The sequence below is a fragment of the Coregonus lavaretus genome (assembly GCF_964263955.1).
Source record: "Coregonus lavaretus genome assembly, chromosome: 3".
Classification (NCBI taxonomy): domain Eukaryota; kingdom Metazoa; phylum Chordata; class Actinopteri; order Salmoniformes; family Salmonidae; genus Coregonus; species Coregonus lavaretus.
Window position 1 is genome coordinate 149,714 of NC_139990.1, and position 72,089 is coordinate 221,802.

A 72,089-nucleotide genomic window follows, 5' to 3' on the forward strand; every position below is an offset into this window, starting at 1 on the left:
TCATTGGTTTACCAGAAAGGCCATATTCCCAATTGGTGCGGTATTTTTTTTTTTTTTAAATGACCATTGAATAAAAATAAATAACCAAGTACTGCCACTGGCAAGGACAGGTTACTGAGTGGTTCAGGGGTATGACAGGATCAGTAGCTTGCTACAGTAGTTAGATTGTAAAACTTGACATCAAATGATTATACTTCTAGCCAATCAGATGGAAATAAGTAAACACGATAGTGAAAGATGTAAGATCTAATTCACAATGTCATTGAGAGGGCAGTTGCAAATGTGCTATTTCATCATGAATGGTCATATACTCGAATAGGTCATCCTACCTGTCCCTAGCCCAATATTGGACTAAAGGAGCTTAACATTACTCCTTAGTCCAAGGACTTTACATATTCTGTTTAAAGGGCAAATTGGCTCTGGACGCAAAAACAGCCAAATACTCCCTCTAAACGTGAATCGATTCTCAATGGCTGTACGGTTATAGAAACTTAAATCCCTCTACTTTCATATCACATCAAAATAATTTCACTAATGCAAAATACACACTTTACTGTGCACTGTTTTAACAGTTGCAGCCAACAGTAATGTTCAGTGACACGTTTGTGGCGTCTGTCTTCCGTTTACACAGGTGTTCAGAGACGCATATAGAGTGGACTACCTTTGCTAATTAGCTGTCTTCCATCTGTGAGCTGTAACATGGAAATACGGCCAGTGGGAAGCCTCATTTTTAAAAACAATTATTTCTCGCTGATATGAAAGATAAGGTCCTTATGCTTCCATAACCATACTGCAAGCGATGCATGTTAATGTTCAGACCGAGCGTCGTGGCTCTTAACAAAACTGCCCCCCTACAGAAGACTCCTTTGTCCAATGACTCTTATGTGTTAATGTATTTGAACTAAGTCATGATCAAGGGCTAACCTATCCCCAATGTCCTAGGACTAGGTGATGACCTTGCTGTGAATAAAATTAAACTGTCAATTTACACATAATTCCCCACTTGTTTGATTCCATATAAGAGGTTTATGGATTATTTATAAATAAACTAACACTGTTTTGTGTTCAAGTTTATATTTTTTAAAATATTTTTTGGGAGCATGACAAGGAGTGGCATTGTGGCACAAACAGTTATATTTTCTGTTGTATTTTTGACTTTATGTTTTGTTTTACCCCATATGTAACTCTGTGTTGTGTTTTTATCGCACTGTTTTACTTCATCTTGGCCAGGTCGCAGTTGTAAATGAGAACTTGTTCTCAACTGGTTTACCTGGTTAAATAAAGGTGAAATAAATAAATAAAACAGATCTGGGATCAGGCTAGAGAGCAGTCAATTGGACTTGTTTTGAAAGCGCATGCGCAGAAACGTAACTTTCCTGTTGCTTATTCCGATCCGACACTTGCAAGGTGTTGCATGTGTTTCATTTCGAGGGTTCACAACTGTAAATGTATGTAAAGAAAGCTTTACAATTTCAAGTCTAAAGCATGAGCACACTATGGATGGGAAACGTGAGTATTGAACCATTTCAGTCGACGTTTTTAACACTTCAGCTTGTAGCTAGCTAGGCTTAGCTTCCGCATGTTTGCTAGCATACTAGTTAGCCAGCTAGTAGCTACATACATGACGTTAAGTGGCTAGCTAGCTAACTGATTTGGTTTATTAGTGCTAAGCGAACTTGATACAGATGGAACATTTTCACACCTAATTGGTAGCTAAACACAGCCTTTATGATATTTGCAGGTGACGTGTGGTAGCTAACTGTTGTCTATGCTTTAGCTAACCTTAGCATGTTATGATAACGTCTGGCTGTGTTTTGTTTTGGTAGTTAGAGCCCTACATGGATGAGAAGTTCATAACCCGAGCCTTCGGCACCATGGGGGAGTTGGTGGTGAGTGTGCGGATTATACGCAACAAGATGACCGGGTGAGTATTTTAGCTAACGTTAGGGCGTTTGACCTGAAAGTGTCGAACTAGTAACGTTAGCTACACTAGCCATACCAATCTGTAGCCAGGACAAACGTATTTTCACGATTTCACTAATATAATCGAAATCAATCAAATCATAGCACGTTTTTGGCTCATTAAGTAATTTTTACCTGATAAAGTAGAATCCTGTTGGAAAATAATGTTAAAAGTACCGTTTATACTGCTAAAACATAACATGCATTGAAAATGATACTTTAGCAGCTTCCTGTTGTCATGGCTTTTTGAGTTATGACCGAGTGTCAAAACACTGATTTTTAGATGTACAAAGTCATAATCAGTATGCTGAAATAAATTGTGATATTTTGAAGACCAATACATAAGTTACTCCCTACACACGTCACACTTGTGTTCAGATTACTTGTATTTTGCTAAATGAGTACCTTCTAAACAGCACACCCACCAATATTTACGAAGTGGTCACTCAAGACTGGAATTGATTAGCTTGTTTTACTGTAATCAATAGCGCGTGCAAATGAGTCACTCACATCGATTTTGTCTTGAAATCAATGGAACTGGGACAATAACCGCAGCAACATGTACCGTTTGCGCTCTTCTAGCGGTTAAGAGCGTTGGGCCAGTAACCGGAAGGTCTCCGGTTCGAATCCCAGAGCCGACTAGGTTAACAGTCTCTGTGCCCTTGAGCAAGGCACTTAACCATAATTGTAAGTTGCTCTGGATAAGAGCGTCTGCTAAATGACTCAAATGTAAATGTAATGAACTTCGGTATACTACATGTATCTGTTGATAGATTACAACCTGTAGTAGCCATTTATCAATTTATATATCTGAGGAAATTATTTCGGTAGATGGCCAATACGGAAAAGGAAATGCAACATTTTTTTTGACTGGATAATTCCAACAAATCACCACCTCACATCAGTTTCTAAATAGAGACAGGGGTTGGCTTTCTTTTAAATGATAGCTTAACTCTCAAATCCATGAATTCAATATTATTATTATTATTATTATTATTTTATAGGAGGAGCAGACGTTGTCTGAAAATGACAGCTACGTTCTAAAGCCTCACTTACACTTACCATAAGCACTCCGTTGCACCGGATGTCATTCATTTGAATGGGGACCGTCCACAACGGAGTAGAATCGCAACGCCCCGTTGCGATTTGAAGGCTCCGTTGCGAGACGGGACGCGGCATACTTTGAATTTTTCAGTCTGGCCAGAGTCCGTCAAAGAACAGGACGTTACCAAACTACAAAAGTAGTGAAAATATGTGGTTTTTGACGATGGGGTTTATGAGATAGCTAGTAACTTGTAAACAATTACCCATTCCTATAAGTTCGTTTATTGTGATGGTAATGACGTTTGCGTGTAACGGAGTGCTCATGGGTAATATGAACAAGGCTTAAGTTCCACTACGGACTGGATCGAGTATGACAAAAACACTGGTACTAAACCGAAGATGTTGATCTGTTTTTTAAGCAATCGATTTTGTGAGGTCATGACGACTAGAAACATTTATGCTAACGTCACCAATCAGGGGTTTGAATGCAACATTGGACTGATATTCCTTCTCCGTGTTGCTCATTAGTAGTGGTGCAGCAGGTTACTGCTTCGTGGAGCTGACCGATGAAGCCACAGCTGAGAGGTGTCTTCGTAAAGTCAATGGAAAAGCACTACCAGGAGCCACACCAGTAAATATACCATTTAACAAAGCTACTTGGATGTTATGGATTCTAGCAAGTGTCCCAAATGGCACCCTATCCCCTATATAGTTCACTACTTTTGACCAGAGCCTAATGGGATGCAGACCTAGATTGTAACATGCTGCCTTTTGGTGACTTGAGCCAAACAGAAGATCTGTATGCAATTTGCCACATTTAGCTTTTGTATACATTTAATGCATATTGTCATCATGTTGTAAATGAGTGTTTAAGGGAAGCCTTTTTGTACTTCACAGCCTAGAAGATTCAAGTTAAACCGGGCCACCTTTGGGAAGCAAGGAGAAAGCGGGTATATCAACAAGCTTGATTGTAAGTCAAACTATATGTCATGAGATGCCATATAGAAACATTGGAAATGAACAACTCCTTTTCTCTCTCCGCTGCAGTCCACTCTACTCTCTGTTCGTTGGAGATCTCACACCTGAAGTGGATGACGGGATGCTGTACGAGTTCTTCTACAACCGCTATCCATCCTGTCGCGGGGGGAAGGTGGTGCTGGACGGCACGGGAAACTCCAAGTGAGTCCAGGAGGATATTATAATCACTATAGCTGGGTTTCCATACATCCAGGTTTATGTGATATGATGCCATGTGAATACAGTTGACAAGGCTATTTCCACTACCACTGCATTCACTACATCCACTGTTACTATTCCACTAACGGCTGTCCTACGACTATTTATAATATGGTCACTACTTTTGCACTAACAATTTAAATGTCTAAACTTCTTTCCACTACCCAAAAAAGTATTCACAGCTGAAGCGTTGTAGTTATTTACTTACTTACTTGCTTGTCTGAACGTTTCTCTTGTCTCCAGGGGTTGTGGGTTCGTCCAGTTCCCAGACCAGAGGCTTCAGAAGCTGGCTCTGGAGGAGTGTCAGGGAGCGGTGGGGCTCGGGAGCAAGGCACTACGACTGAGCCTAGCTGCTAACAAGTGAGTTACACTTCAGTTCAGTTCTTACTGTTACACTTCTAGAAGCCGTCTCCAGACATGGATTATATACCATAGCATAGTAAGAACTCTCGTTCTTCATTCGTAAAACCAGGGTTGTAGCATAACCCGTTTGTTTTCCAAATCACCTTTTACAGCCTACAGTGAGGGGGAAAAAAGTATTTGATTCCCTGCTGATTTTGTACGTTTGCCCACTGACAAAGACATGATCAGTCTATAATTTTAATGGTAGGTTTATTTGAACAGTGAGAGGCAAAATAACAACAAAAAAATCCAGAAAAACGTATGTCAAAAATGTTATGAATTGATTTGCATTTTAATTAGGGAAATAAGTATTTGACCCCTCTGCAAAACATTACTTAGTACTTGGTGGCAAAACCCTTGTTGGCAATCACAGAGGTCAGACGTTTCTTGTAGTTGGCCACCAGGTTTACACACATCTCAGGAGGGATTTTGTCCCACTCCTCTTTGCAGATCTTCTCCAAGTCATTAAGGTTTCGAGGCTGACATTTGGCAACTCGTACCTTCAGCTCCCTCCACAGATTTTCTATGGGATTAAGGTCTGGAGACTGGCTAGGCCACTCCAGGACCTTAATGTGCTTCTTCTTGAGCCACTCCTTTGTTGCCTTGGCCGTGTGTTTTGGATCATTGTCATGCTGGAATACCCATCCACGACCCATTTTCAATGCCCTGGCTGAGGGAAGAAGGTTCTCACCCAAAATTTGACGGTACATGGCCCCGTCCATCGTCTCTTTGATGCGGTGAAGTTGTCCTGTCCCCTTAGCAGAAAAACACCCCCAAAGCATAATGTTTCCACCTCCATGTTTGACGGTGGGGATGGTGTTCTTGGGGTCATAGGCAGCATTCCTCCTCCAAACACGGCGAGTTGAGTTGATGCCAAAGAGCTCGATTTTGGTCTCATCTGACCACAACACTTTCACCCAGTTCTCCTCTGAATCATTCAGATGTTCATTGGCAAACTTCAGACGGCCCTGTATATGTGCTTTCTTGAGCAGGGGGACCTTGCGGGCGCTGCAGGATTTCAGTCCTTCACGGCGTAGTGTGTTACCAATTGTTTTCTTGGTGACTATGGTCCCAGCTGCCTTGAGATCATTGACAAGTTCCTCCAGTGTAGTTCTGGGCTGATTCCTCACCGTTCTCATGATCATTGCAACTCCACGAGGTGAGATCTTGCATGGAGCCCCAGGCCGAGGGAGATTGACAGTTATTTTGTGTTTCTTCCATTTGCGAATAATCGCACCAACTGTTGTCACCTTCTCACCAAGCTGCTTGGCGATGTTCTTGCAGCCCATTCCAGCCTTGTGTAGGTCTACAATCTTGTCCCTGACATCCTTGGAGAGCTCTTTGGTCTTCGCCATGGTGGAGAGTTTGGAATCTGATTGATTGATTGCTTCTGTGGACAGGTGTCTTTTATACAGGTAACAAACTGAGATTAGGAGCACTCCCTTTAAGAGTGTGCTCCTAATCTCAGCTCGCTACCTTTATAAAAGACACCTGGGAGCCAGAAATCTTTCTGATTGAGAGGGGGTCAAATACTTATTTCCCTCATTTAAAATGCAAATCAATTTATAACATTTTTGACATGTTTTTCTGGATTTGTTTGTTGTTATTCTGTCTCTCACTGTTCAAATAAACCTACCATTAAAATTATAGACTGATCATTTCTTTGTCAGTGGGCAAACTTACAAAATCAGCAGGGGATCAAATACTTTTTCCCCTCACTGTATATACTGTACACTGCATGACCAAAAGTATGTGGACACCTGCTCGTCGAACATCTCATTCCAAAATCATGGGCATTAATATGGAGTTGGTCCCCCCTTTGCTGCTATAACAGCCTCCACTCTTCTGGGAAGGCTTGCCACTAGATGTTGGAACATTGCTGCGGGGACTTGCTTCTATTCAGCCACAAGAGCATTAGTGAGGTCGGGCACTGATGTTGGGCGATTAGGCCTGGCTCACAGTCGGCGTGCCAATTCATCCCAAAGGTGCTCGATGGGGTTGAGATCAGGGCTCTGTGCAGGCCAGTCAAGTTCTTCCACACTGATCTCCACAAACCATTTCTGTATGGACCTCATTTTGTGCACAGGGGCATTGTCATGCTGAAACAGGAAAGGGCCTTCCCCAATCTGTTGCCTCAAAGTTGGAAGCACAGAATCATCTAGAATGTCATTGCATGATGTAGCATTAAGATTTCCCTGCACTGGAACTATGGGGCCTAGCCCGAACCATGAAAAACAGCCCCAGACCATTATTCAAATAAAATGTTATTTGCCACATGCGCCGAATACAACAGGTGTAGACTTTACAGTGAAATGCCTACTGACAAGCTCTTAACCAACAATGCAGCTTTAAGAAAAAAAAGAGGGGAAAAAAGTGTTAAGTAAAAACAAAAGAGCAAATTATTAAAGAGCAGCAATAAAATAACAGTAGGGAGGCTATATACAGGGGGTAACGGTATAGAGTCAATGTGAGGTAATTGAGGTAATATGTACATGTGGGTAGAGTTAAAGTGACTATGCATAGATAATAAACAGAGTAGCAGCAGCGTAAAAGAGGGGGTGGGGTGGGGGGGACAATGCAATAGTCCGGGTAGCCATGATTAGCTGTTCAGGAGTCTTATGGCTTGGGGGTAGAAGCTGTTAAGAAACCATTTGGACCTAGACTTGGTGCTCCGGTACCGCTTGCCGTTCTCCTGGCATCCGCCAAACCCAGATTTGTCAGTCGGACTGCCAGATGGTGAAGCTTGATTCATCACTCCAGAGAACATGTTTCCACTGCTCCAGACTCCAGCCGACGATTGGCATTGCGCATGGTGATTTTAGGCTTGTGTGCGGCTGCTCGGCCACGGAAACCCATTTCATGAAGCTCCCGACTAATAGTTATTGTGCTGACGTTGCTTCCAGAGGCAGTTTAGAACTCGGTAGTGTGCTACAACCGAGGACAGACGATTTTTACGCTCTTCAGCATTCGGCCGACCCCGTCCCGTTGTGTGGCCTACCACTACGCGGCTGAGCCGTTGTTGCTCCTAGAGTTTCCACTTCACAATAACAACACTTACAGTTGATCGGGGCAGCTCTAGCAGGGCAGAAATTTGATGAACTGACTTGTTGGAAAGGTTGCATCCTGTGATGGTGCCACGTTGAAAGTCACTGAGCTCTTCAGTAAGGCCATTCTACTGCCAATGTTTGTCTTTGGAGAGTTTATACACCGGTCATGTGGCTGAAATGGCTGAACCACTAATTTGAAGGGGTGTCCACATACTTGTGTATATAGTGTATGTTTAGCTGTATTTGTATATCCAATATTGTTTCACTATTCCCCTCCTCAGTCAAGAAGACCTGAGCAGAGTATCTTTCCCCAAAAATATCAGTTTTTCAACTCCTAAAGAGATGGGTTTAATCATTGTCCGATTCCTCGGTTACCAATAACCGCTCTCTCGCTCTCTCGCTCTCTCTCTCTCTCTCTCTCTCTCTCTCTCTCTCTCTCTCTCTCTCTCTCTCTCTGCTGCCTCTTGCTCGCTCCTTTAGAACGCGTCATAATCAATCAGACAACAGGGGGTGGGGGTCACATGGAGGAGGCTACAGACACAACCATAATCAATACAATCAACAGCCGTACGGTGGTGGATGGGGCTCATGGGGCTACGACCAGAATGGAGGCAACTATGACGGCTACAACTATAACCAGTATGATTACACTCAGAATCCTGTACAGGTAAGATTGCTGCCCTGCTTCCCCTTTGCTGGTGATATGTTACGTAGCTCAATGTCACTACTTCTTCATAGACATGCGATGTTACCGACCTTGTGTTTTCCTTCGACTTTTCAATATACACAGTCTATTAACCAACTCATTTAACGTTTCAGGAAAATGAAGCTGATGAAGATGATGGTCTGGAAGGTTAGTGTTTTTGTTTTTCTACTCCTTTTTCTCCAGACTAGTGTGGCCAATGATCTATGAGGAATGTAGGTGGTTCTTAATGAACATAGATTGATGTACTGCACGTTCCAAGGTTTTAACAGTACATGTCATTAGCGGAGGCGAGTCGGACTCATGCTTTTGTCATGAGGTAGCTCTGCCTGCAACTTCAGAATCATTGTCTAGATCTAATGGTTAAGGCGTTGGTTTCCCGAGCGGGAGACTGGGGTTCAGATCCCACCTGTGACCGCAGCAGGGATCAAATCGTCACTGGCTGCCTTTCCCTCCATTGTAGATCCTAACCCAGAGCTGGATGTGGTGGAAGCCAACAGGAAGTTTATGGAACACAGCGAGGAACTGTATGATGCCCTTATCGAGTGCCACTGGCAACCCTTGGAATCCTCGGAACAGGCCTTTGGAACCACGAGTAGCCTTCCAGAACCTGTCTACTGTTGAGGCATAAAATGAAATGGCAATATCCTCTTTTGCCATGTTATTTGGCCTTTCATATTATTATTCTGTAGATGTTTGAGAATTGATTAGCTAAAGACATATCCCCAGTCCTTGACCATAACTGCCATTTGCTTACAGACATTATTTTTGTGTCAATTGACAAAAATGATTTATTTTGTGCATCTATTAATGTACATCTTTATTTTTTTTTAAAACAGTGGTCACCTGGCCCATCCTGTACCTAAGAATAGCTTCCTGTTTTCATTTCTTATGCTTTGCTAAACCGCAAAGATGATGTTTGTATCCCAAATTACACACTATTCCCTATTTAGTGCAGCACTGCTTTTGGCCAGGGCCCACTATGGACTCTAGGGAATAGTGTGTCATTTGGGATACGCACTTCTCAATTGAGGAGCAAGTGATTGTGGGATCTGCGGTGTTACACTCTGCCTTCTGTCTGTGTTTGTAAAGTTAGAATAAATGTATCATGTTGCCAGGTAGAAATGTCTTATAGAATGTCCCAACCAAAAATGACGGGAGTTGTTTCCAGTCTCATAGAGTTTAGCAAAGTACAACATTGTGGAAAGCTGCAGATAGAAATGCCATGAATAGAGCCGACGTGATTCCTTCTACATGTCACAGTGGCATGTTTCTTCTCTTTTTCTATCTGAACGTTCGAAAACATTGTGTACTGCTGAATGCGCCCCGGTCTCTACTGAGCAAAGTGAGAGGGCTCAGCACTGGCCGGTTCCATCAGCAGAAAACCACATGACAGTCACAAGGTTTCCCAGTGACTGAAGGGGAGGCATGGGCTGCCATAGCCAGAGGGACCTCCATTGAATGAATCCCACGGTGGACAGGATTTGAGAGATTCTTTTGCATGACTAGGCCTACTCTGTTGAGTTTGTGAGTTTTTAGTTTCTGAATTCCTTTTTGTAATCCTCTTCTGCTCCCGAGTGAAAGTTGGGAACAGTTGTGAAAGACCTCTTCCTCCTCTTATTTTACTTTTATCTATGTAAAATATTGTTTTTAACAATAAAATTACAATACCTTTTTTTTTAAGCCCTTTTAAAAACAGATTTGATTGAATATCCACTTCATTACCATACACTTTGCTCCCAACCAGGGGTTGTTTTGCCTGTGTGCAATGACATCATATGACAGTTTTGGACAATGGTGTATATAATGACATGTTCATGTGCTAGTCAGAACTAGGAAACTCGGACATTTCTGCCTTGCTAACTGGTTGAACTTGGACGTTTATAACTACAACCAGTTAGCAGGTCGCACATTTCCTAGTTCCGACTGGCATTTGAATGCGGCATAAACACTTCATCGCTGACGCTATGTATTGGCGGTTGAGAGGCTTTGAAGCCACGGGTCGGGGTTATTGGCACTCTCCTGTAGGAGCAGCCCTCTATAGGAATGAATGGAATTCTACAGTATTTCAATTAAATGTTTTAAGGACAAAATTACATGTATTTAAGTCTTGTTTGTTGTTGTTGTAGTGGGGACAGTAACATTAGTATTCTCCAAAAAAAATACTTGAAGGATTTAAAAATATATATTTGTTAATTTTTTTATGTTGAGCTCACATAACTTAAAAGTATGCATTACGGTGTCTAATAGAATAAACGTGTCAAAAACTAATGTAGACATTAAATAAATGCAATTTTATAGCTTACAAAATATTTTCTACAATGGAGTACCACAAAAATGGCTGCGCGGTGGATTAACGCAGCGGTCCCTGTCAGCAGAGAGGAAGAGGAAGCGAGAGGCTCAACTCGGTGGAACTCTGTCTCCCTCCAGCAGGTGGCGTTTTTTCGTTTCGCCATTTGGTCAGCAACAAAAAAAATGGCTTATTTCCCACGTGAGGTTTATTTGATCGATTAGAAGTTTCGTAATGCTTAAATTGTGACGAGTGTACTGATATAACTTTGAGAAAAAAACACTTATGAGAGTTGTCTCGAGATGGCTATGCATATTCAAGACATGAGGCTAGTAGCATAGCATCTCTCCATTGAATACAGGCGGTTGACGTCAACAGTCATCGAATATTCAAAAATAGATTACAATAATGAGATGTGTCCACCAATCCAAAGAAAGGATAGGCGGGAGCTAGACAGCCGGTCGTGCCGCTTTGTGGACAACGACTCACATTGTTAGGGCGGAGAGACGTGTATCTTGTCAGTATATCCATCATCTTGCTGTCTGTCATCCAGGGTTTATAACGTCATTGGTGTTGGGAGGGTGGCTTCTTGACGAAGGTACAAAGTGGATGTTTTAAGTGCTACGGCCCGCAAAACAAGTAAGAATTTATTGTTTTCCTTTTTCAAGTGAACTACGTTAATGTATAGCTCACGGTGAAATTAAAAAGCCACATTTTGTTGACACGGTTCTCCAATTCGCAGTGGAGTTGACTTCCTCACCATATGGTTCTGTATTAACTAACGTTGCTAGCTAACGGATATTTACAGCAGCTTCAGACTCAGAGATGCCTGTCGGCAATCATAGTCGTCATTTCAATTATACAAGTTAGAGAGACAACTCATCATTAGATGGCTTTTATGTTTATTAGCACGTAGTTAGCTATCTAGTTTTATGGATAACCTGAGTTAGTTGGGTAACTTGCTACATTAGTTAAATCTAGTTAGCGATCTAAGGCTAACTGTAAATCATTTGATTTACCTAACGTTAGCTAGCTACATTCTGAAGGAAATACCTGGTAACTAGGGCAAACTCTTGCTTGTGTCCTACTTTGAGCTAGCTAGCCAGAGATTGAGGATGTATGTGGCAGTCTGATGATGTTTTGGGAGTGAGTATCTGCTCTTCATTGTCACTCTGTGTTTCCTGGAACGCCCCTGTCTAATGGGTGTGAGGAACAGAAAGTCGATTTCCTAATGGTTGTCCTAGATAGCGTTTCCTAGTAAAGGTATTGTTGAACTGGCCCGGACATATTGCAAAAGTGTGAAGAGTCATTACTTTTAACAGATACTGTTGTAATGGCAAATCATACTTCGTTATGAATCTATGACAGCACTTCTCTCCAGTTAGGACTAGGCATTTAACTGTTATGTAACTTGTGACACATTTTATTAGGCCTATTTTAGGACGAACTTGCCTGATAAGTTTGATAACACTGTTTATCTCTGTACTCTCAGTTATGTATTGATAGCAAGATAGCAAAACAAAAAACTAGTTCCTACTTTCTCCTCTCCCAGAGTTTTCACCCACCCACCTACATTCCCAATATACCTGCCACCCAGCCCCCAACAGTCTTCACCCTGAGGCCTAAGAGCACACCACACAGGTAGCAATGTCTTCCGGTAAAGCAGACCGCTATCGCACACAGCCACGGGACTCCAATACCCTCATCCAGACATGCAGCTCCAACATCCAGAAGATCACACAGAACAGTACGTATTGCTGCAGAAAGACAGTGGACAAACCCAGGGTAGAAGATTTAGTAATTAAGATAATTCAGTCAGGACTTTGTAATAATCTATGCTAGATGTATCCTATAGCTTACAGTTTAGAGAATGTATTTTTTCACCCTTCCCAGCTGCCCAGATAAAGAGCATGGTGAATCAGCTGGGGACGAGGCAAGACACCAGCGAACTGCAGGACCGTCTGTAAGTATTCTCAGTGTTTTGCTTGTACATACACCGACAAACGTATTAATAAACATGCATCCATACACTGTCAAACTTATTTATGCGCCGAACACAGAACAGAACATATGTGTGTGTTCTATGTTACTCTCTGAGAGTTTGGTATCTCCCCTACTGACTTTGGACATCGGTTCCTGTTCCTTCAGGCAGCAGATACAGCACTTTACCAACCAGCTGGCCAAGGAGACCAGCAAGCACCTGAAAGACCTGGGCGCCGTCTCACTATCTTCAGCACCTTCAGAGCAGGTCAGTATCTGTTCCAATGAGTTTGTGTGTGACTGACTCCTCAACGATGACATTGGGTAACCTTTGTGTGTTTGAATGGCTCCAGGTTGAAGTTTCCCGTAGGTACAGATCTAGCATCAGCCCCCCCCCCCCCCCAATCCTAACCTTAACCATTACTGGGAGAAATGCAAAACCTACCCAAGATCAGTGTATATAGGGGCAACTTCACCCTACACCACTCCTTGACAGTGACAACTCCTTGACAGTGACAACTCCTTGACAGTGACAATGTTTAGAATGACCCATTTCTTCTTCTTCTCAACCCACAGAGACAACAGAAGATCCAGAAGGACCGGCTGGTGAATGATTTCTCCGCTGCCCTCAACAACTTCCAGGCCATACAGCGCCAGGCAGCGGAGAAGGAGAAGGAGTCTGTGGCCAGAGCCAGAGCTGGTTCCCGTCTCTCAGTAAGGCTTTGAAAATGGATAGAATGCAGAATGTAAAACCATTGGCAGGTTTTCTATTTTCAAACTTTCAAGAGGATATTTGCTTTATGTGATGTCTGGTTCCTCTCTGTCAGGCTGAAGATGGTACCTCTGAGGAACAGCTCGTGTCTTTTGATAAGTACGTTCAAGCTTCTCTCTCAAAGGAGGATGTTTTGAAACTTATCTACTCCAGGATATGGTTCCTGATTTCTTAAATATCTCCTCTTCTCCATATGTGTTTTCTCGCTGTCTTTCTTTTCTGTAGCCAAGATGATTGGGGTCAGACAACCACACAGACGACAGAGGAGGCCATAACAGAAGAGGACTTGGAGCTTATCAAGGAGAGGGAGACTAACATCAGACAGCTGGAGGTAAATCTCTGTCTCTCTCTGTCTCTCTCTCTCTCTCTCTCTCTCTCTGTCTCTCTCTCTCTCTCTCTCTCTCTCTCTCTCTCTCTCTCTCTCTCTCTCTCTCTCTCTCTCTCTCTCTCTCTCTCTCTCTCTCTCTCTCTCTCTCTCTCTCTCTCTCTCTCTCTCTCTCTCTCTCTCTCTCTCTCTCTCTCTCTCTCTCTCTCTCTCTCTCTCTCTCTCTCTCTCTCTCTCTCTCTCTCTCTCTCTCTCTCTCTCTCTCTCTCTCTCTCTATCTATGTATCTCTCTCTCTCTCTCTCTATCTATGTATCTCTCTCTCTCTCTCTATCTATGTATCTCTCTGTATACCAAACATTAGGAACACCTTCCTAATATTGAGTTGCACCCCCTTTGCCCTCAGAACAGCCTCAATTCGTCGGGGGCATGGACTCTACAAGGTGTTGAAAGCGTTCCACAGGGATGCTGGCCCATATTGACTCCAATGCTTTTCACAGTTGTGTCAAGTTGGCTGGATGTCCTTTGGGTGGTGGACCATTCTTGATACACAGGAAACTGTTGAGCGTGTGAAAACCAGCAGCGTTGCAGTTCTTGACACAAACCGGTGTGCCTGGCACCTACTACCATACCCCATTCAAAGGAACTTAAATATTTTTGCCTTGCCCTCAATGGCACACATACACAATCTACGTTTCAATTGTCTCACGGCTTATAAATCCTTCTGTAACCTGTCTCCTCCCCTTTATCTACACTGATTTGAAGTGGATTTAACAAGTGACATCAATAATGGATCATAGCTTTCACCTGGTCAGTCTATGTCATGGAAAAAGCAGGTGTTCTTAATGTTTTGTATACTCAATGTATACATCTTTCTCTCCCTCACTACATAGGGTGCTGGTCAAACTAGTGCACTGGGGAATAGGGTGCTGTTTACAGGGGGTTTTCTGTATAGAAAAGAGTTGGGCCACCTAAGTGTGTTTTCAGGCTGCCTATGTCCAAACAGTAAAACAATTACATCTTTGCAAAATACTTTCCGGGATGGAAATACGTTTTCAGTGTAAACTTAAACAACTTTAAGTTATGCATTCAGGGGTATTTTTGTCATGGCATGGGGCCCCCATTGATTTTCTTATGTTTGAGTCACTCAGATAGCATAAGCCATGGCAAGATGTGTAGAATTTCAGGAAATTAGCATTAAAGCTGCATATATTCTCTCAGCCTCATGGCAAAATGTGTATAATATCAGGAAATTAGCTTTAAAACAGCAAAACTATGTCACCGCGGGCAACGGGAGAGCCTCTAAAATGTTCTGTAAGGGACCGCACCAATTGGCCACGCCCCCGCCACATCCACCACCTAAGCCCCATTTTGATCCAGGAAAAAAACCTGATTTTAGGATTCAGCCGGTGCCTGGGGACCAGACCAATGCCTATGTTCATCATGTGGCATAAACAGGAATGCATTACCTTTCTCATTGTGTTATATTGTGTTATTTCAGCATTACCTTTTTGTTGAGTTGTGTTATTTCAGCATTACCTTTCTCATTGAGTTGTGTTATTTCAGCATTACCTTTATCATTGAGTTGTGTTATTTCAGCATTACCTTTCTCATTGAGTTATGTTGTGTTATCTCAGTCGGACATCTTGGATGTGAACCAGATCTTCAAGGACCTAGCAGTGATGATCCATGATCAGGGAGATATGATTGGTGAGTCCCATCACTGTTGTAGTACTGGAGTCCAGTGCCCAATCAGTGACTTCCTTCATAAAACCCACCACTCTAAAACATGGATTTGAACTCTCTAAGAGTATGATTAGGTTTCCGTATATACACATGCTTACAGTTAGAAAGCTGACCCCAAAAACATCTGTATTATTGGAGCAAACTCTGCTGATTGTCTTGTTTTGAAATAAAAATGCATATATGTGTTTAAAAAATAAGCTGACCCACCATAAGGCAGAGACAAGCTGACCCACCATAAGGCAGAGACAAGCTGAGGCACCATAAGGCAGAGACAAGCTGAGGCAGTGTGTCTGAACCTCTTCTCCTTGTGTTTCCACCACAGACAGCATAGAGGCCAACGTGGAGAGTGCTGAGGTCCACGTTGACCGAGGGACAGAACAGCTCCAGAGAGCCGCGTACTACCAGGTAAGGGGAAATATCACTGTTGCAGAGTAAGACTCTACTACCAGGTAGGAGGAAATATCACTGTTGCAGAGTAAGACTCTACTACCAGGTAAGAGGAAATATCACTGTTGCAGAGTAAGACCCTGTGTCCACTGCTAGCTAGCAGTGGCCGCCGATAAAATGAGGGGGCCCATTAATTTTCAATAGGAGTGTCTCGCGCCAAACTGAGCCAGGTGAGAGGAACTGAGCCAGGTGAGAGGAACTCGCTGAGCAATGTGTGAACAGAATGTACAGTAATTTGGGGAAAGCTGAACATTCTGCACATTCCCAGCGATATCATGGCGCGATTGACCAATTGAGGCTCACTGTAGCTTTCAGACTGCTGGATTGGCTGTTGATCCCTTTGCCCTTTAGAACAGCCTCAATTCGTCAGGGCATGGACTCTACGAGGTTTTGAAAGCGTATAAACTGAGCAGTATAATAAGAGTCTGGTAGCAGCAGTTTGTTTCTGCTTGTCACCACCCACCATCCATCCCATCCCTCTGCTCTGTCTCCCCTCAGCTAAAGTCCCGTAAGAAGATGTGCATCCTGGCCGTGGTCCTGTCCATAGTACTAACCATACTGGGCATCATCATCTGGCAAGCCACCAAATGAAGAGAGACCACCCCCGACCTGAAACACTAGCCTGGGATGGGATCCCCTGAGCGGTAAGAGAAGGGGATGCCCGGGCTAGCTCACTGTTGGCAGAGGTCAGAGGTCAGGGGTCAGTGGAGTGGCATCAGGGGCAAAGGGATGGGTCTAGGATGTAATCTTACCTGTTACCTGACATTCCCCACCTGAGCTCGAGACCTCCATCTAACCTCCTCTCTCATTTTACCCTGAGACAACGCAGTAGTATTTATATTCAAATGAAGGAGAGTATTGGAGTGAGATGGGGTGGGAGAGTGGATTAATAGGAACATATAATCTTATGATCTGTTTCAGTTCATTTTGTGATATTTACTGCACTAACACTAACATTTATTGTATTTCCAAAAGCAGAATTATTGTTATTATTGTAGGGGTGTAAATGATTTTTGTAACCTGTACATTTCCGTCACCTTTCTGGTGTGTAAACAGTTTAGAGTCCCACACTCCATTCAAGTAACAGGAGAGGTTTCACGAACACAGATTAAGCCTAGTCCTCGACTAAAATTCATTTTCGATGGAGATTCTCCATTGAGCATGAATTTTAGTCCATGCGTGACTAGGCTTAATCTGTGTCGAGGAAACCACCCCATAGTCCTTATATTGCTCAGGTGAGATGAGGTTCTGATAGCAACTTTGTTTTATCCAACTGTATACATGATAATAACAAAGTCTGGTCGTAATAAATATATTTATTAACACCGTTGCAAGAGCAAACCAGTTGCCGGAATGTTTTTTAGTCGAGGACTAGGTATAATCTTTGTCAGGGAAACCAGCCCCCTTGCGGTAGTATTATGTAATGCAACTTTTTTTTCCTCACGGTTCCTCCCTGCCTTAAGAACATGTTAGCAGAACAGGGACTTATGTTGTAGATGGTGGTGATGACTGGATGTGATGATCATAGTTGTATATGTGCTGTAAAACTGAACTTATGACTGATTTTCTCATTATGATGCAACTCTTTTGTGTGTGTATATATATTACAAAATCTTGGACTATAAACCATTTTGAATATTTTCCGGGTAAGAAAGAAATATCTGTTAAATGCAACCACAGTTTTAAATCTACCTGTTTTGTATTGATTTCAATGGCTTCTATCGGTATTTATAAACAAAAACTACTTCCAACACTTCGTTCTAAAGGGTTATTTATTTTGGTGTGCTTTTGAATGTTCAAGAAATGTAGTGGTTCGCACACAATTTCCTTTTTTATGTTTTGTTCTTTTCTTTTTACAGCAGGGATGAAAGATTAACCCAAGTTTCAGTGTGTTTTGTATTTCAGTGTGTTTTGTATGTTGAAGGTGGAAAACAAAACACTGTCCTGTAGGCAGTGTAATATGGTGGCCAGTAGGAGTCAGTGGAGCTCTGAATACAGGCGCAGGAGAAGATGGAATGTTCATGGAAAAGCTGCAAACTGCTGATTTCAACCATCTGTTTACATCTGGTTCAGATTCACTGTATCCACGTAGATTCACACTGAATGGCCAATAAGAATGGAGTAGAGTTTAATTATTTCAGTACCAATGAAACAAGTTGAAATGTATACCGTGGTTTTATAGTTTGTACAAGGATGCACATTTAGTTGACAAGTAGGTAAGATGCCTATTTGCATCAGCAGAAGCAGTCTTCACAAGTCTGTCTATATACAGTGCCACAAGTATGTTCTGTTACATCCTGTCCTTCAGAGTGGGATGATTCCCTTAGTGTGTTTCATTAAAACAGACATGAACATGGCCCAAGTCGTTGATTCTCACTGTATTCATCTGCTTCTACTGGTTCTGAAACGTCCCGCTGAGTCACTGCCATACATACAGGCCCCTTTAGATCCAGCACTCCAATGTATTGAGATTATTCCAGACAAACAACACCAGACAGGCGGTGAATCCCAAACCACCCCCTCGCCGCTACCATCTTGCCCTCCGTTGTCATGTGTTCCTTACTAAACTATGAGGGTGATTTAAGCACCACAGGTAACTTCCACAAAGCTGCGAATGATCTGAGAGACGAGGCAAGAAGGGCCTTCCATGCCATCGAAAGGAACATAACATTTGACATCCCAATTAGGATCTGGCTAAAAAAATACTTGAATCGGTTATAGAACCCCATTGCCCTTTATGGTGACAGGGGACTACAGTCCATTACGGCTTTCAAAGGAAGACCCAGCCGTGATCTGCCCAATGATGAAACTCTTCCAGGCGAACTTGAAGCATTTTATCCACGCTTCGACAATAACAACACCGTACCGTGCGTGAGGGCCCCCCCCCCCCGACACAGAGGACTGGGAGATCTCGCTCTCCGAGGCCAATGTGATTATGGTCTCTAATCAGGTCAACACTCGCAAGGCTGGACTAAATTCCGGGGCGCGTTCTCAGAGCATGCGCAGATCAGCTGGCAGGCATCTTCACATATTTCCAACCTCTCCTTGTCCCAGTCTGTATTCCCCACGTTTTAAACTGACCACCATCATTCCTGTTCCCAAGAACTCGTAAGGCTTCATGCCACAATGACTACCGCCCTGTAGCGCTCACATCTGTAATCATGAAGTGCTTTGAAATGCTGGTTATGGCGCACACAAACTCAAATCATCCCAGACACCCTAGACCCACTTCAATTTACATACAGCCCCAACAGATCCATAGACGACACAATTTCAATTGCATTCCACACTGCCCTCACCCACCTGGATAAGACGAATACTTGTGTGAGAATGCAGCAAAGTGTTCAACACCGTAGTCTCCTCCAAGCTCATCACCAAGTTTAGGACTAGATCCTGGACTTCCTGACGGGCCGACCCCAGGTGGTGAGGGTAGGCAACAACACATCTGCCACGCTGACCCTCAATACAGGGGCCCCACAGGGGTGTGTGCTTAGTCCCCTACTGTACTCCCTGTTTACCCACGACTGCAACACCATCATCAAGTTTGCTGACAAAACAACGGTGGTAGGCCTGATCACAGGCGACGATGAGACAGCCTTCAGGGAGGAGGTCAGTGACCTGGCAGTGTGGTGCCGGGACAACAACCTCTCCCTCAACGTCAGTAACACCAAGGAGCTGATCATGGACTACAGGAAACGGGGGGGGGGGGGGACACACGCCCCCATCCACATCGATGGGGCTGCAGTGGAGCAGGTCGAGAGCTTCAAGTTCCTTGGTGTCCAAATCACTAAGGATTTTAAATGGTCCACTCACACGCGCACAGTCGTGAAGAAGGCGCAACAGCGTTCTTCCCCTTTAGGAAGTTGAAAAGGTTTGGTATGGGCCCTCAAATCCTCAGAAAGTTCTAAGGCTGCACCATTGCTTGGTACGGCAACAGCACAACCTGGTCTCAGATAATTGTTTATTATTCTGTATGTAAATCCGAGACACTCCATTTAGTATGATACAGCTGAAGTCGGAAGTTTACATACGCTTTAGCCAAATACATTTAAACTCAGTTTTTCACAATTCCTGACATTTAATCCTAGTAAAAATTCCCTGTCTTAGGTCAGTTAGGATCAACACTTTATTGTAAGAATGTGAATTATTTTATTTATTTCATCACATTCCCAGTGGGTCAGAAGTTTACATACACTCAATTAGTATTTGGTAGCATTGCCTTTAAATTGTTTAACTTGGATCAAACGTTTCGGGTAGCCTTCCACAAGCTTCCCACAATAAGTTGGGTGAATTTTGGCCCATTCCTCCTGACAGAGCTGGTGTAACTGAGTCAGGTTTGTGGGCCTCCTTGCTCGCACACGCTTTTTCAGTGCTGCCCACACATTTTCTGTAGGATTGAGGTCAGGGCTTTGTGATGGCCACTCCAATACCTTGACTTTGTTGTCCTTAAGCCATTTTGCCACAACTTTGGAAGTATGCTTGGGGTCATTGTCCATTTGGAAGACCCATTTGCGACCAAGCTTTAACTTCCTGACTGATGTCTTGAGATGTTGCTTCAATATATCCACATAGTTTTCCTTCCTCATGATGCTACTCTGTTAATTATTTATGCATAGTCACTTTAACTCTACCCACATGTACATATTACCTCAACTAGCCGGTGCCCCCGCACATTGACTCTGCACCGGTACCCCCCTGTATATAGCCTCCCTACTGTTATTTTATTTTACTTCTGCTCTTTTTTTCTCAACACTTTTTTTGTTGTTGTTGTTTTATTTCACTTTTTTATTAAGAAATAAATGCATTGTTGGTTAAGGGCTGTAAGTAAGCATTTCACGGTAATGTCTACACCTGTTCTATTCGGCGCATGTGGCAAATTTGATTTGATTTGATGCCATCTATTTTGTGAAGTGCACCAGTCTCTCCTGCAGCACAGCATCCCCCACAGCATGATGCTGTCACCCCCGTGCTTCACGGTTGGGATGGTGTTCTTCGGCTTGCAAGCAAACCCCTTTTTCCTCTAAACATAATGATGATCATTATGGCCAAACAGTTCTATTTTTGTTTCATCAGACCAGAGGACATTTCTCCAAAAAGTACGATCTTTGTCCCCATGTGCAGTTGCAAACCGTAGTCTGGCTTTTTTATGGCGGTTTTGGAGCAGTGGCTGCTTCCTTGCTGAGCGGCCTTTCAGGTTATGTCGATATAGGACTTGTTTTACTGTGGATATAGATACTTTTGTACCTGTTTCCTCCAGCATCTTCACAAGGTCCTTTGCTGTTGTTGTGGGATTGATTTGCACTTTTCGCACCAAAGTACGTTCATCTCTAGGAGACAGAACACGTCTCCTTCCTGAGTGGTATGACGGCTGCGTAGTCCCATGGTGTTTATACTTGCGTACTATTGTTTGTAAAGATGAACGTGGTACCTTCAGGCATTTGGAAATTGCTCCCAAGGATGAACCAGACTTGTGGAGGTCTACCATGTTTTTTCTGAGGTTTTGGCTGATTTCTTTTGATTTTCCCATGATGTCAAGCAAAGAGGCACTGAGTTTGAAGGTAGGCCTTGAAATACATCCACAGGTACACCTCCAATTGACTCAAATGATGTCAATTAGCCTATCAGAAGCTTCTAAAGCCATGACATCATTTTCTGGAATTTTCCAAGCTGTTTAAAGGCACAGTCAACTTAGTGTATGTAAACTTCTGACCCACTGGAATTGTGATACAGTGAATTATAAGTGAAATCATCTGTCTGTAAACAATTGTTGGAAAAATTACTTGTGTCATGCACAAAGTAGATGTCCTAACCGACTTGCCAAAACTATAGTTTGTTAACAAGAAATTTGTGGAGTGGTTGAAAAAACTAGTTTTAATGACTCCAATCTAAGTGTATGTAAACTTCCGACTTCAACTGTATGTTACCTATGGTTACATAAGACAGATGGTTACTTATGGCAAAAACGAAAGTAGGGTGGTTGGTCAGGGTAGATGGGTGGGTGTATAATTAAAACGTTTAGCAACCCAAAGGTTGTGAGTTCATATCATCATGGCCAACTATAGCATTTTAGCTAATTAGCAATTTTTTAACTACTTACCACTTTTTAGCTACATTGCAACTACTTAGCATGTTAGCTAACCCATCCCCTAACCTTAACCCTTTTAGCTAACCCTTCACCTAACCCTAACCTTAACCCTTTAACCTAACTCCTAAACTTAACCCTAACCTTAACTAATTCCTTGCCTAGCTAACGTTAGCCACCTAGCTAGAATTGGTAACATATTGTACCACCTCTGGCCTGCTGGCCCCCCTACCTCTGCGGAAGCACAGTTCCCGCTCAGCCCAGTCAAAACTGTTCGCTGCTCTGGCACCCCAATGGTGGAACAAGCTCCCTCACGACGCCAGGACAGTGGAGTCACTCACCACCTTCCGGAGACATTTGAAACCCCACCTCTTTAAGGAATACCTGGGATAGGATAAAGTAATCCTTTTACCCCCCCTTACCCCACCCCAAAGAAAAAAGAAAAAAATATATATATATACAGTGGGGAGAACAAGTATTTGATACACTGCCGATTTTGCAGGTTTTCCTACTTACAAAGCATGCAGTCTGTAATTTTTATCATAGGTACACTTCAACTGTGAGAGACTGAATCTAAAACAAAAATCCAGAAAATCACATTGTATGATTTTTAAGTAATTAATTTGCATTTTATTGCATGACATAAGTATTTGATACATCAGAAAAGCAGAACTTAATATTTGGTACAGAAACCTTTGTTTGCAATTACAGAGATCATACGTTTCCTGTAGGTCTTGACCAGGTTTGCACACACTGCAGCAGGGATTTTGGCCCACTCCTCCATACAGACCTTCTCCAGATCCTTCAGGTTTCGGGGCTGTCGCTGGGCAATACAGACTTTCAGCTCCCTCCAAAGATGTTCTATTGGGTTCAGGCCTGGAGACTGGCTAGGCCACTCCAGGACCTTGAGATGCTTCTTACGGAGCCACTCCTTAGTTGCCCTGGCTGTGTGTTTCGGGTCATTGTTATGCTGGAAGACCCAGCCACGACCCATCTTCAATGCTCTTACTGAGGGAAGGAAGTTGTTGGCCAAGATCTCGCGATACATGGCCCCATCCATCCTCCCCTCAATACGGTGCAGTCGTCCTGTCCCCTTTGCAGAAAAGCATCCCCAAATAATGATGTTTCCACCTCCATGCTTCACGGTTGGGATGGTGTTCTTGGGGTTGTACTCATCCTTCTTCTTCCTCCAAACACGGCGAGTGGAGTTTAGACCAAAAAGCTATATATTTTTCTCATCAGACCACATGACCTTCTCCCATTCCTCCTCTGGATCATCCAGATGGTCATTGGCAAACTTCAGACAGGCCTGGACATGCGCTGGCTTGAGCAGGGGGACATTGTGTGCGCTGCAGGATTTTAATCCATGACGGCGTAGTGTGTTACTAATGGTTTTCTTTGAGACTGTGGTCCCAGCTCTCTTCATGTCATTGACCAGGTCCTGCCGTGTAGTTCTGGGCTGATCCCTCATCTTCCTCATGATCATTGATGCCCCACGAGGTGAGATCTTGCATGGAGCCCCACACCGAGGGTGATTGACCGTCATCTTGAACTTCTTCCATTTTCTAATAATTGCGCCAACAGTTGGGCAGCCGAGCGGAAATGGAGGAAAACTAGACTCCCTGCGGACCTGGCATCTTTTCACTCCCTCCTCTCTACATTTTCTTCATCTGTTTCTGCTGCTAAGGCCACTTTCTACCACTCTAAATTCCAAGCATCTGCCTCTAACCCTAGGAAGCTCTTTGTCACCTTCTCCTCCCTGCTGAATCCTCCTCCCCCTCCCCCCCTCCTTCCTCTCTGTGGATGACTTCGTCAACCATTTTGAAAAGAAGGTTGACGACATCCGATCCTCGTTTGTTAAGTCAAATGACACTGCTGGTCCTGCTCACACTGCCCTACCCTATGCTTTGACTTCTTTCTCCCCTCTCTCTCCAGATAAAATCTTGCGACTTGTGACGGCCGGCCGCCCAACAACTTGCCCGCTTGACCCTATCCCCTCCTCTCTTCTCCAGACAATCTCCGGTGACCTTCTCCCTTACCTCACCTCGCTGATCAACCCATCCTTGACCGCTGGCTATGTCCCTTCCGTCTTCAAGAGAGCGAGAGTTGCACCCCTTCTCAAAAAACCAACACTCGATCCCTCTGATGTCAACAACTACAGACCAGTATCCCTTCTTTCTTTTCTCTCCAAAACTCTTTAGCCAACTCTCTTGCTATCTCTCTCAGAATGACCTTCTTGATCCAAACCAGTCAGGTTTCAAGACTGGTCATTCAACTGAGACTGCTCTTCTCTGTGTCACAGAGGCTCTCCGCACTGCTAAAGCTAACTCTCTCTCCTCTGCTCTTGTCCTTCTAGACCTGTCTGCTGCCTTTGATACTGTGAACCATCAGATCCTCCTCTCCACCCTCTCCGAGCTGGGCATCTCCGGCGCGGCTCACTCTTGGATTGCGTCCTACCTGACCGGTCGCTCCTGCCAAGTGGCGTGGCGAGAAGCTGTCTCCGCACCACGTGCTCTCACCACTGGTTTCCCCCAGGGCTCAGTTCTAGGCCCTCTCCTATTCTCGCTATACACCAAGTCACTTGGCTCTGTCATATCCTCACATGGCCTCTCCTATCATTGCTACGTAGACGACACACAACTAATCTTCTCCTTTCCCCCTTCTGATAACCAGGTGGCGAATCGCATCTCTGCATGTCTGGCAGACATATCAGTGTGGATGACGGATCACCACCTCAAGCTGAACCTCGGCAAGATGAAGCTGCTCTTCCTCCCGGGGAAGGACTGCCCGTACCATGATCTCGCCATCACGGTTGACAACTCCGTTATGTCCTCCTCCCAGAGTGCGAAGAGCCTTGGCGTGACCCTGGACAACACCCTGTCATTCTCCGCTAACATCAAGGCAGTGACCCGATCCTGTAGGTTCATGCTCTACAACATTCGGAGAGTACGACCCTGCCTTACACAGGAAGCGGCACAGGTCCTAATCCAGGCACTTGTCATCTCCCGTCTGGATTACTGCAACTCGCTGTTGGCTGGGCTCCCTGCCTGTGCCATTAAACCCCTACAACTCATCCAGAATGCCGCAGCCCGTCTGGTGTTCAACCTTCCCAAGTTCTCTCACGTCACCCCGCTCCTCCGCACACTCCACTGGCTTCCAGATGAAGCTCGCATCTCCTGCAAGACCATGGTGCTTGCCTACGGAGCTGTGAGGGGAACGGCACCTCCGTACCTTCAGGCTCTGATCAGTCCCTACACCCAAACGAGGGCATTGCGTTCATCCACCTCTGGCCTGCTGGCTCCCCTACCTCTGCGGAAGCACAGTTCCCGCTCAGCCCAGTCAAAACTGTTCGCTGCTCTGGCACCCCAATGGTGGAACAAGCTCCCTCACGACGCCAGGACAGCGAAGTCACTCACCACCTTCCAGAGACATTTGACATGCTTCCGGAGACCTCTACATGCTTTGTAAGTAGGAAAACCTGCAAAATCGGCAGTGTATCAAATACTTGTTCTCCCCACTGTATATATATTGTAAAGTGGTTGTCCCACTGACTATCATAAGGTGAATGCACCAATTTGTAAGTCGCTCTGGATAAGAGCGTCTGATAAATGACGAAAATGTAAATGTACTTTCTGCAAATTCGTAACATATAATACGAATGGGCGATGTACATCCACAAATACATACAATACGAAATGTAACATATCGGGTGTTTCCTCTGATTTACGTACAGAATAATATGAAATGGTCTGAAACCAGGTTGAATCCCATGGCGCTACAGAGGGTGGTGCGGACAACCCAGTACATCACTGGCGCCGAGCTCCCTGCCATCCAGGACCTCTTTATCAGGCGGTGTGAAAGGAAGGCCTGGAAAATCGTTAAAGACTCCAGCCACCCAAGCCATAGACCAGGTATCATCAACTAGATTAATCCGTGGGCCGATTTTTCTAGAGCGGATGATCGGGGGGCTTGAACATAATTACAAATAATTTGTGCTGCAAATTGACCGCAAGAAGCCTAAACAGATATAACGTTTGACTAAAACATAATAATTTTAAAACCTTGCTTACATTTGTATACAATCACGTGTCTCTCTATTATGTGTGAGAATACTTGGGAACAGATATTTTAAATTAAAACTTGGAGCTGATTTGTGTTTTTACAGTCTTTTATGTCATTGTGCCCCCCCCCCCCCCCCCCCCACCTTGCCCCCCACAATTGAATATATTTTTTATTATTTTTTTGCACACACATTTATACTGACTCTACACACGCACATACAATCATCATTTACGCTGCTGCTACTCTGTTTATCATATAGTCTGTTGCCTAGTCACCTTACCCCTATACATATCTACCTCTATCACTCCAGTATCCCTGCACATTGTTAATATGGTATTGGAACTGACCCTGTATATAGTCACCTGACCCCTATACATATCTACCTCTATCACTCCAGTATCCCTGCACATTGTTAATATGGTACTGGAACTGACCCTGTATTTAGCTTCTTACTTTCTCCTGTTCTTCTTATTTCTATTTCCTGTGTGTTTCTGTTCTCCCTTCTGTTACGTTTAGTGCTACGTTGATATTGATTACTGCATTGTTGGGTTTGGAGCTTGCAAGAATGGCATTTCACTGTACTTGGAGGGAAATAAGTATTTGACCCCTCTGCAAAACATGACTAAGTACTTGGTGGCAAAACCCTTGTTGGCAATCACAGAGGTCAGACGTTTCTTGTAGTTGGCCACCAGGTTTGCACAGATCTCAGGAGGGATTTTGTCCCACTCCTCTTTGCAGATCTTCTCCAAGTCATTAAGGTTTCGAGGCTGACGTTTGGCAACTCGAACCTTCAGCTTCCTCCACAGATTTTCTATGGGATTAAGGTCTGGAGACTGGCTAGGCCACTCCAGGACATTAATGTGCTTCTTCTTGAGCCACTCCTTTGTTGCCTTGGCCGTGTGTTTTGGGTCATTGTCATGCTGGAATAACCATCCACGACCCATTTTCAATGCCCTGGCTGAGGGAAGGAGGTTCTCACCCAAGATTTGACGGTACATGGCCCCGTCCATCGTCCCTTTGATGCGGTGAAGTTGTCCTGTCCCCTTAGCAGAAAAACACCCCCAAAGCATAATGTTTCCACCTCCATGTTTGACGGTGGGGATGGTGTTCTTGGGGTCATAGGCAGCATTCCTCCTCCTCCAAACACGGCGAGTTGAGTTGACGCCAAAGAGCTCAATTTTGGTCTCATCTGACCATAACACTTTCACCCAGTTCTCCTCTGAATCATTCAGATGTTCATTGGCAAACTTCAGACGGGCCTGTATATGTGCTTTCTTGAGCAGGGGGACCTTGCGGGTGCTGCAGGATTTCAGTCCTTCACGGCGTAGTGTGTTACCAATTGTTTTCTTGGTGACTATGGTGCCAGCTGCCTTGCGATCATTGACAAGATCCTCCCGTGTAGTTCTGGGCTGATTCCTCACCGTTCTCATGATCATTGCAACTCCACGAGGTGAGATCTTGCATGGAGCCCCAGGCCGAGGGAGATTTTGTGTTTCTTCCATTTGCAAATAGTTGTCACCTTCTCACCAAGCTGTTTGGTGATGGTCTTGTAGCCCATTCCAGCCTTGTGTAGGTCTACAATCTTGTCCCTGACATCCTTGGAGAGCTCTTTGGTCTTGGCCATGGTGGAGAGTTTGGAATCTGATTGATTGACTGCCTCTGTGGACAGGTGTCTTTTATACAGGTAACAAACTGAGATTAGGAGCACTCCCTTTAAGAGTGTGCTCCTAATCTCAGCTCGTTACCTGTATAAAAGACACCTAGGAGCCAGAAATCTTTCTGATTTAGAGGGGGTCAAATACTTATTTCCCTCATTAAAATGCAATTCAATTTATAACATTCTTGACATGCGTTTTTCTGGATTTGTTTGTTGTTATTCTGTCTCTTACTGTTCAAATAAACCTACCATTAAAATTATAGACTGATCATTTCTTTGTCAGTGGGCAAACGTACAAAATCAGCAGGGGATCGAATACTTTTTTCCCTCACTGTATGTGCACATCATTACAACACAGTATATAGCCATAATATGACATTTGACATGTCTCTATTCCTTTGGAACTTTTGTCAGTGTAATGTTTACTGTACATTTTCTATTGTTTATTTCACTTGTAAACAAATGTTTTCCCAAAGCCCTCTGAACTGAAATTGAATTGACTTCCAGAGAGTGGCGATGGGATCAATAAACCAATAGGCCTAAACTTCGGGACAAACTCCTGACTTGAATGATACAATTCATGTTCCACTTTTAATTAATAAAAGGAGCATGACATTAGGTAAAACGCTGTATGGAAACCCAAAAAGAGTGTGCAGTGTGACGCAGCGGAGACCATCTGCAAAGTTGAAGATTGACTCTTTTGATAAGGAGGTGGAGAGGTTTAAAACCAGCTGGCAGAGCCTCAGCCCTGCTCCTTGATCGACAGAGAGAACACAGTGTTCAGAGTGGAAAATGACAAGGTACACTCCTGCCCGCTCATTACACTCCTGCACGGGGCCAAGCCGCAGCACAGGGCCAAGCCACAGCACAGGGCCAACGCCACTTTTCCCCTCTTCACATACTTGCAGTGTAGAGGTCCTACTGTCATGTAACAAGCTCTGCTCCTGTGGTGCTGGCTTCCCTGGTCATACTGGCCAACAAGCTCTGCTCCTGTGGTGCTGGCTTCCCTGGTCATACTGGCCAACAAGCTCTGCTCCTGTGGTGCTGGCTTCCCTGGTCATACTGGCCAACAAGCTCTGCTCCTGTGGTGCTGGCTTCCCTGGTCATACTGGCCAACAAGCTCTGCTCCTGTGGTGCTGGCTTCCCTGGTCATACTGGCCAACAAGCTCTGCTCCTGTGGTGCTGGCTTCCCTGGTCATACTGGCCAACAAGCTCTGCTCCTGTGGTGCTGGCTTCCCTGGTCATACTGGCCAACAAGCCCAGGAAAGCTTCATCAATCATCTTGCATCACGGTCTGGGGTGTATTCATTCATTCAGGCCCGGTCCTGTCTGATTTGCCGAACCTAGGTGAGACCAAAAAAAATGACTGCCCTCCTCCCATCCCTGCAAAGTAGAATAGCCTAGGCTATACAGTGTCGGCCCACAATGCACTTTAATGAATACCTATCCATGTGGTAGCCTACCGTTTGTAAAACAGGCTGTTGCATTGGCTTTATAGTCTTGATACCTGGCAAAGACATAAGACGAATCATTTTAGCTCTTCAAGCTCTGATTATCAGCTACCATTTGGCAGCGCACCCTCAAGTAAATTGAAATACATTTGCCGGAATTATATAAATACTTTACAGAAATAAATAAAATCATTCAAAATACTTCACCAGAGAGCATGACTTAGCCACAGAGGATCATTAGCTTCTTAAAAAAAAAATAGCTGTGGATTGTTTCAAATCACAAGCAAGTAGGTCTATGCCCTAGTTGGGCAGCACACATGGCAATAGGCCTAGCTGATTATTGACTTGCAGCTGTCAGTGAAAAACATCTCAAATATGTGTGCAGATAATGTGTCTTGAGTATAATATGAAATGTTGAGACAAGAAGAAGGGGAGGGGTGGGTGGATATAGGTACAGCTCTCTCCAGAATGCACTCAGCTCTCCAGAATGCACTCAGCTCTCCAGAATGCACTCAGCTCTCCAGAATGCACTCAGCTCTCCAGAATGCGCTCAGTTCTCCAGAATGCGCTCAGCTCTCCAGAATGCACTCAGCTCTCCAGAATGCACTCAGCTCTCCAGAATGCACTCAGCTCTCCAGAATGCACTCAGCTCTCCAGAATGCACTTAGCTCTCCAGAATGCACTCAGCTCTCCAGAATGCGCTCAGTTCTCCAGAATGCGCTCAGCTCTCCAGAATGCGCTCAGCTCTCCAGAATGCACTCAGCTCTCCAGAATGCACTCAGCTCTCCAGAATGCACTCAGCTCTCCAGAATGTGCTCAGCTGTCTCTTGCAATTCTTGCGTATTAATTGTTTCATTGTGTGAATTGTTTGCCCTTCGATTATTTATTTGTATCAATTCCCCATTGCATATGTCACCAGTTTGTAAAACAGGCTGTTGCATTGGCTTTATAGTCTTGATACCTGGCAAAGACATATGACGAATCATTTTAGCTCTTCAAGCTCTTCAAGCATTCTGGAGAGCAGTAGTACATTTACCATTAATTCCCGTCATTTGGTTACATTCATTTCTATTAATGCATATATTAATTACAGTCATTTACCATTCTCATTCTCGGAGTGGAAACTTTGCAGAATTCACAACCTGCTACGCTGCAAGAAAAATGGTAGGATACATTCTTAACTTCTCCAAACGTGAAACTCACGCTCAGCCTATAAGCTACCCAAGTTTATCAGGCGTTGTAATATCTCGGAAAATGCAGTTCGTAGCCTATTTTTGTGTTTTTTGTTTTTTACAATACAAAACATCCACATACAAACAACAACATAAAGACGCAAACAAACATCTACAACATCACACCTGCTCACACCCCCCTCTCCAGCTCCCGCATCACTCTCCGCCACATGGCCTCAAACTGCACCATTTTGTTTCTCTCCGTCGCCCCACAAACTTTCAACACTCGTCCTCCCGAGTGGCAGTGTTGGCACTGCATCGCAGTGCTAGCTGTGCCACTAGAGATCCTGGTTCGAATTCAGGCTCTGTCGTAGCCGTGCGCGACCGGGAGACCCATGGGGCGGCGCACAATTGGCCCAGGGTAGGGGAGGGAATGGCCGGCAGGGATGTAGCTCAGTTGGTAGAGCATGGCGATTGCAACGCCAGGGTTGTGGGTTTCAAATCGAAACTTCTTTTGAAAATACCTACATTGGTCAGTCCAAAATTGCTTTTTAATTCTGTCATGGAAATAGCATGTGCATCTTCAGTATGTACCCATTGTTTCTCTTTAGTGCATTTAACTACACGTCGCAAGTAAAAGCCTTGGGTGGCGAGTTGACACAATTCCAAGTCTGGAAGGTTAAAACCACCCTCTGACTCGGGAAGATGTAAAACGTTCCTTTTTATTCTATGAATTTTATTTGCCCATATAAAGTCTGTTATGACTGGGTATACTTTTGTAAAGAATGCCTTTGGTGGGGTAATTGGTATTACCGAGAATAAATATACAACCTTTGAGAGCCATGCCATTCTGAAGAGGTTTATGCTACCTGTAAGATTTATGGGAAGATTGTTCCACTTAATTAGATCTGCTTTCATATTGTTGAGTAATGGGATCAATTTATCTTTATATAGTTATTGTTTGTTGTCACTTATTAAACATCCTACAGTGCGTTAACAAAGTATTCATACCCTTGACTTTTTTCCACATTTTGTTGTGTTACAAAGTGGGATTAAAATGAATTTAATCGTCATTTGTTGTCAACAGTCTACACAAAATACTCTGTGATTTCAAAGTGGAAGAAATAGTCTAACATTTGTAAAAAATAAAACATTAATATATCTTGATTACATAAGTATTAAACCCCCCGAGTCAATACATGGTAGAATCACATTTGGCAGTCTTTCTGGGTAAGTCTCTAAGAGCTTTCCACACCTGGATTGTGCAACATTTGCCCATTAATCTTTTCAAAATTCTTGAAGCTTTGTCAAATTGGTTGTTGATCATTGCTAGACAACCATTTTCAGGTCTTGCTATAGATTTCCAAGCGGATTTAAGTCAAAACTCTAATTCAGACACTCAGGAACATTCAATGTCTTCTTGGTATGCAACTCCAGTGTAGATTTGGCCTTTGGTGTTTGAGGTTATTGTCCTGCTGAAAGGTGAATTCATCTCCCAGTGTCTGGTGGAAAGCAGACTGAACCAGGTTTTCCTCTAGGATTTCGCCTGTGCTTAGCTCCATTCCATTTATTTATTTTCCTGAAAAACTCCCCAGTCCTTAATGATTACAAGCATACCCATAATATGATGCAGCCACCACTATGCTTGAAAATATGGAGAGTGGTACTCAGTAATGTGTTGTATTAGATTTTCCACAAACATAACACTTTGTATTCAGGACAAAAAGTTAATTGCTCGCTTAATTTCTTTGAAGTTTTACTTTAGTGCCTTGTTGCAAACAGCATGCATGTATTGGAATATTTTTATTCTGTACAGGCTTCCTTCTTTTCACTCTGTCAATTAGGTTAGTATTGTGGAGTAAATACAATGTTGTTGATCCATCCTTAGTTTTCTCCTATCACAGCCATTAAACTCTGTAACTGTTTTAAAGTCACCATTGGTTTCATGGTGAAATCCCTGAGCGGTTTCCTTTCTCTACGGCAACTGAGTTAGGAAGGACGCCTGTATCTTTGTAGTGACTGGGTGTATTGATACACCATCCAAAGTGTAATTAATAACTTCACCATGCTCAAAGGGATATTCAATGTCTGATTTTTTATTTTTATTTTATTTGTATCCATCTACCAAAAGGTGCCCTTCTTTGCAAGGCACTGGTCTTTGTGGTTGAATCTGTGTTTGAAATTCACTGCTCGACTGAGGGATCTTACAGATAATTGTATGTGTGGGGTACAGAGATGAGGTAGTCATTCAAAAATCATGTTAAACACTATTATTGAATTAGTCCATGCAACTTATTATGTGACTTGTTAAGCACATTTTTACTCCTGAACTTATTTAGGCTCGCCATAACAAAGAGGTTGAATACTTATTGACTCAAGACATTTCAGATTTTAATTTTTAATGAATTTGTAAACATTTAGAAAAGCTTAATTCCACTTTGACATTATGGGGTATTGTGTGTAGGCCAGTGATTTAAAACAATCTCTAAATTTAATCCATTTTAATTTCAGGCTGTAACACAACAAAAAGGAATAAGTCAAGGGGTGTGAAAACTTTCTGAAGCAACTGTAAGTATTTGACATTTTTTGTGGTTAAATCATGAGTTATTTTTGTTCCTATTGACATTATTTATTTTCATGTTAATTTTATGTCCTAAGATTTTAGAGTATTCTGAAAATATTTGTAGCAAAATGGTTCAGGTATATCAGTAGATCATCTGCAAATAACTTTAGTTTATATTCATGTTTACCGATCTGATTACTGATCCCTGTCACGTTTGTGTCCTATGTAATTATTTCTGTAAGCGGTTCAATTGCCAGTGCAAACAGGAGAGGGGAGAGAGGACATCCCTGTCTTGTGCCCCTTTCTCAAGCAATTCAATCAGATAATGTATTATTTGTGTATATTTTTGCTTTAGGATATTTATGTAATATTTTTATAAAATGTTTTATTTCAGCTGGAAAAGTGTAGCCTATTTTCTTCTTCTCCATGATCAGATCAGAAATTGACGAATAGGCCTACAAACTTGCAATCGCTAATTATCATGACAATTTAGCCAAATAAGTGAAACTCCCGGACAGCAGTTGTGAGTAGCCTAATTTCATTCCACAGGCTATTGTCCATTTCATTTTGACCTGTCCTGTTTTTAGAATATGATGTGTTTGTTCATTATCTCTCATTGACTTCTCCCCTTACTCTGAACAGCCCCCACTGTCAACAGCAGACCATATACATGGGCTCTGTTTTCACTGTCAACAGTAGACCATATACATGGGCTCTGTTTTCACTGTCAACAGTAGACCATATACAGTGGGGAAAAAAAGTATTTAGTCAGCCACCAATTGTGCAAGTTCTCCCACTTAAAAAGATGAGAGAGGCCTGTAATTTTCATCATAGGTACACGTCAACTATGACAGACAAAATGAGAAAAAAAAATCCAGAAAATCACATTGTAGGATTTTTAATGAATTTATTTGCAAATGATGGTGGAAAATAAGTATTTGGTCACCTACAAACAAGCAAGATTTCTGGCTCTCACAGACCTGTAACTTCTTATTTAAGAGGCTCCTCTGTCCTAAACTCGTTAACTGTATTAATGACACCTGTTTGAACTTGTTATCAGTATAAAAGACACCAGTCCACAACCTCAAACAGTCACACTCCAAACTCCACTATGGCCAAGACCAAAGAGCTGTCAAAGGACACCAGAAACAAAATTGTAGACCTGCACCAGGCTGGGAAGACTGAATCTGCAATAGGTAAGCAGCTTGGTTTGAAGAAATCAACTGTGGGAGCAATTATTAGGAAATGGAAGACATACAAGACCACTGATAATCTCCCTCGATCTGGGGCTCCACGCAAGATCTCACCCCGTGGGGTCAAAATGATCACAAGAACGGTGAGCAAAAATCCCAGAACCACACGGGGGGACCTAGTGAATGACCTGCAGAGAGCTGGGACCAAAGTAACAAAGCCTACCATCAGTAACACACTACGCCGCCAGGGACTCAAATCCTGCAGTGCCAGACGTGTCCCCCTGCTTAAGCCAGTACATGTCCAGGCCCGTCTGAAGTTTGCTAGAGTGCATTCGGATGATCCAGAAGAGGATTGGGAGAATGTCATATGGTCAGATGAAACCAAAATATAACTTTTTGGTAAAAACTCGTCGTGTTTGGAGGACAAAGAATGCTGAGTTGCATCCAAAGAACACCATACCTACTGTGAAGCATGGGGGTGGAAACATCATGCTTTGGGGCTGTTTTTCTGCAAAGGGACCAGGACGACTGATCCGTGTAAAGGAAAGAATGAATGGGGCCATGTATCGTGAGATTTTGAGTGAATAGCTCCTTCCATCAGCAAGGGCATTGAAGATGAAACGTGGCTGGGTCTTTCAGCATGACAATGATCCCAAACACAACGCCCGGGCAACGAAGGAGTGGCTTCGTAAGAAGCATTTCAAGGTCCTGGAGTGGCCTAGCCAGTCTCCAGATCTCAACCCCATAGAAAATCTTTGGAGGGAGTTGAAAGTCTGTGTTGCCCAGCGACACCCCCAAAACATCACTGCTCTAGAGGAGATCAGCATGGAGGAATGGGCCAAAATACCAGCAACAGTGTGTGAAAACCTTGTGAAGACTTACAGAAAATGTTTGACCTGTGTCATTGCCAACAAAGGGTATATAACAAAGTATTGAGAAACTTTTGTTATTGACCAAATACTTATTTTCCACCATAATTTGCAAATAAATTAATTAAAAATCCTACAATGTCATTTTCTGGATTTTTTTTTCTCATTTTGTCTGTCATAGTTGACGTGTACCTATGATGAAAATTACAGGCCTCTCTCATCTTTTTAAGTGGGAGAACATGCACAATTGGTGGCTGACTAAATACTTTTTTTCCCCACTGTACATGTGCTCTGTTTTCACTGTCAACAGTAGACCATATACATGGGCTCTGTTTTCACTGTCAACAGTAGACCATATACATGTGCTCTGTTTTCACTGTCAAGAGTAGACCATATACATGTGCTCTGTTTTCACTGTCAACAGTAGACCATATACAGTGAGGGAATTAAGTATTTGATCCCCTGCTGATTTTGTACATTTGCCCACTGACAAAGACATGATCAGTCTATCATTTTTTGGTAGGTTTATTTGAACAGTGAGAGACAGAATAACAACAAAAAAATCCAGAAAAATGCATGTAAAAAATGTTATAAATTGATTTGTATTTTAATGAGGGAAATAAGTATTTGACCCCTCTGCAAAAATGACTTAGTACTTGGTGGCAAGACCCTTGTTGGCAATCACAGAGGTCAGACGTTTCTTGTAGTTGGCCACCAGGTTTACACACATCTCAGGAGGGATTTTGTCCCACTCCTCTTTGCAGATCTTCTCCAAGTCATTAAGGTTTCGAGGCTGACATTTGGCAACTCGAACCTTCAGCTCCCTCCACAGATTTTCTATGGGATTAAGGTCTGGAGACTGGCTAGGCCACTCCAGGACCTTAATGTGCTTCTTCTTGAGCCACTCCTTTGTTGCCTTGGCCGTGTGTTTTGGGTCATTGTCATGCTGGAATACCCATCCACGACCCATTTTCAATGCCCTGGCTGAGGGAAGGAGGTTCTCACCCAAGATTTGACGGTACATGGCCCCGTCCATCGTCTCTTTGATGAGGTGAAGTTGTCCTGTCCCCTTAGCAGAAAAACACCCCCAAAGCATAATGTTTCCACCTCCATGTTTGACGGTGGGGATGGTGTTCTTGGGGTCATAGGCAGCATTCCTCCTCCTCCAAACACGGCGAGTTGAGTTGATGCCAAAGAGCTCGATTTTGGTCTCATCTGACCACAACACTTTCACCCAGTTCTCCTCTGAATCATTCAGATGTTAATTGGCAAACTTCAGATGGGCCTGTATATGTGCCTTCTTGAGCAGGGGGACCTTGCGGGCGCTGCAGGATTTCAGTCCTTCACGGCGTAGTGTGTTACCAATTGTTTTCTTGGTGACTATGGTCCCAGCTGCCTTGAGATCATTGACAAGATCCTCCCGTGTAGTTCTGGGCTGATTCCTCACCGTTCTCATGATCATTGCAACTCCACGAGGTGAGATCTTGCATGGAGCCCCAGGCCGAGGGAGATTGACAGTTCTTTTGTGTTTCTTCCATTTGCGAATAACCGCACCAACTGTTGTCCCCTTCTCACCAAGCTGCTTGGCGATGGTCTTGTAGCCCATTCCAGCCTTGTGTAGGTCTACAATCTTGTCCCTGACATCCTTGGAGAGCTCTTTGGTCTTGGCCATGGTGGAGAGTTTGGAATCTGATTGATTGATTGCTTCTGTGGACAGGTGTCTTTTATACAGGTAACAAGCTGAGATTAGGAGCACTCCCTTTAAGAGTGTGCTCCTAATCTCAGCTCGTTACCTGTATAAAAGACACCTGGGAGACAGAAATCTTTCTGATTGAGAGGGGGTCAAATACTTATTTCCCTCATTAAAATACAAATCAATTTATTAAATTTTTTACATTTTTCTGGATTTTTTTGTTGTTATTCTGTCTCTCACTGTTCAAATAAACCTACCATTAAAATTATAGACTGATCATTTCTTTGTCAGTGGGCAAACGTAGAAAATCAGCAGGGGATCAAATACTTTCCCCCCTCACTCTGTTTTCACTGTCAACAGTAGACCATAAACTGTACCAATGGATTTTTCTGCTGTTTGATTTGTTGTCTTATTTTCACACATTAAGTGTGCTATTCCTCTTCCCTCTTATTGGCTGACTCACAGGACAGCTAATGGCAGCCTCTTATTGGCTGACTCACAGGACAGCTAATGGCAGCATCTTATTGGCTGACTCACAGGACAGCTAATGGCAGCATCTTATCGGCTGACTCACAGGACAGCTAATGGCAGCATCTTATTGGCTGACTCACAGGACAGCTAATGGCAGCATCTTATTGCTGCCAGCTTTAATCATCCATTTATCTTTCTGCAGCAACGGGGTGCATGAGAAGGGAAATAAAAGGGGTAGAGTGCCCTGCTCTATTTAGTCAGTGGACGTCTTGATTACTTACCAGGCTAGCTGGTGGATTCAGAACAGAGTGGAGACTGGCTAAAGCAGCTAGGCCCAGGCAGGTTTCCCCCAATATGGAGGAACGCAGGAGTGTGTCCCAAATGGCACGCACTACCCTATGGGCCCTGGTTTAAAGTAGTGCACTAAATAGGGAATATGGTGCCATTTGGAATGAAGTCCCCCCCCCCCCCCCCTCTCTCTCCAAACGTCCAGGCTTGAATTAGATCCAGCTGCAGCCCCACTTCCTCATCACCCGTTACAAATCTGGAACTAAAACATTACATACACAGAAATGTAAAACATAACACATAACACACAAGCTGTCATTCCTGCTGCCAGCAGACCTGCTGCCAGGCGACCTGCTGCCAGGGGTTATTTCTGTTTTCATTTTACCCTGCTGCACATTAAGTAATTCATATATAAACACTATTACGAACAAGGGACCACATGATCATGATTTAACATCCATGGTTTTGATTTAAGCATACTTACTTGATCTACTCTAATTTTTCAGAGTTACATGAACTTAGTTTGAGTCATTTAAAACTGGTCCAATGTGGCAATGTAAATGATCCTTATTCAGTTGAACGCAAACCAAGATAAGTGGAGACCCAGGCCTATTAAATTAAATTAAAACCGGTTCTCAGAAGATTGCATTGAGACAAAGCCAAATGCATCTTGCACTACCAAGCGAGCCTCTTTGTATATAAATGTGCAGGTACCTACAGTACCTGGTTGGGTTTCTGCTCTAATACACATCAGACCCCTACCTGGTTGGGTTTCTGCTCTAATACACATCAGACCCCTACCTGGTTGGGTTTCTGCTCTAATACACATCAGACCCCTACCTGGTTGGGCTTCTGCTCTAATACACATCAGACTCCTACCTGGTTGGGGTTCTGCTCTAATACACATCAGACCCCTACCTGGTTGGGTTTCTGCTCTTACACATCATATCCCTACCTGGTTGGGTTTCTGCTCTAATACACATCAGACCCCTACCTGGTTGGGCTTCTGCTCTTACACACATCAGACCCCTACCATGTTGTGGTTGGTGTAGCAGAGCTCCACCACCGTACTATACACTCTCCTCCCTGTCTGTCTTGAATGCCTGAGCATGTTTAATCCTTGGCCTGGGTATACAGGGAGGCTCCGATGACGGATTCAGCATCCCTGTTGACACACCATAATTGCTTCAGCATTTGGAATTGTTGTGTTGTGCACATTCCTCTAGAATGGCTTGTTTTGTAATGCCAGGAAGATTCTGGCAGTGGTTTGGAAATCAGTAGCTTTTTGCAATGGGGAAGGCACATTGCCAACATAACCAGGGATACTTTCAAATGGCACCCTATTCCCTATATAATGCACTACTTATGACCAGGGGACAGGGTGCCATTTGAGACAGAAACAAGTACAGCTGGACTGCAGGTGGAATTAGCTATTGTGCCCATGCGTACACATACAAGTGGTTGCCTTATTATTTTGCAGTCGGTGTACCATGAACAAACATGTCCGCAAAATCAGAGTGGAATATGCTTCTTATGTATCTTTTGCATGACAAGCCAGCGCCAGCCAGTGCGAGCATCACGAGGGGAACCACCTAAACACACACCAAAACGTGACGCTTGCAAAATCAAGTTTACTTCAAAATGGCCAGAGTCAATCCCCTCTTCAAGAAACCAACACTCGACTCCTCTGACGTCAAAAACGACAGACTGGTGTCCCTTCTTTCCTTTCTTTCCAAAACACTTGAGTGTGCTGTCTCTGACCAACTCTCCCTATCTCTCTCAGAACGATCTTCTTGACTCGAACCAGTCAGGCTTCAAGACGGATCATTCAACTGAGACTGCTCTCCTCTGTGTCACGGAGGCTCTCCGCTCTGCCAAAGCTAACTCTCTCTCCTCTGTTCTCACCCTCCTAGATCTATCTGCTGCCTTCGACACCGTGAACCATCAGATCCTCCTCTCCACCCTCTCAGGGCTGGGCGTCTCAGGCTCTGCACACTCTTGGATTGCGTCCTACCTGGCAGGTCGCTCCTACCAGGTGACGTGGAGAGGATCTGTGTCTGCACCACATGCTCTCACTACTGGTGTCCCCCAGGGCTCGGTTCTAGGCCCTCTCCTCTTCTCTCTATACACTAAGTCACTCGGCCCCGTCATATCCTCACATGGTCTCTCCTATCATTGCTATGTGGATGACACTCAACTGCTTTTCTCCTTCTCCCCTTCTGACACGTGTAGTCCTGTGTAGCTCAGTTGGTAGAGCATGAACTAAAGTATGAAAATGTATGCACTCACTACCGTAAGTAGCTCCGGATAAGAGCGTCTGCTAAAATTACTAAAATCGAATCTCTGCATACCTGGCAGATATCTCAGCTTGGATGTAGGCCTACCACCTCAAGCTCAACACTCGACAAGACGGAGCTGCTCTTCCTGGGGAAGGCCTGCCCGCTCCAACACCTCTCCATCACGGTTGACAACTTCACAGTGTCCCCCTCCCAGAGCGCAAATAACCTTGGCGTGACCCTGGACAACACCCATTTGTTCTCTGCAAACATCAAAGCAGTGACTCGTTAATGCTTTACAACATCCGTAGAGTATGACCCTACCTCACACAGGAAGTGGCGCAGGTCCTAATCCAAGCGCTTGTCATCTCCCGTCTGGACTACTGCAACTCGCTGTTGGCTGGGCTCCCCGCTTGTGCCATCAAACCTCTGCAACTGATCCAGAACGCTGCAGCCTGCCTGGTGTTCAACCTTCCCAAGTTCTCCCATGTCACCCCGCTCCTCAGTACACTCCACTAGCTTCCAGTTGAAGCTCACATCCACTACAAGACCATGGTACTTGCCTACAGAGCAGCAAGAGGAACTGCCCCTCCCTACCTTCAGGCTATGCTAAAACCCTGCACCCCAACCCGAGCACTCCGTTCTGCCACCTCTGGTCTCTTGGCCCTCCCAACACTACAGGAAGGCAGCTCCCGCTCAGCCCAGTCCAAGCTCTTCTTTGTCCTGGCCCCACAATGGTGGAACCAACTTCCCCCTGAAGCTAGGACAGCAGAGTCCCTGCCCATTTTCAGAAAACATCTGAAACCCTGCCTCTTCAAAAGGGTATCGTAGATAATCCCACAGCGTGCCACCAAAAAAAAAAGGCTTTCGTGAACTAACACTTACGCTAGCTCTGACTCTGCTGATAGCTACTTTACTGAGGAAAAATGTACTTACTATGACTGTGATATGTGGTTGTCCCACTTAGCTACGTTAAGATGGATGCACTAACTGTAAGTGGCTCTGGATAAGAGCGTCTGCTAAATGACTAAAATATAAATGTAAAACACGTTTAATAACAGAGAGACATGCTAACTGAAAAGAGTTACAGGTAACTGCCAAAAATAAAGGAAACACCAACATAAAGTGTCTTAATATGGCATTGGGCCACCACAAGCCAGAACAGCTTCTAATGCCTCTACTGCATGCGTACAAAATAATGAACATCAATGGGCATTCCATTGGGTTATGTGTTTACATTCCAATGGCTTGTCTCGCATTTTCCATGAGGTTCACCTGAGGATAATTAGGGGGTGCAATAGGTTGCAGATGTCGGTCACGGTTGGTGATGGTGGAGCGGAGAGGAGCATTGGCCCATACAGACCGGCTAGGGCCCCTGGGCGCCCCATGTCAGGGCTAAGAGCCCGGCTCAGTCTCTGGGCGCCCCATGTCAGGGCTAAGAGCCCGGCTCAGTCTCTGGGCGCCCCATGTCAGGGCTAAGAGCCCGGCTCAGTCTCTGGGCGCCCCATGTCAGGGCTAAGAGCCCGGCTCAGTCTCTGGGCACCCCGTGTCAGGGCTAAGAGCCCAGCTCAGTCTCAGTACAGGCTTGGCTTCAAACCCCTTAACAGAGTAGTGCACTACATAGGGAATAGGGTGCCATTTGGGACGCGTCCCTAGTGAATGGGACAACGCCCTGGCTGGCTCCATCCGTTAACTGCACTCTGGCTCTGCTATCTCTTGTTCACGCCTGGAACTTCAGATCAAGAATGCGTTCTAAATGGCACCCTATTCCCTATGTAGCACACTACTTTTGACCAGGGCGCATAGGGCTCTGTTTAAAAGTAGTGCCCCTACACAGGGTATAGTGTGCCATTTGGGACACAGACCAAGCCTTAAATCCCCTCAACTCTTAAACTCAAAATCCTCCCTTTCTTTACTTACTTGCTGACATATACACTCAACACCATCCCTAGGTAGTGCTGTATAGGTCTCCAGTCTCTTCGTCTACTTTCTAGATCACAATAAGTATGGATTTATTTTCAGTTATGGGGGAATAATGGAGAAATGTTTCATTTTACATTCTGCAAGAAATTCTGTCATCAGCTCCACCCAGGGTCTCAGGAGACATTTTACAGAGCTGGATGAATATCAACCTCTCTGTCTGTGTCCCAAATGACACCCTATTCCCTATTTAGTGCACTATTTTGGCCAGAGCCTATAAGGCTATAGTGTGTCATTGGGGACGCGCCCAGAGAGGCTGATATTCATCCAGGTCGGTGAGACTTGTCCTTTGTTTTTTCTCAACTCCCTCACGGACGTAATAGCTAGCGCTTTATCACTCTCAATGCAGCTGTTTGGCATTCTCCTCCATTTACTGGGACCTAAACCATCACTGCATCTTTCAGCTGAGATATCAGCAAATCCATAAATCTCACACAATACACCATCAATACATATTCCTCCAACTATGAGGTATGAAGTTTCAACCGTAAACATTGTGAAATAACTTATCACAAGTTGCTATTCCCATACCGAAACCAAATATATTGACATACAGTGCATTTGGAAAGTATTCAGACCCCTTGACTTTTTCCACATTTTGTTAAGTTACAGCCTTATTCTAAAATTGATTAAATTGTTTTTTCCCCTCATCAATCTACACACAATACCCCATAATGACAAAGCAAAACAGGTTTTAGAAAGTTTTGCAAATGTATAAAAAATATATAACTGAAATATCAAAATTACATAAGTATTTGTATTTTGTATTTCTTAGGGATCCCCATTACTATTCCTGGGGTCCAAACATATTAAAGCACTTACATTACATAGAAAATAAAAGATAAAACAGTACATCATATAATATTATTATACCACTACATATCCACAATACAAAATGTTTAATACCACCATACAACAATATCACAATGTCTGCATATGTATGTGTCTATACCTTTCTTTGTGTCTCTTCACAGTCCCCACTGTATTTGATCCCCTGCTGATTTTGTACGTTTGCCCACTGACAAAGACATGATCAGTCTATAATTATAATGGTAGGTTTATTTGAACAGTGAGAGACAGAATAACAACAGAAAAATCCAGAAAAACGCATGTCAAAAATGTTATAAATTGATTTGCATTTTAATGAGAGAAACAAGTATTTGACCCCCTCTCAGTCAGAAAGATTTCTGTCTCCCAGGTGTCTTTTATACAGGTAACGAGCTGAGATTAGGAGCACACTCTTAAAGGGAGTGATCCTAATCTCAGTTTGTTACCTGTATAAAAGTGGATGGGTCGTGGATGGGTATTCCAGCATGACAATGACCCAAAACACACGGCCAAGGCAACAAATGAGTGGCTCAAGAAGAAGCACATTAAGGTCCTGGAGTGGCCTAGCCATCTGCAAAGAGGAGTGGGACAAAATCCCTCCTGAGATGTGTGCAAACCTGGTGGCCAACTACAAGAAACGTCTGACCTCTGTGATTGCCAACAAGGGTTTTGCCACCAAGTACTAAGTCATGTTTTGCAGAGGGGTCAAATACTTATTTCCCTCATTAAAATGCAAATCAATTCATAACATTTTTGACATGTGTTTTTCTGGATGTTTTTGTTGTTATTCTGTCTCTCACTGTTCAAATAAACCTACCATTAAAATTATAGACTGATCATGTCTTTGTCAGTGGGCAAACATACAAAATCAGCAGGGGATCAAATACTTTTTTCCCTCACTGTACATAGACACACTGGCCAGTGGCAATCCCTCGACCTCAACCAAATTGAGATGGTTTGGGATGAGTCGTACCGCAGAGTGAAGGAAAAGCAGCCAACAAGTGCTCAGCATATGTCGGAACTCCTTCAAGACTGTTGGAAAAGCATTCCAGGTAAAGCTGGTTGAAAGAATGCCAAGAGTGTGCAAAGCTATGTTATTTCATTGTTTTGATGTCTTCACTATAATTCTACATTGTAGAAAATAGTAAAAATAAAGAAAAACCCTTGAATGAGTAGGTGTTCTAAAACTTTTGACCGGTAGTGTACGTCCATATTTCATAAAAACATGAACATGTTCGATTTTGGGAGTTTTTGAATATGTTTTAATATTTTTGACATATAAATATATTTTTATATGTATTACTTATCCATATGTGGTAGTATGCATTTACCATTCATGTGCTATTCATATATTTACATGTATTTGTTTACAATATATTTAACAGCATGCATTATTTTTTATGGTCAATATATTTATATATGAATAATACATATATTTGTATGTATGAATAATACATAGTTCATAATATATGGTGATGTACAGTGGCTTGCAAATGTATTCACCCCCTTCGCACTTTTCCTATTTTGTTTCCTTATAACCTGGAATTAAAATGGATTTTTGGGGGGTTGGTATCATTTGATTTACACAACATGCCTACCACTTTGAAGATCCAAATAATTTTTTATTGTGAAACAAACAAGAAATAAGACAAAAAAACTGAAAACTTGAGCATGCATAACTATTCACCCCCCCCCCCCCCCCCCCAAAGTCAATACTTTGTAGAGCCACCTTTTGCAGCAATTACAGCTGCAAGTCTCTTGGGGTATGTCTCTATAAGCTTGGCACATCTAGCCACTGGGATTTTTGCCCATTCTTCAAGGCAAAACTGCTACAGCTCCTTCAAGTTGGATGGGTTTCGCTGGTGTACAGCAATCTTTAAGTCATACCACAGATTCTCAATTGGATTGAGGTCTGGGCTTTGACTAGGCCATTCCAAGACATTTAAATGTTCCCCTTACACCACTCGAGTGTTGCTTTTGCAGAATTTCCCTGTATTTAGCGCTATCGATCAATCCTTAAATTCTGACCAGTTTCCCAGTCCCTGCCGATGAAAAACATCCCCACAGCATGATGCTGCCACCACCATGCTTCACTGTGAGGATGGTGTTCTCGGGGTGATGAGAGGTGTTGGGTTTGCGCCAGACATAGCGTTTTCCTTGATGGCCAAAAAGCTCAATTTTAGTCTCATCTGACCAAAGTATCTTCTTCCATATGTTTGGGGAGTCTCCCACAAGCCTTTTGGAGAACACCAAACGTGTTTGCTTATTTTTTTCTTTAAGCAATGGCTTTTTTCTGGCCACTCTTCCGTAAAGCCCAGCTGTGTGGAGTGTACGGCTTAAAGTGGTCCTATGGACAGATACTTCAATCTCCGCTGTGGAGCTTTGCAGCTCCTTCAGGGTTATCTTTGGTCTCTTTGTTGCCTCTCTGATTAATGCCCTCCTTGCCTGGTCCGTGAGTTTTGGTGGGCGGCCCTCTCTTGGCAGGTTTGTTATGGTGCCATATTCTTTCCATAAAAAAAAAATGTATTTAATGGTGCTCCGTGGGATGTTCAAAGTTTCTGATATTTTTTTATAACCCAACCCTGATCTGTACTTCTCCACAACTTTGTTCCTGACCTGTTTGGAGAGCTCCTTGGTCTTCTTGGTGCCGCTTGCTTGGTGGTGCCCCTTGCTTAGTGGTGCTGCAGACTCTGGGGCCTTCCAGAACAGGTGTATATCTATTGAGATCATGTGACACTTAGATTGCACACAGGTGGGCTTTATTGAACTCATTATGTGACTTCTGAAGGTAATTGGTTGCACCAGATCTTATTTAGGGGCTTCATAGCAAAGGGGGTGAATACATATGCACGCATCACTTTTCCGATATATACTTTTTTAGAATTCTTTGAAACAAGTTATTTGTTTCATTTCACTTCACCAATTTGGACTATTTTGTGTATGTCCATTACATGAAATCCAAATAAAAATCCATTTAAATTACAGGTTTTAATGCAACAAAATAGGAAAAAACGCCAAGGGGGTAGAATACTTTTGCAAGGCACTGTACCGTATGTGTAAGAAATGTAATTAAATGCATGTCAAATGCAATAGAAACAAGTCACAACAATTAAGACTAAAAACAATCTATTGTTCACCTTTGTTGGCTCAGAAAGTCACTTGAAGGTCGTATCCGAAAAACGAAATATAATGTACAAATTACCTCTGTGCACTTAGCATCTGTATGTGAAAATAAGGTCTTTAAATAAGTTGACAGTTACCCTGAGAATAATGTGACAGAGAGTCAGTGAAAAAAATCCACCCAAGTTAGGAAGAATTAGGGATTAATGTGTGACTACCCAATGAGATCGGGCTACCTGATTTGGTTAATGTGTGACTACCCAATGAGATCGGGCTACCTGATTTGGTTAATGTGTGACTACCCAATGAGATCGGGCTACCTGATTTGGTTAATGTGTGACTACCCAATGAGATCGGGCTACCTGATTTGGTTAATGTGTGACTACCCAATGAGATCGGGCTACCTGATTTGGTTAATCTGTGACTACCCAATGAGATCGGGCTACCTGATTTGGTTAATGTGTGACTACCCAATGAGATCGGGCTACCTGATTTGGTTAATGCGTGACTACCCAATGAGATCGGGCTACCTGATTTGGTTAATGTGTGACTACCCAATGAGATCGGGCTACCTGATTTGGTTAATGTGTGACTACCCAATGAGATCGGGCTACCTGATTTGGTTGGGCTCCACTGTATTTTTAGTATTATTATTATTTAGTATTTATTTTTTTGAAGGGGCTAGATCAGCTTTAATATTGCAGATAGATTGTAACTTCCATCAATGTAATTGTCCACTGTTAGCAATGGTTCCGTCTGCCCCAGTCGCAGGTTAGGTGAACTACAGGTTAGGTGAATTCACGTGGCAGGTTAGGATAATTAACGTAGCAGGTTAGGATAATTAACGTAGCAGGTTAGGATAATTAACGTAGCAGGTTAGGATAATTAACGTAGCAGGTTAGGTGAATTAACGTAGCAGGTTAGGATAATTAACGTAGCAGGTTAGGATAATTAACGTAGCAGGTTAGGATAATTAACGTAGCAGGTTAGGATAATTAACGTAGCAGGTTAGGTGAATTAACGTAGCAGGTTAGGATAATTAACGTAGCAGGTTAGGATAATTAACGTAGCAGGTTAGGATAATTAACGTACCAGGTTAGGATAATTAACGTAGCAGGTTAGGATAATTAACGTAGCAGGTTAGGATAATTAACGTAGCAGGTTAGGATAATTAACGTAGCAGGTTAGGTGAATTAACGTGGCAGGTTAGGATAATTAACGTAGCAGGTTAGGTGAATTAACGTGCCAGGTTAGGATAATTAACGTAGCAGGTTAGGATAATTAACGTAGCAGGTTAGGATAATTAACGTAGCAGGTTAGGTGAATTAACGTGGCAGGTTAGGATAATTAACATAGCAGGTTAGGTGAATTAACGTACCAGGTTAGGATAATTAACGTAGCAGGTTAGGTGAATTAACGTGCCAGGTTAGGTGAATTCACGTGGCAGGTTAGGAGAATTAGGTTAAGGTTAGGAGAAGAGTTAGGGTAAGGCTTAGCTACAATGCACCCTGACCAAATCAGGTAGCCCGACCTAATCAGGTCGTGACAAATGTCAATGAACTTCAGATTGATACTTACAATTAAGTGTCCATTTTCAGACTCACAAGATGACAGTTACCCTGTGGATAATTCAGAGACAGAGAGTCAGTGAAAGTTTAGGGTTTTAATATTGAGGAACTAACTAGCTAAATGATACAAAAGACAAACCTACATTGATGTAGATGCTATTGTGGGCAGTGAACTTATGAACTTGATTTATGTATTTCTAAACATAAACAATGGAAACACTATTAAAAAAGCTTTTGTCGTTGGCTAGGTTACCAAAACATTGAGGATGATAAATGTCATCTGTCATCTTCTCCCACCATCAGGAGCTCTCATGTTCCTGGGAGCGAGCCGGCGGCGGCGGCGTCGTCAGTGTTTCCAGTGACACTGGGGAGAGATCAACTGTACCCGGCTTAGGCCCAATCCTCCCCAGCTCCCCCCACACGGAGTGGTGGTGCCATTGGTGCCATTGTTTTGACCACTGGCAAGCCCTACCTGACCCGCTTTCTCACACCGGCCTGGAAACAATGTCCAGCTTTTTATGAACACATGGCAGAAGAGACGGAGAAGAGACGGATTCCCCCGACACAGTCACCCCTCCTAACCCTCCTAACCCTCCACCCCCTCACCCCTGTGGGACCGTGACCGGACCATCCCGGACCGTGGTCCATCAGCACCAGCTCGCCTTGCGGTCAGTTGGCCTGTTTTTTCCGCCTTGTTCTCCACGCCAGATCAACACAGATTCCCTCTAACGTGATCCAGATGCCAGGATTCCCCCTTTGAGTCGCCGTGGAATATGCTCTCTCTCTGTCTCTCTCTCTCTCTCTCTCTCTCTCTCTCTCTCTCTCTCGCTCTCTCTCTCTCTCTGCAGCCAGGGCCTGATGGGAACCCAGAGATGAGAGAAAACTAGTGGGAAGCTGAGGCTAAAGACACATGGTCTTTCTTCATTCCTCCTCCTCCTCCTCCTCCTCCTCCTCCTCCTCCTCCACCTCCTCCACCTCCGCTACACTATATGAATGAAACCCGGCCGCATTATGTAATCTCTTACAACATCTCTGTGTGACCTCTGACCCGTCTCCCTGTCTTTAACTGTCCCTCACTCCCTTGTTCCCGAGTCCACTTCTGTTGTTATACTGTACAGGTTTGCTGGGAAAAGACACACACGAGGGCTTTTGGGATCCCGTAACGCCAGTGTTGTTTTCTCAACCTGCTAAATCATTTGTGTCACCCAAGCCGAACGAGATGGAGGGATAGTTCGTTGTTTTTTTGTGCAGCCGGCTGGTACACAGGTAATAATAACTTATCTGTGGTTCTTCGTGGGCCCAGCACACACGCCCGGGTCCCCCCCCTCTGTGAGTCTATGTCATCCACACTGTTGATGTTGAACAAGCTTTTCTTAGGCAGTCAGAGTTGCGATGAACCCACGCTTTAGTCCATGCTTTTGAGAGTCACTCTGACACACATCTAGTGACTTCTCTCTGCAGCATTGGGACCATCGTAGCCCTTTCACAGGGCTCCCTCTAGGCTGTACGATGTTGGAAAGACCATACTACCTACAGTGAGGGAAAAAAACGTATTTGATCCCCTGTTGATTTTGTACGTTTGCCCACTGACAAAGACATGATCAGTCTATAATTTTAATGGAAGGTTTATTTGAACAGTGAGAGACAGAATAACAACAAAACAAATCCAGAAAAATGCATGTCAAAAATGTTATGAATTGATTTGCATTTTAATGAGGGAAATAAGTATTTGACCCCTCTGCAAAACATGACTTAGTACTTGGTGGCAAAATCCTTGTTGGCAATCACAGAGGTCAGACGTTTCTTGTAGTTGGCCACCAGGTTTGCACACATCTCAGGAGGGATTTTGTCCCACTCCTCTTTGCAGATCTTCTCCAAGTCATTAAGGTTTCGAGGCTGACGTTTGTCAACTCAAACCTTCAGCTCCCTCCACAGATTTTCTATGGGATGAAGGTCTGGAGACTGGCTAGGCCACTCCAGGACCTTAATGTGCTTCTTCTTGAGCCACTCCTTTGTTGCCTTGGCCGTGTGTTTTGGGTCATTGTCATGCTGGAATACCCATCCACGACCCATTTTCAATGCCCTGGCTGAGGGAAGGAGGTTCTCACCCAAGATTTGACGGTACATGGCCCCGTCCATCGTCCCTTTGATGCGGTGAAGTTGTCCTGTCCCCTTAGCAGAAAAACACCCCCAAAGCATAATGTTTCCACCTCCATGTTTGACGGTGGGGATGGTGTTCTTGGGGTCATAGGCAGCATTCCTCCTCCTCCAAACACGGCGAGTTGAGTTGATGCAAAAGAGCTCGATTTTGGTCTCATCTGACCACAACACTTTCACCCAGTTCTCCTCTGAATCATTCAGATGTTCATTGGCAAACTTCAGACGTTCTGTATAAGTGCTTTCTTGAGCAGGGGGACCTTGTGGGCGCTGCAGGATTTCAGTCCTTCACGGCGTAGTGTGTTACCAATTGTTTTCTTGGTGACTATGGTCCCAGCTGCCTTGAGATCATTGACAAGATCCTCCCGTGTAGTTCTGGGCTGATTCCTCACCGTTCTCATGACCATTGCAACTCCACGAGGTGAGATCTTGCATGGAGCCCCAGGCCGAGGGAGATTGACAGTTCTTTTGTGTTTCTTCCATTTGCGAATAATCGCACCAACTGTTGTCACCTTCTCACCAAGCTGCTTGGCGATGGTCTTGTAGCCCATTCCAGCCTTGTGTAGGTCTACAATCTTGTCCCTGACATCCTTGGAGAGCTCTTTGGTCTTGGCCATGGTGGAGAGTTTGGAATCTGATTGATTGATTTCTTCTGTGGACAGGTGTCTTTTATACGGGTAACAGGCTGAGATTAGGAGCACTCCCTTTAAGAGTGTGCTCCTAATCTCAGCTCGTTACCTGTATAAAAGACACCTGGGAGCCAGAAATCTTTCTGATTAAGAGGGGGTCAAATACTTCTTTCCCTCATTAAAATGCAAATCAATTTATAACATTTTTGACATGCGTTTTTCTGGATTTTTTTGTTGTTATTCTGTCTATCACTGTTAAAATAAACCTACCATTAAAATTATAGACTGATCATTTCTTTGTCAGTGGGCAAACGTACAAAATCAGCAGGGGATCAAATACTTTTTCATCCCTCACTGTATATAGTGCACTACTTTTGACGAGTGCCCATTGGGCTCTGGTCAAAAGTAGTGCACTATGTAGGGAATAGGGTGCCATTTGGGACGTAGCCTGACTGTGTTGCTGTTGAACCAGTAGCGGTGCGTGGGTAAAATCACTGAGGAAGCCATACCTGTAAAAAAGCCATATTAATAATAATAATAATAATAATAATAATTACAACCTATGTTGTGATAATTGCGTTGTTTGATCTATAACCCATTCGTTCATATGCTACTGTGATAAACAATAAGGCCGTGACAACAAAAAGACAACAGTCATACAGTGTGCAGAATAAATTCAACTACACATACGTTTTCATCCCAAATCTGTCCACAAAGCAAATATTGCACACAAACAGTTATGTGACCTGCAGCACGGTCAAGCACGTTAAACGTTTTCAACAGTTTACTAAAACAACTACTGATTTAGACCCACAGAGTTATCGCAAGTCGGCACAAAGACAACAGGAGCACTGCCTCCACTGTTCCAGCACCATTTCAACTTAAACATCATCAAATCAACAAGGCTATATATATATATGCTTAGTTTAATACTCTGAAAACAAACTTAAAGATACCAAAAACTATTTAGTCCAATCAATGTTGCTAAATATCATGTGGCTGTCCATGGTACTCTCTCTCTGTGTGTGTGTGTGTGTGTGTGTGTGTGTGTGTGTGTGTGTGTGTGTGTGTGTGTGTGTGTTGTGTGTGTGTGTGTGTGTGTGTGTGTGTGCATGTGTGTGTGTGTGTGTGTGTATGTGTGTGTGTGTGTGTGTGTGTGTGTGTGTGTGTGTGCGTGTGTGCGTGGCTCAGTCATACAGTACACTTTTAGTTTTTGTTGTCATAGGCTACCTAGCTAAAATGCTTGCTAGCCTAACTTCCTGGCATAGGCAACAATGAACCAGCTAAGTTAGCTATCTAGGCTACACATTAAACTTCAATCATCTCAGGCCAGTGGCACAATATATGAATTTATGGTTAGATCAGCATCGCCGTCATAATCAATGGCCTGTACAGAGAATTAAGTCAAAACCAGAAGTCCAAATCCCCATCTCCATCCATGGCTTAGGAAAGGGCCGATTTAGCAAGCTAGCTACTGCAGGCCATCAACACAAGCAGACCAGAAACAGACACGTTTTTCTGAAAATGACGTTTTGCTTAGGAAGTGATTTGATTGGTCTGAAGCCAAATCCAAACTGGCCTCCCTTGGGGGGCGTTTTGCTGCGCCAGGACAGCCCACAGTTGAGCTCAGCTCAATGCTGATTGGCTAATTATTTTATATATTTTTTTGTCAAGCGAGGCCAAATTCTTGCTGGCATCAATCAATCAAATTCTACTGCGGCATAATGTCATACTCTTTTGGTCCAGACCGCATCAGATACATGGGCTACACAAACTGAGACAGAGGGGCTCCGTTTCACTCGCTCGGATGATTTCTCCGGTGATATTCAGCCACTTGTGAATTGACGGAAGATTATGAAAACACAGAGAGAGACGAAAGATACATTATTTTATAATTAGTATTTTTTATTGGTGAAATATTTGGGGAAGCCTGGCTTAAGAATACACTGTGTTGGACACAACATGATCCTCAGCTCCCAAATGACACCCTATTCCCTACATAGTGCACCTCATTTGACCAAAGTAGTGCACTATGTAGGGAATAGGGTGCCATTTGTGATGCGACCCCATGTCTCTCAGACCCACTATTGTCGAAGTGAAACTCAGGACCGGCCTTCGTCCATCACTCTGGCCCAGAGGGAAAAGAAAGGTAAGAATCATGTTAAATGATGACTAAAAAAAGTAAAAACAGACCTTCACTTTCCTCCAGAGATGTTGAGGAGGGGGCTAGAAACTCCCGCCCCCAGTTCCATGTATATTATCCATCACGTTCGGGAGAACAGTTTGAAGCTAGAAGTGAGGTTACTATGAGTGAGGAAAACTAAATAGTATAAATTTCCTACTGCCTTGGCATGTTGCGATACTTGCTGTCACTACAACACAATATTTATCTTCAACGCACATTGTACATTGTCACATGATGACATGCTTAAGATTCTCCCTATCTGTCTCTTCCTCACTCCTGTGACCTTCAAGGTCTCCCTCTAGCAATAAGGGCTTTCTTTTAGCCCTTGTGTATCTAGGAATCCCAAGAAGGCATGGCTTTTCCACGGGAGAGGGCAGACCAAAAAAAAAGCAAAGAATTCCCGAAAGCAGCCCTTTCCCCCGGCCAAAATAGATTAAAAAAAGGTGAGCGGGCATGGCTGCTTTTCTCTGTGCTGACAGATGCACCACTCTCAGAGGTACAGACTGACCCCTTCCTCTTCTTAAATACTCCTTTATATTATTAACCTTGAAGGATGTAGCAGTTGTTTTTCTATGTCAAACCTTCCTCACCTGTCTTTGTCTCCGGTTATTTATCATTCCTTATTTTGGAAACTAAAGTTGATGTAATACGTTTGAGGTAAATAAAGTCCTACAGGACACCTGCACAATTCCTTCACAAAATTCCTTCCACATTTTGTTACGTTACAGCAGGGTTCTTCAATTCTGGTCCTGGAGTGCCGAAACACTTCTGTTTTTTATTTCTACCTGGTAGTTAATTGCACTCACCTGGTGTCCCAGGTCTGAATTAGCCCCTGATTAGAAGGAGAGGATGAAAAACAGAGGTGTTTTCGGCCCTCCAGGACCGGAATTGAAGAACCCTGCGTTACAGCCTTATTCTAGAATGGATTAAATTGTTTTTTCCCCTCATCAATCTACACACAATACCCCATAATGACAAAGCAAATACAGGTTTTAGAAATGTCTGCAAATGTATAAAAAATTGAAAACTGAAATATATTACATTTACATAAGTATTCAGACCCTTTACACAGTACTTTCTTGAAGCACTTTTGGCAGCGATTACAGCTTCGAGTCTTCTTGGGTATGACGCTACAAGCTTGGCACACCTGTATTTGGGGCGTTTCTCCCATTCCTCTCTGCAGATCCTCTCAAGCTCTGTCAGGTTGGATGGGGAGCATTGCTGCACAGCTATTTTCTGATCTCTCCAGAGATGTTCGATCGGGTTCAAGTCCGGGCTCTGGCTGGGCCACTCAAGGACTTTCAGAGACTTGTCCCGAAGCCACTCCTGCGTTGTCTTGGCTGTGTACTTAGGGTTGTTGTGCTGTTGGAAGGTGAACCTTCGCCCCAGTCTGAGGTCCTGAGCGCTCTGGAGCAGGTTTTCATCATGGATCTCTCTGTACTTTGCTCCGTTCATCTTTGCCTCGATCCTGACTAGTCTCCCAGTCCCTGCTGCTGAAAAACATCCCCACAGCATGATGCTGCCACTACCATGCTTCACCGTAGAGATGGTGCCAGGTTTCCCCAGACGTGACGCTTGGCATTCAGGCCAAAGAGTTCAATCTTGGTTTCATCAGACCAGAGAATCTTGTTTCTCAATGTCTGAGAGTCTTTAGGTGCCTTTTGGCAAACTCCAAGCCGGCTGTCATGTGCCTTTTCCTGAGGAGTGGTTTCCGTCTGGCCACTACCATAAAGGCCTGATTGGTGGAGTGCTGCAGAGATGGTTGTCCTTCTGGGAGATTCTCCCATCTCCACAGAGGAACTCTAGCGCTCTGTCAGAGTGACCATCAGGTTCTTGGTCACCTCCCTGACCAAGTCCCTTCTCCCCCGATTGCTCAGTTTGGCCGGGCGGCCAGCTCTAGGAAGAGTCTTGATGGTTCCAAACTTCTTCCATTTAAGAATGATGGAGGCCACTATTATCTTGGGGACCTTCAATGCTGCAGACATTTTTTGGTACCCTTCCCCAGATCTGCGCCTCAACACAATCTCGGAGCTCTACAGACAATTCCTTCGACCTCATGGCTTGGTTTTTGCTCTGAGATGCACTGTCAACTGTGGGACCTTAGACAGGTGTATGCCTTTCCAAATAATTTCCAATCAATTGAATTTACCACAGGTGGACTCCAATCAAGTTGTAGAAACATCTCAAGGATGATCAATTGAAACAGGATGTACCTGAGTTCTATTTTGAGTCTCATAGCAAAGGGTCTGAATACTTATGTAAATAAGGTATTTCAGTTTTTTATTTTTTATAAATTTGCAAAAATGTCTAAAAACCTTTTTTCGCTTTGTCATCATGGGGTATTGTGTGTAGATTGCTGAGGTAAAAAATTTATTTAATCCATTTTAGAATAAGGCTGTAATGTAACAAAATGTGGAAAAAGTCAAGGGGTCTGAATACTATCCGAATGCACTGTCTCATGGTGACAGACATTAGTACACACTTCAGTTCATCTTCTTATTCAGATAGATTTCCAGTGGACGGAAAAGGGTCCCAAATTACATCCCATTGCCTATATAAAAAGCATCACTTTTGACCGAGACCCATAGGGAGTAGGGTGCTATTTGGGACACAGCCAAGCTCTTTGACAGAGTTTTAACTACAGTGCTTCTCCTCTGTGTGCAGTATCCCTCCCTGAGTGTGCTCGGAATCTATAATGCAGTAGTACGCTGTTGTCAGCAGTAAAATTCATCCTCTCTGTCTTTGGCTGTGTCCCAAATACCACCCTATTCCCTAGATAGTGCATCACTTTTGAACCAGGATCCATAGGGAGTAGGGTGCCATTTGGAACGTAGCCTCTGTGTAAATATTGCAGTTCGGTCCTCCACTCTGTGAATTCCAAGGCCTTGTCACAGGTTTCCTTATTTCCCCTCAGCCATGCCCAACCCTCAGCCCCTCGTCTTTATGTGGGCCTGCTGGGCCTTTAGCTCGATAGGGCTGAAAAAACACTTTGCTCTTTTCAGACCACAGCAGTGTTCACTTATCATACGGTAACGGGTAACGGGTCACGGGTCACGGGTAACGGGTTACAGGTTACGGGTCACGGGTCACGGGTCACGGGTAACGGTTAACGGGTCATGGGTCACGGGTCACGGGTAATGGGTAACGGGTTAAGGGTAACAGGTAACAGGGCTCATGTCAGTAAGTGGTCATTAACCAAACGCTAGCCCCTCAACAGCTCAACTCACAGCTGGTGTCAACTATTGTGGTGGCCTCACCCAGATATTACCGCCACAGGATGGCACGGCAGTCCTTCTCAAAGCCTCCAGTTCTCCTGGTCCCTGCCAAGAAGCACAAGAGCTCTGCAAAAAAAAGAGGTGATTAATTGTGGAGGAAAAAGAGAGGCTGAGAGAGCGGGGTGGGGTGAGAGAGAGAGGGTGGCGGGGGGAGAGAGAGAGAGAGAGAGAGAGCAGGAGAGAGAGAGAGAGAGAGAGAGAGAGAGAGAGGTAAAAGACCTTGCTGAAATGCATACATAAAATGTTGTTGATCTTATCTGGCAGTGTGTCTGATTGATCCTGGTCCAGCTGGCCTCTCTCTCTCTGTGATATTCTTACTCTACCAGCCCTAGAGACTGAGCAAGATTTACCGTAATAGAGCGGCAGCCACAGCCACTGGCTCTCAGCACTGTGTCTCAAATGGCACCCTGTTCCCTATGTAGTACATTACTTTTGGCCGGTTCCCTATGGTCTCTGGTCAAAAGTAGTGCACTGCACTATAGAGGGAATAGGGTGCCATTTGGAACGCAGCCTCTGAGTCAGATCAAGCAACAGACCCATGCAGTCTGAGTGAGAAGGGCCTCTGTCGACTGTGGAGAGTGAGGAGTTCTGAGTAAAGAGGTTAGGGACAGGCTAGAGCAGTCCTTGAGTACCCACAACAACACACATTTTCTGTTGCAGCCCCGGACAAACATACCTGATTCGACTCAGAGGGCCTGATGATTAGTTGACAAGTTGAATCGGGTGTGCTTGTCCAGAGGTACAATAAAACGGTGTACTGTTGGGGGTACTGGAGGACTTCTCGAGGAGTGGACAACATGTCCAGTACAACATCTCCAATATACATTTCTTTTTTCTGCGTGAGGACGAGAAGGGGAGATGGTGTGATGTTTCAGGGGGACAGGCGGGGAGGAGGGGGAACAGGGAACAGTGTCACTAGGGGATTGCGGCAGGGAGAGAAAGGAGAGAACTCTGGGTAAGATGGTGCAGTATTTTGGGTGGCTCCCTGACTCTGCGAAAATTGGTCCGACCACCTCATCCACCTTTTCCTCTCTTAATTCCTTCCAGACGGGCCAAATGTTGAAGCTGGAAGGCCTTCAAGGGCCTCTCCTGTCTGGGGTTGCATCCCAAATTGAATCTTATTCCTTATAGCGTGCACTAGGGCCCCATAGGGCTCTGGTCAAAAGAAGTGTACTATGTAGGGAATAGGGTGCCATTTGGGACAGCCTGGGTATGTGAACGCACTCAGAGAAAACTATGAGATGGCTTAGAGGGGAGCAATGTGATATGCCACCCCAGCCTCCACAGAGCACCTGTGGGAATTGGTCTGAAAAATCTTCCTCCTTCGCCCTTGAAGGCTGTAAGCTCGCAGGCAGCACACTCTGTCCGCTGCCACTCCATCCCTCCCACTCCCACTCCCACTCCCACTGTAGTGGTGTATCTGAGCAACTCAATGGAGGCCCACCCCAGAGTCATGCCCAGCCTGCCCCTCCTCATTCCAGTGGTATTTCTTCCCAGAGTGGCATCGGTTGAAACCCAAGGGGATACGGTGGCCCTGCCAGCACTAAGTAGTCGAAACAGCTCTCTGCTCCAGCCATCGTGGACAAGATCCCAGGTCCCTAACTCTTGGCAGACTGATCCCAGGTCCCTAACTCTTGGCAGACTGATCCCAGGTCCCTAACTCTTGGCAGACTGATCCCAGGTCCCTAACTCTTGGCAGACTGACCCAAGGTCCCTAACTCTTGGCAAACTGATCCCAGGTCCCTAACTCTTGGCAGACTGATCCCAGGTCCCTAACTCTTGGCAGACTGATCCCAGGTCCCTAACTCTTGGCAGACTGATCCCAGGTCCCTAACTCTTGGCAGACTGATCCCAGGTCCCTAACTCTTGGCAGACTGAGAGACTCTCTTGTCTGGTCTGTCCCACACTTTTCGAAAAAATAGGCGCTATTTAGAACCTAAAAGGGTCATTTGGGTGTCCCCATAGGAGAACCCTTTGAACAACCCTTTTTGGTTCCAGGTAGAACCCTTTTGGGTTCCATGTAAGAGCCTTTCCACAGAGGGTTCTACATGGAACCCTTTTGGAAGCCTTTTGGAACCCTTGGCAGACTGAGAGACGTCTGGTCTGTCCCGGCTGCTTCTGGTTCTGTGTGGGGATCATCTCTTTCCTTCCTCTCTCTGTTTCCTTCCTCTCTCTGTTTCCCTCCTCTCTCTGTTTCCTTCCTCTCTCTGTTTCCCTCCTCTCTCTCTTTCCTTCCTCTCTCTGTTTCCTTCCTCTCTCTGTTTCCTTCCTCTCTCTGTTTCCCTCCTCTCTCTGTTTCCTTCCTCTCTCTGTTTCCTTCCTCTCTGTTTCCTTCCTCTCTCTGTTTCCTTCCTCTCTCTGTTTCCTTCCTCTCTCTCTTTCCTTCCTCTCTCTCTTTTCTTCCTCTCTCTGTTTCCCTCCTCCCTCTGTTTCCTTCCTCTCTGTTTCCTTCCTCTCTCTGTTTCCTTGCCCTCTCTGTTTCCTTCCCCTCTCTGCTTCCTTCCTCTCTCAATTTCCTTCCTCTCTCTGTTTCCTTCCTCTCTCTCTTTCCTTCCTCTCTCTGTTTCCTTCCTCTCTCTGTTTCCCCCCTCTCTCTTTCCTTCCTCTCTGTTTCCTTCCTCTCTCTGTTTCCTTCCTCTCTCTGTTTCCTTCCTCTCAATGTTTCCCTCCTCTCTCTGTTTCCTTCCTCTCTGTTTCCTTCCTCTCTCTGTTTCCTTCCTCTCTCTGTTTCCTTCCTCTTTCTGTTTCCTTCCTCTTTCTGTTTCCTTCCTCTCTCTGTTTCCTTCCTCTCTCTGTTTCCTTCCGCTCTCTGTTTCCTTCCTCTCTCTGTTTCCTTCCTCTCCCTGTTTCCTTGCCCTCTCTGCTTCCTTCCCCTCTCTGCTTCCTTCCTCTCTCTGTTTCCTTCCTCTCTCTGTGAGCTATTTTTAGACCAGAGACTAGAGAGTATACCTGTCTGACATTCAGCACAGATTTCTGACAAACCATTTACTAACATTGGCGGCGTCCAAAATAAAAGTGATTTGACCAAAGGTTTTAGCTGAGCAGTACTGTGTTCCAGACAGGTGAAATCAAACCCCTGCAGTTGGAATGTTTTGTCTTTGGCCAACTGAAACTACCTTTTTGAATGCTCTGATGCTAAACAACAGATACGATTGTTATTTAATGTCCAAGCTGACATTTTTATTTTGCATAGTTGTAGACAATGAAATATACATAAAATGTGATATAATAGCCATAGTCACAAAATCGTAGTTTTGTGGTTGTGGTCAGTAGCTGTGGTCAGTAGTTGTATTCAGTAGTGTTCAGTAGTCAGTAGTTTTGTGGTTGTGATCAGTAGCTGTGGTCAGTAGTTGTGGTCAGTAGTCAGTAGTTTTGTGGTTGTGATCAGTAGTTGCTGTTTAGTATTTGTGGTCAGTAGTTTTGTGGTCATTCATTGTGTGGTTCAGTAGTTTTGTGTTCAGTGGTTGTGGTCAGTAGTTGTTTGATTGTGGTCAGTAGTTGTGGTCAGTAGTTGTGGGGTTGTGGTCAGTAGTTGTGGTCAGTAGTTGTGGTCAGTAGTTGTGTGGTTGTGGTCAGTAGTTGTGGTCAGTAGGTGTGTGGTTCAGTAATTGTGGCCAGCAGTTGTGTGGTTGTGGTCACTCATTTTGGTAAGTAATTATGGTCTGTAGTTGTGTTGTTGTAGACATTAGTGGTCAGTAGTTGTGGTCAGTAGTTGTGTGGTTGTGGTCAGGAGTTGTATTCAGTAGTTATGGTCAGTAGTTGTGTTGTGGTCAGTAGTTGTAGTCAGTAGTTGTGTGGTCAGTAGTTGTGTTGTGGTCAGTAGTTGTAGTCAGTAGTTGTGTGGTCAGTAGTTGTGTGGTTGTGGTGAGTAATTGTGGTAGGTAGTTGTGGTCAGTAGTTGTGTGGTTTAGTAGTTGTGGTCAGTAGTTGTATGGTCAGTAGTTGTGTGGTTGTGGTCAGTGTCTAAACTGCAGTTGTTGCGTGTGAAAACTGAAAGAAGTGCATTGAGAAGCGATCGGGTGAAATATGAAGCAAGTGAACAGAGACAGCTTCGCTCTATCCAATCAGAGCAGCAGGATCAACGTACAGCCCGCCCTTTTGTTTACAGACAGGCAAACTAGCCAGTTGAATTATTTAGAGCACGGGCATGATCTTGAGAAGGAGGACGAAGCTAGTGAGCAGAGAGCAGTTGATGGGTTACTAAAACAGCTCAATCTATTTATCGGTAGAAGCTATTCCTAATCCGTTTTCAGTTTTGAAAAGTAAGGAGGAAGAGGAAGATTTCATATGCTCTAAGTTTTGTCTGACTTGTTGGGGTAGGGGTCAAAAAACGGAAGTTGTTTGGAAAAAGTTTTGGGGAAAATGTGTTAATGCAGTTACTAAAACAGCAGTATTGCTAGATCCGTAGCAGATATTTTTGTTCTGCAAACAGATTTGAATAGCAGAGATGTCATACCCTATAACATTCTGTCTAACTTGTTGGGGAAGTAGTAAAAATGTCAGTTGTTTATAAATAAAAGTTACAGAAAATGTCATTGTGGTTACTAAAACAGCTGTAACTTTTTATCGGAAAATAAGATATTTTTGTTCCACGTTCAGATTTTAAAAGCAGAGAAGTAGATGAATATTTCATACACTCTAACTTTTTGTCTAAGTTGATGCAAAGTGGTCAAAGTAGCTGATTTGTGTCAAAAGTTGCACAGTTGCATTTACACTGAATGGAATGTTGAAGTGATGATGTCACAATGGGGCCTTTTAGAATCTTGAGGAAATGCCATTAAAGTGAATGAAGATGGACAAAAAGAAGGACAAAACATTTAATAGTTTAAAAGGTATAAAATATATCAAAAAGGTGTCTGCAAGCACACTATTCCAGACCGATCTTCACGTTTAAAAATTTGAATTACGTTTCTAGCTTAGTAAGAGGAGTAGCGTTCCAAATAAAAATAAGAAGAAGAAGAAGAAGTATGACGAAGATTTAGAATGGGACGTTTGCTTCACAAGTCCCATTAATAATAGATACACAATGAGTAACGATAACTTGGCTATATACAAGAGGTACCAGTACTGTGTCGATGTGCAGGGGTACAAGGTATTTGAGGTAGTTATATCTAGGAATAAAGTGACAGAGAGTAAACAGCAGCCGCAGCGTATGTGATGAGTCAAAAAAGTTAGTTAACTATTTAACTAACTATTTAGCAGACTTCTGGCTTGGGGGTAGAAGCTATTCAGGGTCCTGTTGGTTCCAGACTTGGTGCGTTGGTACCGCTTGCCATGCAGTAGCAGAGAGAACAGTCTATGACTTGGGTGGCTGGATGCTTTCACAGGTTTTAGGGCTTTTCTCCGCCTGGTATAAAAGTCCTGGATGGCATGAAGCGCGGCCCCAGTGATGTACTGGGCCGTCCGCACTACCCTCTGTAGCGCCTTGCGGTCGGATGCCAAGCAGTTGCCATACCAAGCGGTGATGCAGCCAGCCAAGATGCTCTCAATGGTGCAGCTGTATAACTTTTGAGGATCTGAGGGCCCATGCCAAATCTTTTCAGGCTCCTGAGGGGGAAGAGGCATTGTCGTGCCCTCTGAATGACTGTTTTGGTGTGTTTGGACCATGATAGATCCTTAGTGATGTGGACACCAAGGAACTTGAAGCTCTCGACCTACTCCACTACAGCCCTGTCGATGTGAATGGGGGTGTGCTCGACCCTCCGTTTCCTGTAGTCCACGAGAGGAGAGGTTGTTGTCCTGGCACCACACTACCAGGTCTCTGACCTTCTCCCTATGGACTGTCTCATCGTTGTCAGTGATCAGGCCTACCAACCTTGTGTCATCGGACAACTTAATGATGGTGTTGGAGTCGTGCGCGGCCACGCAGTCGAGGGTGAACTGGGAGTACAGGAGGGGACTAAGCACGCACCCCTGAGGGGCCCCCATGTTGAGGGTCAGAGTGGAGGATGTGTTGTTGCCTACCCTCACCACCTGGGGTAAGCCCGTCAAGGACGACTTGCCTTAATAGAAGGAACCATGAATTCTGCTCTGTATCAGAGGATTCTACAGGAGAATATCAGGCAATCAGTCTGTGAGCTGAAGCTGAAGCGCAGCTGGGTCATGCAGCAAGACAATGATCCAAAACACACAATCAAGTCTACATGAAAATGGCTAAAAAGCAACAAATGTGATGTTTTGGAATGGCCTAGTCATATTCCAGACCTAATCCCAATTGTGATGTTGTGACAGGACTTGAAACGAGCAGTTCATGCTTGAACACAAATGTCGCTGAAGTAAAGCAGTTCTGCATGGAAGAGTGGGCCAAAATTCCTCCACAGCGACGTGAGAGACTGATCAACAACTACAGGAAGCATTTGGTTGCAGTCATTGCAGCTAAAGGTGGCACAACCAGTTATTGAGTGTAAGGGGGCAATTACTTTTTCACACAGGGGAATTGGGTGTTGCATAACTGTTAATTTGTTAAATAAATTGTTATTTGTAAACTCAGGTTCCCTTTCTCTAATATTAGGTTTTGGTTGAAGATCAGTATCAAAAATATGCAAAAATAGAGAAAATCAGAAAGGGGGTAAATATGTTTTCACGGCACTGTATATGTTTTGACCGTGACAGTTTACAATCTAAGGTAACACCAAGTAATTTAGTCTCCTCAACTCGTACACATCAATCCAGAGCATCCCAAACATGCTCAATGGGTGACATGTCTGGTGAGTATGCAGGCCATGGAACAATTGAGACATTTTCAACTTCCAGGAATTGTGTATAGATCCTTGCAACATGGGGCCGTGCATTATCATGCAACATGAGGTAATGGAGGCGGATGAATGGCACGACATGGGCCTCAGGATCTCGTCACGATATCTCTGTGCATTCAAATTGCCATCAATAAAATGCAATTCTGTTTGTTGTCCGTAGCTTATGTCTGCCCATACCATAACCCCACTGCCACCATGGGGCACTCTGTTCACAACGTTGACATCAGCAAACCGCTCGCCCACACAACGCCATACACGTGGTTGTGAGGCTGGTTGGACGTACTGCCAAATTCTCTAAAACGACATTGGAGGTGGCTTATGGTAGAGAAATGAACATTCAATTCTCTGGCAACAGCTCTGGTGGGCATTCCTGCAGACAGCATGCCAGTTGCATGCTCCCTCAAAACTTGAGACATCTGTGGCATTGTCTTGTGTGACAAAACTGCACATTTTAGAGTGGCCTTCTATTGTCCCCAGCACAAGGTGCACCTGTGTAATGATCATGCTATTTAATCAGCTTCTTGGTATGCCAGAGCTGTCAGGTGGATGGATTATCTTGGCAAAGCAGAAATGCTCACAGGGATGTAAACACATTTGTTCACAACATTTTAGATTAATAAACTTTTTGTGCATATGGAACATTTCTGGGATCTTTTAATTTCAGCTCATGAAACATGGGACCAACACTTTACATGTTGTGTTTATATTCAGTGTAGATAGATAGCTCTGAATCCACGATATGGTAGAGGTTGAAAATCCATAAAACAGGTTATGGTCAATAATATTACATTTTTTGTCATTTAGCAGACGCTCTTATCCAGAGCGACTTACAGTTAGTGCATACATAATTTTATATACTGGCCCCCCGTGGGAATCAAACCCATAACCCTGGCGTTGCAAACGCCATGCTCTACCAACTGAGCTACATCCCTGCCAGCCATTCCCTCCCCTACCCTGGGCCAATTGTGCGCCGCCCCATGGGTCTCCCGGTAGCGGCTGGCTACGACAGAGCCTGGATTCGAACCAGGATCTCTAGTGGCACAGCTAGCACTGCGATGCAGTGCCTTAGACCACTGCGCCACTCGGGAGTATATAATATCAAAGGCTGCACTGAAATCTAACAGTATCAAATCAAATCAAATCAAATTTTATTGGTCACATGCGCCGAATACAACAGGTGCAGACATCACAGTGAAATGCTTACTTACAGCCCTTAACCAACAGTGCATTTATTTTTAACAAAAAAAGTAAAAATAAAACAACAACAAAAAAAGTGTTGAGAAAAAAAAGAGCAGAAGTAAAATAAAATAACAGTAGGGAGGCTATATATACAGGGGGGTACCGTTGCAGAGTCAATGTGCGGGGGCACCGGCTAGTTGAGGTAGTTGAGGTAATATGTACATGTGGGTAGAGTTAAAGTGACTATGCATAAATAATTAACAGAGTAGCAGCAGCGTAAAAAGGATGGGGTGGGGGGGCAGTGCAAATAGTCCGGGTAGCCATGATTAGCTGTTCAGGAGTCTTATGGCTTGGGGGTAGAAGCTGTTGAGAAGTCTTTTGGACCTAGACTTGGCTGGGACACAGCTCCCACAATCTTCTTATTATCAATTTCTTTCAACCAATCATCAGTCATTTGTGTCAGTGCAGTACATGTCGAGTGCCCTTCTCTATAAGCATGTTGAAAGTCTGCTGTTAACTTGTTTACAGAGAAATAGCGTTGTATTTGGTCAAACACCATTTTTTCCAACAGTTTGATAAGAGCTGGCAACAAGCTGATAGGTCTGCTGTTAGAACCAGTAAAGGCCGCTTTACCACTCTTGGGTAGCGGAATGACTTTGGCTTCCCTCCAGGCCTGAGGACAAACACCTTCCTCTAGGCTCAGATTAAAGACATGACAGATAAGAGTGGCAATAGAGTCAGCTACCATCCTCAGTAGCTTTCCATCTAAGTTGTCAATGCCAGGAGGTTTGGCATTATTGATAGATAACAATACTTTTTCCACCTCTCCCACACTAACTTTACAAAATTCAAACTTACAATGCTTTTCTTTCATTATTTGATTTACAATGCATGAATACGATGGCTCACTGTTCGTTGTTGACATTTCCTGCCTAAGTTTGCCCACTTTGCCAATGAAGTAATAATTTAAATAATTGGCAACGTCGAATAGTGTTTTGTGAGGAATAAAGCCATCTGATTCGATGAAAGATGGAGTTTAATTTGTCTTTCTGCCCATCATTTCATTTAAAGTACTCCAAAGATGTTATTTATATCATTGATCTTGGCTTCATAATACAGTTTCTTCTTCTTTTTGTTGAGTTTAGTCACATCATTTCTCTATTTGCAGTGAGTCAGCCAGTCAGATGTGCAGCCAGACTTATTATCCACTCCTTTTGCCCCGTCTCTTTCAACCAGACAGTTTTTCAATTCCTCATCAATCCATGGAGCCATAATAGTTCTAACAGTCAGTTTCATAACAGGTGCATGTTTATGAATTGAGTCAATAAGTATTCAACCCCTTTGTTATGGCAAGCCTAAATAAGTTCAGGAGTAAAAATGTGCTTAGGAAATAATCACATAATAAGGTGCATTGACTCACTCTGTGTGCAATAATAGTGTTTAACATTATTTTTTTAATGACTATGTGACCTCTGTACCCCAGACATACAATTATCTATAAGGTCCCTAAGTCGAGCAGTGAATTTCAAACACAGATTCAATCACAAAGACCAGTGTGGTTTTCCAATGCCTCGCAAAGAAGGGCACCTATTGGTAGATGGGTAAAAAATAAAGCAGACATTTGAATATCCCTTTGAGCATGGTGAAGTTATTAATTACACCTTGGATGGTGTATCAATACACCCAGTCACTACAAAGATACAGGCATCCTTCCTAACTCTGTGTTGTATTGGATTTGCCCCAAACATAATACTTTGTATTCAGGACAAAAAGTGAATTGCTTTGCAATATTTATTGTCAAGCATGGTGGTGGCTGCATCATGTTATGGGTATGCTTGTAATTGTTAAGGACTGGGGAGTTTTCAGGATAAAATATTAATGTCATGGAGCTAAGCACAGGCAAAATCCTAGAGGAAAACCTGGTTCAGTCTGCTTTCCACCAGACAATGGGAGATGAATTCACCTTTCAGCAGGACAATAACCTAAAACACAAGGCCAAAATCTACACTGGAGTCGCTAGAAGACAGTGAATGTTCCTTAGTGGCTGAGTTACAGTTTTGACTTAAATCTACTTGAAAATCTACGGCAAGACCTGAAAATGGTTGTCTATCAATGATCAACAACCAATTTGACAAAGCTTGAGGAATTTTGAAAAGAATCATGGGTAAATGTTGCACAATCCAGGTGTGGAAAGCTCTTAGAGACTTACCCAGAAACACTCAAAGCTGTGATCACTGCCAAAGGTGATTCTACAAAGTATTGATCAATTTGCAAACATTTCTAAAACCACGTTTTTACTTTGTCATTATGGGGTATTTGTGTGTAGATTATGTTTTTTTGTTGCTTTTATCCACATCAAAATCAGTCTGTAACACAACAAAATGTGGAATAAGTCAAGGGGTGTGAATACTTTCTGAAGGCACTGTATCTGCACTCTATAGGAAATCCCCTTTGAGTCAAAGTGTGAGCACCTATAGCTGTGGTGGTCATAAGTCTGTTGTCAGGTAGGTTTATTAAAGGGTTTGCCCCATGTCCTTGTCATTGTTTTTCTACCCTGCCATGATTTTCTCACACATGACGTCTGTCTGTCTGTGTCCCTCTCTCTCTGTTTCTCTATCTCTGTTTCTCTCTCTGATTCTCTCTCTGTTTCTCTCTGTTTCTCTCTCTGTTTCTCTCTCTCTCTCTCTCGTTCTCTCTCCCTCTCTCTCTCGCTCTCTCTCTTTCTCTCTCCCTCTTTCTCCTGTGGAAAACCATGTCTGCTGTAGTGCTTGGCATTCCTGCGGTTTGACTGGCACTTCCTGTCCTGAACGAGAAGCACGGCTGCAGTAAAGAACATTCCGACAGTGTTGTAGATTATTTTCTGTTTTTTTTTTCGTCTTAACTTAACTTTATTTTTTATTAGTTCAGTTTGTCTTTCTTGAATGAAAATAAAACATTAGCCTCTTATGTAAGTATGTAATGTATTTATATAGAGTTTTAAATTACTGTTGTTTGTTCACTGGCATAATAACAACAGGATATGCCTAATTGTAGATTTATAGACATAAGAGTGAATTGGATTGTGGGTAATAGTACCAGAACCACAAGTCAGTTTCAATGCTAGCTAATACAGGAAGTACAACTACAAAGTTACTCTGTCTCAGTCAGTGTCCCTTTACACACAGTACACACATACGCGCTCACACAAACATATACTGAACACACACACAAACTGAAACCCCCCCCACACACGCACACACGGGCGTCACCTTCCATGCTTACGTGTACCCGTGTAACGTAACAACCAGACAGCCATTTACAATGGGCTGATTGCTCTCCTTTTCCGTTTGCTGTTTGTCATCCACCTGCCTGTGTAAACCCTGCTTTGTTCCTGACTTACTGGTTGCCCTTTTTCCACTGCAAACACACACGCACGCATGCACACACACACAAACACACACACACACACACACACACACACACACACACACACACACACACACACACACACACACACACACACACACACACACACACACACACACACTGACTGTAATCCATTTATACAGCTGCAGGTTTTCAGAGAGAGAGAGAGAGAGAGAGAGCACAACAGCTGTGTGTTACTCCTAGATTTTGCTTGGAGACAGACAGACAGACAGACAGTCACCGTGCAGACCCGGCGCTGGCCTGTGTGTGTTATTAACGAACCAGCCGGCCCAACAACAGCTACATTTAGAAAGTCCTGGGCTTCTCGAATAAAAAAACAAACCGTCAACAACAATGAAGGGTGAACTGCTAATAGAGTTAAAGCCAGCTGCCATAACTTTGTACTCAGGTTTAAACTAGTTCTCTGTCAGCGGCAGCTAGGCTATAGCCTACTCATAATGACTACCCCCTGTGCTACAGTGAAAGTCGATAATTGGACAATGTGTTCACTTGGCTATAGAGCGTATAGAGTTTCAGAGTCACTACTGTCCTCGTTCAACATGGAGGTTTAAAAGGGCAATCTGCAGTTCACAATTAATGGGTGTATATCATAAATTTAAAAGTAAAAAAATATGCATGTAGCAATCGCAGATTTCCCCTTTAACTAAACCACACTGGGAACAGTTGGTCTGTCAGTCTTCTCAACAGTAAAGCCCGGATATAAACAGAGTAATCAATCAATCAACCGTGCTGTGCCAAAATGATGGTAAAAGCTGTTTTGGCTGTTTACATTGCTCATACATCTACGGCCAGGAGTTTCTCCTGGTCAGGTTATGTTGGCTGATGAGAATGGCGCCGGAGAAGATGGCTGCCGTTTTACAGCCCTCTAACCAATTGTACTATTATGTGTGTTTTTTCGCGTTATTTGTAATTTATTCTGTACATAATGTTTCTGCCACCGTCTCTTATGACCAAAAAGAGCTTCTGGATATCAGGACAGCGATTACTCACCTCGTAATGGATGAAGATTTTTTCTTCAACGAGTCGGACGCGAAGGATATTCTACAGACACCCGACATGGCCCAAATCCCCATCATTCGCATGAGGAAGAGACGGAGATATCGTGGACGTAGGTCGGGGTGCCTTGTGGTCCTCTGTGGTCCTCTGTAGCTCAGCTGGTAGAGCACGGCGCTTGTAACGCCAAGGTAGTGGGTTCGATCCCCGGGACCACCCATACGCAAAAATGTATGCACGCATGACTGTAAGTCACTTTGGATAAAAGCGTCTGCTAAATGGCATATTATTTATATTATTATATTATAAGGATCCGACGGCGAGCGAGTAAACTGCCTCTTCCATCAATCCTATTAGCCAATGTTCAATCATTTGAGAACAAATTGGATGACCTATGACTAAGGTTATTCTACCAACTGGACATTAAAAACTGTAATATCTTATGTTTCACCCGAGTCGTGGCTGAACGACGACATGGACAACATACAGCTAGCAGGCTATACACTACATCAGCAGGATAGAACAGCTGACTCCGGTAAGACAAGGGGTGGCGGTCTGTGTATATTTGTAAACAACAGCTGGTGCATAAAATCAAATACTAAGGAAGTATCGAGGTTTTGCTCGCCTGAGGTAGAGTATCTCATGATAAGCTGTAGACCACACTATTTACCAAGAGAGTTTTCATCTATATTTTTTGTAGCTGTCTACCTACCACCACAAACCGATGCTGGCACTACGATTGCACTCAATGAGCTGTATAAGGCCATAACTAAACAGGAAAATGCTCATCCAGAGGCAGCACCTCTAGTGGCCGGGGACTTTAATGCAGGGAAACTTAAATCCATTCTGCCTAATTTCTATCATCATGTTAAATTTGCAACCAGAGGAAAAAAAACTCTAGACCACCTTTACTCCACACACAGAGACGCATACAAAGCTCTCCCTCGCCCTCCATTTGGCAAATCTGACCATAACTCTATCCTCCTGATTCCTGCTTATAAGCAAAAACTAAAGCAGGAAGCACCAGTGACTCGGTTAATAAAAAAGTGGTCAGATGACGCGGATGCTAAGCTACAGGACTGTTTTGCTAGCACAGACTGGAATATGTTCCGGGATTCTTCAGATAGCATTGAGGAGTACACCACATCAGTCACCGGCTTCATCAATAAGTGCATCGATGACGTCGTCCCCACAGTGACCGTACGTACATACCCCAACCAGAAGCCATGGATTACAGGCAACATCTGCACTGAGCTAAAGGGTAGAGCTGCCGCTTTCAAGGAGCGGGACTCTAACCCGGAAGTTTACAAGAAATCCCGCTATGCCCTCCGACGAACCATCAAACAGGCAAAGAGTCAATACAGGACTAAGATTGAATCGTACTACACCGGCTCTGATGCTCGTCGGATGTGGCAGGGCTTGAAAACTATTACAGACTACAAAGGGAAGCACAGCCGCGAACTGCCCAGTGACACAAGCCTACCAGACGAGCTAAATCACTTCTATGCTCGCTTCGAGGCAAGCAACACTGAAGCATGCATGAGAGCATCAGCTGTTCCGGATGACTATGTGATCACACTTTCCGTAGCCAATGTGAGTAAGACTTTTAAGCAGGTCAACATTCACAAGGCTGCAGGGCCAGACGGATTACCAGGACGTGTACTCCAACTGGCAAGTGTCTTCACTGACATTTTCAACATGTCCCTGACTGAGTCTGTAATACCAACATGTTTCAAGCAGACCACCATAGTCCCTGTGCCCAAGGACACTAAGATAACCTGTCTAAATGACTACCGACCCGTAGAACTCACGTCTGTAGCCATGAAGTGCTTTGAAAGGCTGGTCATGGCTCACATCAACACCATTATCCCAGAAACCCTAGACCCACTCCAATTTGCATACCGCCCCAACAGATCCACAGATGATGCAATCTCTATTGCACTCCACACTGCCCCTTCCCACCTGGACAAGAGAAACACCTACGTGAGAATGCTATTCATTGACTACAGCTCAGCGTTCAACACCATAGTGCCCTCAAAGCTCATCACTAAGCTAAGGATCCTGGGACTAAACACCTCCCTCTGCAACTGGATCCTGGACTTCCTGACGGGCCGCCCCCAGGTGGTAAGGGTAGGTAACAACACGTCTGCCACGTCTGCCACGCTGATGCTACTCTGTTAATTATTTATGCATAGTCACTTTAACTCTACCCACATGTACATATTACTTCAACTACCTCAACTAGCCGGTTGATTTATTTTACTTCTGCTCTTTTTTTCTCAACACTTTTTTGTTGTTGTTTTATTTTACTTTTATATTAAAAAATAAATGCACTGTTGGTTAAGGGCTGTAAGTAAGCATTTCACTGTAATGTCTGCACCTGTTGTATTTGGCGCATGTGGCCAATACAATTTGATTTGATTTGATTTGATCCTCAACACGGGGGCCCCTCAGGGGCGCGTGCTCAGTTCCCTCCTGTAATTCCTGTTCACCCATGACTGCATGGCCAAGCACGACTCCAACACCATCATTAAGTTTGCCGATGACACAACAGTGGTAGGACTGATCACTGACAACGATGAGACAGCCTATAGGGAGGAGGTCAGAGACCTGGCAGTGTGGTGCCAGGATAACAACCTCTCCCTCAATGTGATCAAGACAAGGAGATGATTGTGGACTACAATAAAAAAAAGAGGACTGAGCACGCCCCCATTCTCATCGACGGGGCTGTAGTGGAACAGGTTGAGAGCTTCAAGTTCCTCTGTGTCCATATCACCAACAAACTATCATGGTCCAAACACACAAAGACAGTCGTGAAGAGGGCACGACAAAACCTATTCCCCCTCAGGAGACTGAAAATATTTGGCATGGGTCCTCAGATCCTCGAAAAGTTATACAGCTGCACCATCGAGAGCATCCTGACTGGTTGCATCACCGCCTGGTATGGCAACTGCTCGGCCTCCGACCGCAAGGCACTACAGAGGGTAGTGCGTACGGCCCAGTACATCACTGGGGTCAAGCTTCCTTCCATCCAGGACCCCTGGGGTCAAGCTTCCTGCCATCCAGGACCACTGGGGTCAAGCTTCCTGCCATCCAGGACCACTGGGGTCAAGCTTCCTGCCATCCAGGACCACTGGGGTCAAGCTTCCTGCCATCCAGGACCTCTATACCAGGCTTACTGTTTGTTGTCTGATTTTTGTCTTGGTGTTGTTCTTTTCACAGGTTTGGTTGGAGTGTCTTGATGCACTGGCAAGTCATTTACAGGTAACAGGAGGTTCCGGTGCAGCACACGAAGAGCTTTGTCTCCAGATTCTGACTGGATCTTATACACTGGACCCTCTCTAATTCCCTCCACAACTCTGTGTACTGTCTTCTCCCAGTAAGCACGGAGTGTCCCGGGGCCACCTCATTCCGATAGGTTCCTCACAAGGACTCGATCACCTGGCTGTAGAGTGTCACCTTTGACACCTTTGTCGTGGTACTTCTTCCCTTTCGCTGAGGACTTTTGACTGTTCTCAGAAGTGATTTTGTATGCGTCTTGCATCTTTGTTGCCCACTTCTCTGCGAATGTTTGTTGGGTTCTTGTCACTGTTTCTGGTTTGAGGTTGAACAGTAGGTCGATGGGAAGGCGTGGGGCTCTGCCACACAGCAGGAAAAATGGTGAGTATCCCGTTGCCTTGTGCCTTGTACAGTTATAGGCATGGACGATGTTTGGTAGATGGTCTTTCCACTCTGTCTTCTTCTCTTCTTCCAGAGTACGGAGCATCTGCAGGAGTGTTCTATTCATCCTTTCCACAGGCTTCCATTGTGGAGGGTATGGGATAGTTCGAGAGTGTGAGATCCCTGCAAGCTGCTGGAGTCTCTGGAACAGGTTGTTCTCGAACTCTCGCCCTTGGTCGTGATGAAGCTTACTAGGATAGCCAAACCGAGGAATGAAGTCTTGGAATATCTTCTCAGCTGCAGTTTTTCCTCTTGTTCTTCATTGGGTAGGCCTGTGCAAAGCGTGTGAAATGATCGACCAGTACAAGAATACATACATTTTCATATTGGTCCCATGTGGGAATTGAACCCACAACCCTGGCTTTGCAAGCGCCATGCTCTACCAACTGATTCCCACTGAGCCATTCTGGCTAGACACTCAACAGTGAGTAGATGAGGATCAGTTACCCTCCCCTTGCCCCTCCTCGCCTCCTCCTTTAATACCGTAAACCGGTAACTTAAACCGGTAACGTAAGTCTGACCTTTTCTTTTAACTCAACAAGAAA

General features: G+C 44.0%; 2 protein-coding genes across 4 annotated transcripts; both read left to right on the plus strand.

The window, feature by feature from the left end:
• Positions 1-1,351: 1,351 nt before the first annotated feature.
• LOC311111677 (tRNA selenocysteine 1-associated protein 1-like) lies at positions 1,352-10,077 on the plus strand. 2 transcript variants are annotated; one of them, XM_084154465.1, is made up of 9 exons: positions 1,352-1,509; positions 1,827-1,924; positions 3,535-3,637; positions 3,904-3,956; positions 4,054-4,185; positions 4,486-4,602; positions 8,172-8,358; positions 8,511-8,544; positions 8,858-10,077. In XM_084154465.1, the coding sequence occupies exons 1-9, from the start codon at positions 1,486-1,488 to the stop codon at positions 9,016-9,018; spliced, it is 909 nt and encodes a 302-aa protein (XP_084010591.1). In that variant the 5' UTR covers positions 1,352-1,485; the 3' UTR covers positions 9,019-10,077. The 2 variants fall into 2 exon arrangements, with proteins under 2 accessions (XP_084010591.1, XP_084010592.1); XM_084154466.1 differs by having other exon boundaries at positions 1,399-1,509; positions 3,538-3,637.
• A 1,097-nt stretch (positions 10,078-11,174) lies between these two features.
• Positions 11,175-18,308, plus strand: LOC311117359 (syntaxin-12-like). 2 transcript variants are annotated; one of them, XR_014611603.1, is made up of 11 exons: positions 11,175-11,323; positions 12,237-12,431; positions 12,578-12,647; positions 12,833-12,932; positions 13,241-13,378; positions 13,492-13,535; positions 13,662-13,767; positions 15,397-15,469; positions 15,828-15,910; positions 16,451-17,044; positions 17,140-17,705. XR_014611603.1 is itself a non-coding variant. In XM_084157513.1 (10 exons), the coding sequence occupies exons 2-10, from the start codon at positions 12,332-12,334 to the stop codon at positions 16,541-16,543; spliced, it is 807 nt and encodes a 268-aa protein (XP_084013639.1). In that variant the 5' UTR covers positions 11,175-11,323; positions 12,237-12,331; the 3' UTR covers positions 16,544-18,308. The 2 variants fall into 2 exon arrangements, 1 of the variants encoding a protein (XP_084013639.1); XM_084157513.1 differs by having other exon boundaries at positions 16,451-18,308.
• The last annotated feature ends 53,781 nt before the right edge of the window (positions 18,309-72,089 follow it).

Excerpts from the sequence above, each read along its gene's own strand:
- LOC311117359 (XM_084157513.1), top strand. The coding sequence starts at position 12,332 with ATGTCTTCCGGTAAAGCAGACCGCTATCGCACACAGCCACGGGACTCC. Across the intron at positions 12,648-12,832 it reads AGCGAACTGCAGGACCGTCT|GCAGCAGATACAGCACTTTA; the intron begins GTAAGTATTCTC and ends CTGTTCCTTCAG. Across the intron at positions 13,768-15,396 it reads CTAACATCAGACAGCTGGAG|TCGGACATCTTGGATGTGAA; the intron begins GTAAATCTCTGT and ends GTGTTATCTCAG.
- LOC311111677 (XM_084154465.1), top strand. The coding sequence starts at position 1,486 with ATGAGCACACTATGGATGGGAAAC. Across the intron at positions 1,510-1,826 it reads GCACACTATGGATGGGAAAC|TTAGAGCCCTACATGGATGA; the intron begins GTGAGTATTGAA and ends TTGTTTTGGTAG. Across the intron at positions 3,957-4,053 it reads GGGAAGCAAGGAGAAAGCGG|TCCACTCTACTCTCTGTTCG; the intron begins GTATATCAACAA and ends TCTCCGCTGCAG.